Genomic DNA, 72,089 nt, shown 5'->3' on the forward strand with positions numbered 1-72,089 from the left:
TGTGAGAAGTGCCATTCAAAGGTTACACATTGTTACCTTGTGATCAGTTTGGATCAGTCGGGCAGGAAATAAGATGAGGCTGGGGGTGGGAAGATTTTGAAGCAGGTACTTCAGGGAAAGTAGCCTCTCCCTCCAGTCAAACCCTCCAACCCTGGCAATGTTCTTGTAAATCTTTTCTGAACCCTTTCAAGTTTCATGACAACTTTCCTATAGCAAGGAAGCCTGAATCGAATGCAGTATTCCAAAAATGGCCTAACCAATGTCCTTTGTAGCTGCAACGTGACTTCCTAACTTCTATATTGAGTGCTGTGACCAACAAAAGCAAGCATATTAAACACCTACTTCACTACCTGCAACTCCACTTTGAAGGAACTCTGAAACTGCACCCCAAGTTTGTTTGGCGACACTGCTGAGGACCTTACCTTTAAGTGTATAAGTTCTGCCCTGATTTGCCCACCAAAACCTAAAACCCTTTTCACATTAAACCTAATTGTCTGCTATTTGCTTGGTGGTTTGTATAAAAAGGGAAGAGTTTATGCTTGTTCAGGCAACCCACACCCGACATTCAGAGGTTGTTTTCCTAATGGCTTGAATTGGAACTGCTTAACAGAATGAGTTTTGGGATGCCTCAGGATGTCTTTATATATGCTGTGCATCAGGCAGGTGTCAAATTGTAATTTCACATACAGTTCTGCATACAGATAGCATAACGTAAGAAAGAAGAACAGGACTAAGTAGAATTATCCTTCAAAGCCTTGTTGAGTTGATTTGTCCTGTTTTGTTACTTCTACATTTATTAAATCCACTTTTTTTAAAGCATTCTTTCACAGGATGAGGGCACTGCTGGCAAGGCTAACATTTGTTTCCCGTCCAGGAATGGCTTGGTGGGCCATTTTGGAAGTCAGTAGAGAGTCAGCCATATTCCTGTGAATTTGAAGTCATATACCAGAATTGCGAAGGAAAGCAGATTCTCTTCCCTAAAGAATACATTAGTGAATTCAGTTTTCTGTTACAAGAATCTATGATAGTTTCATCGTCACTGTTACTTTTAACTCGAGATCTTTATTAATTAAATGTCATTTCCAGCAGATGCTTTTGTATTTTATATTTAATATTAGGATTTTAGTTTTAACTTAATTTCTTATTAACATTTCATCATTAATTTCAGGATGTTTCTCAGATTTTGTATACTTCCTCTCCATGAGGCTTTTAAAGAAGAAATTGCCCCAGTCAAACAAGAAGTCAAAATATTAAATGATCTGGCCAGTCAGTTATCTCCACTTATGTCTCTTTATCTCCAAAGATTTCTCACCAACTTGATGACCTAAATATGAGGTGGAAATTCATACAGGTAACAATGAAAACATTTTCAAAGCCAGCCAATCTGTTGTAGAATGTACAAATGAAAGCGTGTACAAATAATTTGGCTTCAAACATATGAGCAAGATAAAGAACCCTTTCAATTGAAGCAAGCAATTAATATTTTATTATCATGGTTTATGAAGTTATTCAATTTTATAATATTTCTTTTTCAAAAATACAATGTTCTGGTCTGTAGTCTGCACTTTAGAATGGAGTCGCAAAACAAAATCCAAATAGTGAGAGATGTGAGCATCCAAACCACAGTCTGAAATGGTTCAGGACTGGAACAATTTGAATATATTCATGATGAAGCTGCAGGTAGCAGATATTTTTCCCAATCCATCTAAAAGAATTTGGAATTGGACCATTGTGATAACTGCGGTACACTTCAGTATTATGTATTGTTTCATATATTTTAAGTCCCTGAGGAAGACAAACTTGAATGAATTACAACAAAGATATACTTGATGCATTGAAGGGAAGAATGACACAAAATTGTATGAACTGCATGTATTTCTTCCAATTGAGCAGATTTTCATTGATGTCAGCAAAGTAGTACATGAAAATTTCCTTTATCCCAAAAGTCTCATGAAATGTTTTACTGAGCAAATTATTTCAGTCTCGTTCTGTGGCAGTAACTCGCTTGGCCATGTAGCACAGTAAAACTCCTTATCGGTTCTAGAAAGCAGACAAAAACATAAGAAATAGCACCAGGATCTGGATGTTCTTCCTCTCGACCCTGCCTCACCGTCCGATAAGAACATGGCTGACCTGCCCAGGACTCAACTCCTCTTCCATCCCAACTTCTCAGAGCGCTCAACTTCTCTATTTCAAAAATCTTATCGACCACCTTGTTTAAATACTTTCAGTGATCTACCTTTCACAATTCTCTTGTATTCTAAACAATCGCTACCTGCTGAGAGAAGAAATTCCTTTGCATCTCCGGTTTCAATAAATGTTCCCTTCTTCTGTAACTATGTTGCTGAGTTTGAGATTTCCACACTAATGGAAACATTGTCTTCACATCTAGCCTGTCAAGCCCCCTCAAAATTTTGTGTTTCAGTAAGATCACCCCTCATTCTTCTAAACTTGAATGAATAAAGACCTTCTGTGCAACCATTCTTGATAAATCATGATCCGATGAATCAGCCCAGTGAGTCTCTTTGGAACTGCTTCCCATGGCTGTGTATCCTTTCTTGTATTTCTCCAAGTGTGACCTCCTCAATAGCCTGATCAGTTGCAAAAAAGCTTCCCCATTTTTGAACTAAAACCTCCTTCCAATAAAGGCCAAAATTCCATTTGCCTTCTTAATTACTTGAATTACCATCTTCATGGCTCACCTCAAATCCAACCTACAAAAGTGCTTTGATCCTTTGCAATTCACCTCCCACTGCAACAGGTCTCCAGTTGGTACCGTCTCCCTGGCCTGACAGTCATCCCTGGAATGTCTGGATAACAAGGATACCTACATCAGGCTTATTGATCGGAGCTCCACCCTCCACACTAATTCCAAACAATCTCCTCTGAATCGGAGACCTAGGCCTCAGCATCCCTCTCTGTAACAGGATTCTTGACTTCCTCACCCAGAGACCGCAAACAGTAAGGATAGGTGACAACACTTCCTCCACCGTAAGCCTCAACACCGGTGCCCAGCAAAGCTGCGTACTCAGGCCCCTACTCTAGACTCTTTATGCAGTCATGACTTGTTGCCCCCAACTCCATTCACAATTGTGCTGATGACGCTTCCATTGTAGGTCGGACCTCAAACAACAATAAGTCAGATTACAGGAAAAGAAATTGAGTGCTTGCTGGCATGATGGAAAAATAACAATCTGTCCATCAACATAAGCAAAATGAAGGAGCTGGTCATTGATTTCAGGAAGCTTCTGTCTGCAGCAATGGATATCAGTTTGAATAAGCGTACAAATAGATTTAAGAACAGCCTCTTACCTGTTGTGACTTTTGAACGGACCTCTCAAATGTTAATTCTGATCTTTCTCTCTCTCTCTCAGCATCTTCTCTGTGGCTGTAACACTATTCTGCATGTTGTACGGTGTGATTTGCCTATACAGCATGCAAATCAACACTTTTCACAGTATTTCAGTACATGTGACAGCAAAAAAGCAATCAGTCACCTGCATGCTAGTATGTGTTTCATGGACTAGAGCATCCAAGTCCCCTACCGTGCATTTTTTTAAGAGTCCTCCTCTATTTAAGGAAGAGTCTATCTTTTGATTCTTCCTACCAAAGTGTACTTTCCTACATTAAACTCGATCTGCCAACTTTTTTCTGACTTGCTCGACCTGTCTATCCCCTTGCAGATTCTTTATGTCCTCATGACAACATTCCCTTACTCTATTTTTGTAGCATCAGCAAATTTGGATGGATTTATGCCTTGTCCCTTCCTCTAAGTTATGAATGTAGATAGTAAATAATTGTAGTTCTAGGACTGATCCCTGTGGCACTCCACCAGTTATGGCTTTCTGGCCTGATAAAGATGGTGGTTAGAAAATAATTGGCTGAACCACTGAAATGAAAAATGTGTAAAAATATGCACTTTCATTGTTTGTGAAATACTTAAATCAGATTGTAGATAATAAAATATAAATATTACAGTCGTTCTTGATGAATACAGTTTATCATTGAGCTTTATGAAAATTCTGAATATAGTTCATGATTTATGATAGCATCAGTTTTCATGCATCTTTATCTGAGAATTCAGATTTGTTTTGTCAAAAATTGTGCTGTACCACACATGATATTTGCTAAATCTGTCCTGTCCCAGCAGTTCAACTTGTTCAGTTTTGAGATAACTTTTGTAAGGACCCCACAGTTGAGCTACCTTGCGTTGATAGCTCACGACACACTTGTTGCATTGAAACAAATGCACCTCAGATCACCTGTCCGTCTGCATTCATCATCTGCTCTGTGTCTATTCTTCCTCTTAGTCACACTGACTTCATTATCTAGTTCCTTACAGGCTGTAGTTATTATCTTGTTACTGCCCACTAACCTGTGCATTTGGCTCCCATCCCCCTGACACACTAGTTTAAATCCTCCCCAACAGCATTAGCAAAAGCAGCCCCGAGGACATTGGCTCCAGGTGTAGACGGTCCAATTTGTAATAGTCCCACCTCCCCCAGAACCGGTCCCAATGTCCCAAAAATCTGAACCCCTCCCTCCTGCACCATCTCTCAAGCCACTCATTTATCCTGCCTATTTCTTCATTTCTACTCTGACAAGCATGTGGCACTGGTAGCAATCCTGAGATTACTACCTCTGAGGTCCTACTTTTTAACTTGGCTCCGAACTCCCTAAATTCTGCATGTAGCACCTCATTGTGTGTTTTTTTAACCCATATCATTGATGCCTATATGCACCATGACAGCTGGTTGTTCACCCTCCCCCTTCGGAATGTCCTACAGTCAATCTGACACATCTCTGACCGGTGGACCTGGGAGGCAACATAGCATGTTTTTGACCATAGAACCGCCTATCTCCTCCCCTTACAATAGAATCCCTGTGGCTATAGCCCTTCCACTCTTTTTCTTGCCCTTCCTGTTTTGGAGGGATATGACCACAGGGGACACCACTGCCTTCCTGCTTCTTTTTCTGCCTTTTGGTCACCCATTCCCTTTCTCCCTCAGCTATCCTCATTAGCGATATGACCAATTTGCTGAATGTACTATTGCGGATGCTCCAAAGTGAGTCCATCCACAGCTCCAGAGCCATCATGCGGTCTAACGAGAGCTGCAGCTGGACACGCTTCCTGCCCGTGAAGGAGTCACGGACATCAGACACGTCCCTGAGCTCCCACATTGAGCAAGAGCAGCATAACACGGGTCTGGGATCTCCTACCATTTTTAGTCTTAAGATCTACTTGGTGCTGCTATAACATCAAATATTAGATGAATGAAATGTAATAAAATTGTACCATGTACACAGATCCTTGCAAGTTACCAACCAGGTTGAGAGGGCTGTTAAGAAGGCATACAGTGTTTTAGCTTTTATTAATAGAGGGATCGAATTCTGGAACCAAGAGGTTATGGTGTAGCTGTAAAAGCTCTGCTGCAGCCGCATTTGGAGTATTGCGTCCAGTTCTGGTCACCGCATTATAAGAAGGATGTGGAAGCTTTGGAAAGTGTGCAGAGGAGATTTACTAGGATGTTGCCTGGTATGGAGCGAAGGTCTTACGAGGAAAGGCTGAGGGACTTGAGGCTGTTTTCATTAGAGAGAAGAAGGTTGAGAGGTGACTTAATTGAAACATCTAAAATAATCAGAGGAGTAGATAGGGTGGATCGGGAAAGCCTTTTCCTGGGATAGTGACGGTGAGCACGAGGGGGCATAGCTTTAAATTGAGGGGTGAAAAATACAGGACAGATGTCAGAGGTAGTTTCTTTACTCAGAGAGCAGGAAGGGAATGGAACGCTTTGCCTGCAACGGTAGTAGATTCGACAGCTTTAGGTACATTGAAGTTGTCATTGGATAAGCATTTGGACGTACATGGAATAGTGTTGGTTAGATGGGCTTGAGATCGGTATGGCAGGTCGGCACAACATCGAGGGCCGAAGGGCCTGTACTGTGCTGTTATGTTCTGTGTTCTATTTATTGTTGAACAGCAGCAGGAGGTGAGGAGGCAGAGACTGCGACCTTGAGGTCACGGAGGGAAGGAAAAAGAGGCTCTTACTTGGAGATTGAGAATCAGGAGAGGGCACAACCCAGAGGTTTGGGAGTGTAGTGAGGCTGCGAGTTTGAGGTCAAGGTGAGGAGAGGCACCAGTTGATGTAGTAGATTAAATGTAATACAGAAAATTGTGAAGTGGTTCAGTTTGGTTGGAAAAACAGTACATCAAATGGAAGGAACCATTCTGAATGGGTGCAGAAGCAGACAGGTTTTGCTGTTATGTGCATAAACCATTCAGTTAAACCACGGCTAGTCTCAACTTCAACTCTATTTGCCTGCTGAAAAGTCATGTCGACTCAAAACATTAGTTTGCTTTCTCTCCATGGCTGATGCCTGACCTACTGTGGTCTCCGGCATTTTTTGTCGTCAGTCTGTTTACCTCCCTTTCTTCTATATCCTTTCGTACCCTTAGCTATCAAAAATAATTTCAGTCACACACATTCTTATTGATCCAGCACCCACATTCTTTTACGAGAGAGTATTTGAGATCTTGACTGTTGTTTGTATTAAGATAAAAGTGCTTCCTGATTTCAGTTCTGAATGGCTTGCCATTGAATCTCATATATTAATAGATAATCTCTGGATGCAAAATGTGTTGGGCAGAAAGGCTTATTTCCGTGCAGTGTGCCACCAAGATTCTAACTCCAGACAAACATATCCATCTTCTTTGCGCTCATTCTGACTCCTACGAGCAGGGAGCTTTCCCCCCATTCCCGTTAAAACCAGTTTTGCTCGGTTCCCTGGATGCCACATTTGGTCAAATGTGGCCTTGATGTCAAGAACAATCACTGTCGCCCTCACTCCCTCACCTCTTTTGTCCATGTTTGAACCAGGGCATCAATGAGGCCAGGAGCTGGGTGGCCCTGGTCGAAACCCAACTGAGTGTTAGTGAGTAGGTGATGCCTTTATTTTCACCTACTGTAGTCCCAATCATGCAACTATGTCAATTGCTGCCCCTGCCAAGCGCTGGAAGCCTCCCCAGCGTTATCCAGACAGCAGAAAATTTGTTTCAGGAAGACGAGGACCTGCCCTGTCAAATTTCATGTGGATGTGCTGTTGCACACGCACAGAGCGTGATTAAAGGGAGTCAGCATGGCTTTCTGAGGGACGAGTCATACCCTACAAATCTGACTGAGTTCTTTGAGGAGGTCATGAGACAGGTTGATGAGGGACGAGCAGTGGATGTGGTGTACATGGACATCAGCAAAGCATTTGATAAGGTTCCCCACGGCAGGCACTTTGATGAAGTCAGGAGGTATGGAAATCAGGGTGACTTGGCTGCCTGGATTCAGAATTGGTTGGCTGACAGGATGGAGAGAGTGGTTGTAGATGGTAAATATTCTGCTTGGAGGTCAGTGCTGAGTGGTGACCCGCAGGGTTCTGTTCTTGGGCCTCTGCTGTTTGTAGTTTTTAGAAATGACTTGGATGTGGAGGTTGAGGGGTGGGTTAGTATGTTTGCTGCTGACACAAAGGTTGGAGGTGCCATTGATAGTATCGGGTTATTTCAGGCTTCAGCGAGACATTGACAGTATGCAGAGGTGGGCTGAGAAATGGCAGATGGAGTTCAACCTGGATAAATGCGAGGTGATGCATTTTGGAAGGTCGAACTTAAATGCTGAATATAGGATGAAAGGCAGATTCTTTGCAGTGTTTAGGAATAGCGGGATCTTGGTGTTCAAGTGCAGAGCTCCCTCAAAGTTGCCACACAAGTGGATAAGGGTGTTAAGAAATCAGATGGTGTTTTGGCTTTCATTAACAGGGGGATCGAGTTTAAGAGCCGCGAGGTTATGCTGCAGCTGTACAAAACCCTGGTGAGACCACACTGGAATATTGTCTCCAGTTCCGGTTGCCCTATTATAGGAAAGATGTGGAGGCTTTGGAGAGGGTGCAAAGGAGGTTTACCAGGTTGAGGAGGTTGACTGAGCTCGGACTTTTCTCTCTGGAGAGAAGGAGGAAGAGAGGTGACCTGATCGAGGTGTACAAGGTAATGAGAGGCATGGATATAGTTGATAGGCAGAGACCTTTCCCCAGGGCAGGATTGACTGCCACGAGGCATAGTTTTAAGGTGTTAGGAGGAAGGTATAGAGGAGATGTCAGAGGGAGGTTCTTCACCCAGAGAGTTGTGAGTGCATGGAATACTTTGCCAGTGGTAGTGGTGGAAGCAGAGCCATTAGTGACATTTAAGCAACTGCTGGACATGCACATGGACGCAGTGAATTGAGGGGAATGTAAGTTAGGTTCGGTTATTTTTGGATTGGGATTATTCCACGGCACAACATCGTAGGCCGAAGGGCCTGCACTGTGCTATACTTTTCTATGTTCTATGTTGTGTGTAAGAGTCAGAAGCCCAGTTGTTAGTTGCTTGGCTCTTTAGCTCAGTAGCTACCCCTTAATTTTTTGATGGCCAAAAGTGGCTGGCAAAGCAGACTTGCAACTTGAAAGCATGATGACATTTGCCAGGATATGAAGCATTGACCTACATGGTTTTTTGCAGATGTCTATTGCTGCATCCATGTCTGTGAATGATTTGTGCAGCAGCCTTGAAGTTTTCACAGAGTCCTTCAGAACTTAGATGTGGACCTTGGCAACTTTAAAGAAGTCTAAAAAATATCAACACACATACATTTTGGCAATGACTGGTATGAATATCGATAGAGAGTGGATAGCCAGAGACTTTTTCCGAGGGTGAAGGTAGTTCTTATGAGGAGGCATAGTTTAAAAGTAAGTGGAGGTAGATATAGGGAAGATGTGAGAAGTAGGTTCTTTACTCAGAGAGTGGCAGGAGCGTGGAATGCATTGCCAGAGAGGGGAGTGGAGTCAGCTTCATTAGGAGCATTTAAGCAGCTATTAGACAGGCATATGGATGATAGTATAAGGTAAGGGTGGAGGTTAACTCGACGTTAGGTTGAGGGTAAAAGCTCAGCACAACACTGTGTGCTGAAGGGCCTGTCCTGTGCTGTACTGTTCTATGTTTGTATGCTCTATGAATCCGTAAGTAATTAATCTGCAAGTAGCTGACAGTGTCTTTAAATAACTCTGGCAGAGGGGTTATTCATGTTCCTGGTGATCATACTTTCAGCAATGTGTCATTGAAGGACTTTAAGCGTTGAGCTCTGATATCCCAGTATTGGCAATATCTTGCCTCCTCTACATCATTTCATCAGGTATTTGCTGCATGCAACGTAGAATTGTCAGAATAGCATCCATGGCAACTTGCGTTTGATGTGTGCTCATGAGTCAAATATACAATTTCAGATCTCAAAACCCTTTGTGGCCCTGAAAAACCAGGCGGCAAGAATGCAGGCTTTACACCAAGCGTGATTATCTGAATCGTTTCCCTCCTACTATAAAGCTGACAGTGAGACTTCCGTGAGTTCCACCAGATGCTGTTTGCCAGTTATGACAAGAATTTCATGTCGCTTTTGACCACCTACATGAGGAATGGGTAACAAATGCTGGTCCTGTCAGTGATGTTCCCATCCCTGAAAATATGTGGAAATAAATTGAACCTAGTAGTTATCATTTCCTTTTACTGCGCCTTGTATTCTTCGGCAGATATTTATCCCCCTGTATTCATTGCAGAGTAGTTGAGCATGTGTTCCAATTGAAATCGTTTGTACTAACAGTTGGGAAAAATGTATCTAAAGATTTTTTTGAATGCAGGTGATTTAAACACCGTGCGTTTTTCTGCATATCGGCCAGCAATGAAGATCCGCCGACTCCAGAAAGCGCTCTGTTGTAAGTACATCCACACATTCCAGAATTTGTAATCTCGTGCTGTGTTTTGTTGTGAGCTTCCTTGCTTGCCTGTTGTCAGAAGTCATTGATTACAATTAGCTTGGTTTTGCAGTTGTTGAGACATCAGTTCGGCATGACCTTACAACCTTCCACTCAAAGGACGTTTGTCTATAAAGTTGCTGAAAATGCAATCTGATAAGGGCAGACAGGCATCTTAGACTAGAGTGAGTGAGGAAAGCAACAGGATGTCTTCTTAATGATTGGGAAATAACTACATGAAGGACTGAGGAGGACAGTGAATTAAAAGAGGAATGGTTTGTTTCAAATCAGGTACAGCAAAAGAAATTAAGAGAACGTAAGGAAGGTTGAAATTGAAAAGGCAAGTAATGGTTTATGTTCATTGGAAACCATCAACAACAAAAGTACAATGAAGAAAGTATTTGAGAAAATACAGAAGATTTCTTCAAATGAAAGGGAGACACTGTCTTCATGATATAGCACGGAGTGCAACTTTGGCGTTTAACCACATCATCCCTTGGCCTGAAGTCACTGTACTATTTACCCATTTTATAACAGAAAAATACTTTAATGATGAGTGTCATGGAGAATTTCAGCCCAGAATATAACCATATTCTGAGCAATTGCCACAACAGCTTAGAACATAGAACATAGAACATAGAACAGTACAGCACAGAACAGGCCCTTCAGCCCACAATGTTGTGCCGACCATTGATCCTCATGGATGCACCCTCAAATTTCTGTGACCATATGCATGTCCAGCAGTCTCTTAAATGACCCCAATGACCTTGCTTCCACAACTGCTGCTGGCAACGCATTCCATGCTCTCACAACTCTCTGCGTAAAGAACCTGCCTCTGACATCCCCTCTATACTTTCCACCAACCAGCTTAAAACTATGACCCCTCGTGCTAGCCATTTCTGCCCTGGGAAATAGTCTCTGGCTATCGACTCTATCTATGCCTCTCATTATCTTGTATACCTCAATTAGGTCCCCTCTCCTCCTCCTTTTCTCCAATGAAAAGAGACCGAGCTCAGTCAACCTCTCTTCATAAGATAAGCCCTCCAGTCCAGGCAGCATCCTGGTAAACCTCCTCTGAACCCTCTCCAAAGCATCCACATCTTTCCTATAGTAGGGCGCCCAGAACTGGATGCAGTATTCCAAGTGCGGTCTAACCAAAGTTTTATAGAGCTGCAACAAGATCTCACGACTCTTAAACTCAATCCCCCTGTTAATGAAAGCCAAAACACCATATGCTTTCTTAACAACCCTGTCCACTTGGGTGGCCATTTTAAGGGATCTATGTATCTGCACACCAAGATCCCTCTGTTCCTCCACGCTGCCAAGAATCCTATCCTTAATCCTGTACTCAGCTTTCAAATTCGACCTTCCAAAATGCATCACCTCGCATTTATCCAGGTTGAACTCCATCTGCCACCTCTCAGCCCATCTCTGCATCCTGTCAATGTCCCGCTGCAGCCTACAACAGCCCTCTACACTGTCAACGACACCTCCGACCTTTGTGTCGTCTGCAAACTTGCTGACCCATCCTTCAATTACCTCGTCCAAGTCATTAATAAAAATTACAAACAGTAGAGGCCCAAGGACAGAGCCCTGTGGAACCCCACTCACCACTGACTTCCAGGCAGAATATTTTCCTTCTACTACCACTCGCTGTCTTCTGTTGGCCAGCCAATTCTGTATCCAAGCAGCTAAGTTCCCATGTATCCCATTCCTCCTGACCTTCTGAATGAGCCTTCCATGGGGAACCTTCTGTGACATGACTTTATAAAACATCCCAAGGCATGTCATAGGAGCTTTATAGAGTAAAAATTGATACTGAGTACTGAAAGAGATCCGAAGGTAGATGATTGAAACCTCACCAAAGAGGTAGATTTTAAGGACTGTTTTGAAGGAGGAAACAATGATGCAGAAGTTCAGCAAGGTAATTCTAAAGTTTAGGCCCGAGGAAGTTGAATGTCAGGCTGTCGATGATGGAACAGCACAAATTGTGTTGAAAGGCTGGAATTAAAGGAGCTCATGTTCCTAGAGGGGCTACGAGTAGGACATTATCAGGGGATGTGCATGGGTGTTGCCAGGTCAGGGAGGGATTTGAAAGCCAGGACAGCAATGTGAAAACCAAGGCACTGCTTAACTGTGAGCCATTGTAGATCAGAGTGCGCAGAGAAAGATGGGTGAATGGAACTTGGTGCGTGTTAAGACAGAGTCAACGGACTTTTAAATGATGCCATGTTAAAGAAAAGGAGAACTTGGGAGGCCAACTTGATATTCATAAGAATGGTCATGTTCAGAGTTAATCAATGCGGTCGGGTTTCAAAACTAACGGACTTACCTGGGGCCAAATGTTGTGGATGTGAAAATAAGTAGACTTTGTGACATCAGGCCTATGTGGCCAGAATTTAAACTCTGGGTCAAAATAACAACTGGTACAATGAAAACTGGTAGCTAGCAAGCAGACCTCCTTTCAAGGACCAAAGATAATGGCTTCGTTCTGCACGAGATTTAATAGATGGAAACTGTCCGGTTATGTAGAGACAGTGGAAGAAATGAATGAGGGGGTGGTGAGATAGACCTAGGCATTGCCACCATGTATGTGGAAAGTGCAGTGCTTTCACATGATATTGCTCTGGGGCAGTGTTCAGATGAGAAAAGGAGTGGGATTTTACTGATTTGGCCAGACCTAGGTGATTCACACCCACAGCCATGCTGTCAAAGATTTGTGGATGCCAGAAAAACTGAACTTGACTGTTTGCAGTAAATGTACAGCATTTCAGATGTCACTTGATCCTGCAGATTGACTCCCTAGAATCTGCTTGTCAAATGATTTATATGGCTAAAAGGTTCAAGTATGAGTTTGCGCTGTGGAACTCATCTCGCACCGAAACTGGCCAGTTGTTATATCAAGATTTGGAGAAAGTATTAGTTTTTTGAAGAATGTTCTGATACAGAGAGAGCGACTAATAGTTTCCTGAAAAATCGTGGGGCATTGGCCAGGAAGTTTAACAAACAGTGGGGAAAAAAACAAACTTGACCTGAATCCTATGTTAAGTATATAATGGATTTGTTCGACAGTGAGGATATCAGAAGATATTCTCATTTTTAAGATTAGACACGCGGGATAATTTGGGTCGGATGCACTTCTTGAAGCGACCAGAAAGGTACAGAATTATCCATTGGATGTGAAAAATTTGAAATGAAGACAAAACTTTTTGAGGCTGGGGTGGGGAAGAAATGAAGGTCCGATTTTGCTCATTCAACCTCTCCCATGACAAAATGCACTTGTCGTGTCTATAAGATTGGTGACGGCACTTAAATGAAGAAAAATCAACATGGACATTTCTTCTGCTGTACATAAACCATGAACATTGAATCTCTTGGCAAGGATAATGTGACAGGGCATTTGAAAAGCCAAGTTATTGTAATTTGAATTAAGAGATCAGGCTGTAGAACCTGAGATCAATCTCAGAATAAAATGTAACAACAGCGATAGATGAGGAACCTCTTCACTCACAGAGAGGTGAACTTTGTAATTCTGTACTCCAGAAAATGTGGCGCCTCAGCCAAGAAGTATGCTCAGAACGGGGATTGACATGCTGGGGTAGTCAGTGAAGCACTATTAATGTCACAGGATTAGTAATCTGGAGGCCTGGGACAATGCTGTAGAGTATAGGCGTAAATTCCACTGTAACAGCTGATGGAATTTGAATTCAGTTCAATATAATTTTGGGGGTAGGTAGGAATGTGGAGCCGACATTGCAGTCAAGTCAGCCACGACCTTATTGAATGGTGAAGCAGGCTTGAGGGGGCCAGTTATCCAACACATGCTCAAATTGATATAATCATAAACAAAGCTGGTCTCAGTGATGGTTACACCGTCACTGTTACACTATTCACCGTTATAAAAACTTGACTCATTCACTTATGTTCTTTAAGAAAGGAGCTCTGCCATTCTTATTTGATCTCACCTCCATATGACTCCAGGTCCACAATAACGTGGTTGACACTTAACTGCACTCTGAAATAGTCAAACAATTTGGAGGAACTATGGATGGGCAGCAAATCCTGTCCTTGCTATTCCTGCTCCTTGTTGCTATGATTGTACATGCTTTAACATATTAACCAATTTCCTCTTTGAATCCATTTGAGGAGCAGTGTATATTTTGTATCGCTTGGTGATTCTCCAAGTATCTGATGGATTTTGCATAGTTCCTTCTACCTTCTAAATGTGAGCTCCTTCCAGTGTTTAACCTTTAAGGTAGGCAATCGTTCTCGAACCTTTTTGATTGAATGCCTACATATTAATAGCAATCACTAACCTATCTATTATTAATTGCACATTCATAATACAAAGGGCTACATGTAAAGAAGTGTTCTGATCATCTTTTTAAAAAGCTACTTCCTGACGGTTATCATGGAGATGAGATTAGATTCCCTGCAGTGTGGAAACAGGCACTTCAGCCCATCCCCCTATAACCCACACACACCCCTGAACACTATGGGCAATTTAGCATGGCCAATCCACTGAGTCAGCACATCTTTGGACTGTGGGAGGAAACCGGAGCACCCGGAGGAAACCCACGCAGACACGGGGAGAATGTGCAAACTCCACACAGTTACCTGAGGCTGGAATCGAACCCGGGTACTTGGTGCTGTGAGGCTGCAGTGCTAACCCGCTGAGCCACTGTGCTGCCCCGATGTGTGTATTTGCTTCTAACTGTGATATCTGTCAGTCCCTGGACTGGTGTTTGATACGGGCACTCACAATGTATATCCACTTGATCCAAATGCTCTTCTATTGTTAGCCTGATAAATCAAGAAAAGGTCTGGATCCTTTTGTATATTTTTCACATCACTATATAGTTGCGAGTTTCAAATTGCAATAAGTAAAAATTCATGACAAATAAAAGCATTCCAGAATTGTTTCGACTTGATGATAAATAGTGAATATCTTTTCTTGACTGCAGCTTTCCCGCCTATCAGTGCAGGGAGGCATTGCTTAGCAAGGTTGGAAGAGGAATATTACTGTTCCAATTAGTTACATTTAATTTATCACCATTGAAGCTCGCGTTAGTTAGTCTGCTTTTTTCCAATATATTTAATCTGAAGTTATGACAGATGATTTGGTTTGTAGATCTCCAATTACCTCTCTACTGTAGAACCCAGTTTTGAAACAATTGATATAAGGCACTTATTGTACTGTCACTGATGCTGTCATTATACTACCAGAGTATGGCTGTAATGCTGAATTACTTTAGCCTGCCTTCATGAAGCAGTGCAATCTTTCCTAGATAAGGATGAGGGGAAGGTGCACATAAAAGACTGATTTATAAAATTGAGATTCATGGAATATATAGGTCACTATCAAATTTGGTTAAAAAAGATGGCTGAAGGACAGAAGCAGCAAGTTATGATAAATAGATGAGAAGATCGCTATTAGCAGTTTCCCAAGTATTAGGACACTGATTTTTGGAGATAGATACATGATTTGAATTTGGGAATATGGCATACAGAAGGCCCTTCAGCCAATCAAGTCTATGCAAACCTAACTGCACTAATCCCACTTTGCAGCACTTGGAGAATAACCTTTAATTTCATGTGCTCATCCCAGCACTTTGTTAAAAGTTGTGAGCTCTCTTGTCTCAATGACCCTTCTGGGTAGTGCATTCCAGATTACCACCACCCTCTGGGTAAAAATATTTTTCCTCAAATCCCCTCTACATCTCCTGCCCTTCACCTCATAATTGTGTCTCCTTGTTATTGACCCTTCAACTAAGGATACAGCTGCTTGCTAACCTTGCCCCTCCTAATCTTCTGCACCTCAGTCACGTCCCTCCTCAGCCTTCTCTGCTCTAAAGACGACAACCTGAGCTTATCCAGCCAGTCTTCATAGCTGAAGTGCTCTGCCCCAGGCAATATCCTAGTGAATAATCTCTGCACCCCCTCCAATTCAATCACATCCTTCCAACAGCATGGTGATGAGAACTGCATACAGTTTTCCAACTTTGGCGAAACCACAGTTCTATACAATTCCAACGTAACCTTCCAGCTGAAACCATCTGTGCCATGACTGATAAAGGCAAGTTCTCAGCACGCATTCTTAATAATCCTGTTAACCTGTCCTGCCACCTTCAAGGTTCTGTGGACAAGCACCCCATGATCCGTCTGTGTCCCCTAAGCATCCTAGTGTCTTGCCATTCATTGAGTACCTCCTTGTCTTGTGACTTCTTCCGATGTGCATCACCTGATATGTTTCAGGATTAAATTCTGTCTGCCACTGATCTGCTCATCTGACCAACCCATCTATATCTCATTATGCTATATATATCACGAACAGTGAGGGACCCAATATGGAACATTGCAGTACGCCATTTGACACAAGCTTTCAGTCGCACAAACAGCCTTCTACCTCTGTGCTCTGTCTCGTACCACTATGCCATTTTAGAACTACCTTATCGCAACAGCCAGTGGTGCCAGATGTGTTTACCTTTATTATCAGTCTCACATGTGGGACCTTGTCAAAGGCGTTTTTGAAATCCATACAAACTACATCAGCTGCAATGTAAGCATAGAGCACAGAAGCAGAAATAGGCCATTCAGCCCTTTGAATCTGCCCTGCAATTCAAAGAGACCATGGCAGAACAGTTAATTGTATCAGAGATAATGGGAACTGCAGATGCTGGAGATTCCAAGATAATAAAATGTGAGGCTGGACGAACACAGCAGGCCAAGCAGCATCTCAGGAGCACAAAAGCTGACGTTTCGGGCCTAGACCCTTCATCAGAGAGGGGGATGGGGACAGGGAACTGGAATAAATAGGGAGGAGGACCGAAGATGGAGAGTAAAGAAGATAGGTGGAGAGAGTGTAGGTGGGGAGGTAGGGAGGGGATAGGTCAGTCCAGGGAAGACGGACAGGTCAAGGAGGTGGGATGAGGTTAGTAGGTAGCGGGGGGTGCGGCTTGGGGTGGGAGGAAGGGATGGGTGAGAGGAAGAACCGGTTAGGGAGGCAGAGACAGGTTGGACTGGTTTTGGGATGCAGTGGGTGGGGGGGAAGAGCTGGGCTGCTTGTGTGGTGCAGTGGGGGGAGGGGACGAACTGGGCTGGTTGAGGGATGCAGTAGGGGAAGGGGAGATTTTGAAACTGGTGAAGTCCACATTGATACCATATGGCTGCAGGGTTCCCAGGCGGAATATGAGTTGCTGTTCCTGCAACCTTCGGGTGGCATCATTGTGGCAGTGCAGGAGGCCCATGATGGACATGTCATCAAGAGAATGGGAGGGGGAGTGGAAATGGTTTGCGACTGGGAGGTGCAGTTGTTTTTTGCGAACTGAGCGGAGGTGTTCTGCAAAGCGGTCCCCAAGCCTCCGCTTGGTTTCCCCAATGTAGAGGAAGCCGCACCGGGTACAGTGGATGCAGTATACCACATTGGCAGATGTGCAGGTGAACCTCTGCTTGATGTGGAATGTCATCTTGGGGCCTGGGATGGGGGTGAGGGAGGAGGTGTGGGGACAAGTGTAGCATTTCCTGCGGTTCTCACACACCACCCTACCAACCTCCGGATGCAACGCATTATCCTCCGACACTTTCGCCATTTACAATCCGACCCCACCACCCAAGACATTTTTCCATCCCCTCCCCTGTCTGCTTTCCGGAGAGACCACTCTCTCCGTGACTCCCTTGTTCGCTCCACACTGCCCTCCAACCCCCCACCACACCCGGCACCTTCCCCTGCAACCGCAGGAAATGCTACACTTGTCCCCACACCTCCTCCCTCACCCCCATCCCAGGCCCCAAGATGACATTCCACCTATCAATTACAGACCAATGAATCTCACGTCAGTGGGAGGGAAACAACTGGGGAAATTCTGGAGGAGAGAATTCATCTCCACTTGGAAATGCAAGGTTTGATCAGCATGGCTTCATCAAAGTGAGGTCACACTTCACAATTCTGATACAATTTTGCAAGGTATGTAGGTGCCCAGATTTTCACAAGGGTTTTGATAAGCTATAACACATTAGGCTACTTAATAAGATAATAGTCCATGATGTTGCTGTCGTATATTATCATGAACAGAGGACTGGCTCACTCATAGAAGACAGAATTGGGACAAGGGAGGCATTTTGCAGACGACACAAAGGTCGGAGGTGTCGTTGACAGTGTAGAGGGCTGTTGTAGGCTGCAGCGGGACATTGACAGGATGCAGAGATGGGCTGAGAGGTGGCAGATGGAGTTCAACCTGGATAAATGCGAGGTGATGCATTTTGGAAGGTCGAATTTGAAAGCTGAGTACAGGATTAAGGATAGGATTCTTGGCAGCGTGGAGGAACAGAGGGATCTTGGTGTGCAGATACATAGATCCCTTAAAACGGCCACCCAAGTGGACAGGGTTGTTAAGAAAGCATATGGTGTTTTGGCTTTCATTAACAGGGGGATTGAGTTTAAGAGTCGTGAGATCTTGTTGCAGCTCTATAAAACTTTGGTTAGACCGCACTTGGAATACTGCGTCCAGTTCTGGGCGCCCTATTATAGGAAAGATGTGGATGCTTTGGAGAGGGTTCAGAGGAGGTTTACCAGGATGCTGCCTGGACTGGAGGGCTTATCTTATGAAGAGAGGTTGACTGAGCTCGGTCTCTTTTCATTGGAGAAAAGGAGGAGGAGAGGGGACCTAATTGAGGTATACAAGATAATGAGAGGCATAGATAGAGTCGATAGCCAGAGACTATTTCCCAGGGCAGAAATGGCTAGCACGAGGGGTCATAGTTTTAAGCTGGTTGGTGGAAAGTATAGAGGGGATGTCAGAGGCAGGTTCTTTACGCAGAGAGTTGTGAGAGCATGGAATGCGTTGCCAGCAGCAGTTGTGGAAGCAAGGTCATTGGGGTCATTTAAGAGACTGCTGGACATGCATATGGTCACAGAAATTTGAGGGTGCATCCATGAGGATCAATGGTCGGCACAACATTGTGGGCTGAAGGGCCTGTTCTGTGCTGTACTGTTCTATGTTCTATGTTCTATGTTCTATGTAATTCCTGATATATCTCTCTCTCGCTCCTTGAAAAATGGTACCACATTAGTTGTCCTCTACCAATTCCCCTGTAGCCAGAGAAGAATTGAAAGTTTGGGTCAGAGCCCCTGTAATTTCCTCTCATCTCTCATTGCAGCATACGATACAACCCCTTCAGACCGAGAGAATTATTTACTTTTAGGCCTGGCAAAGCCTCACTCCCTCCGTCAGTCTGCTCAAGTACCTCAGTCCCTGTCCCCAAGTTCTCTACCTCCATCTTCCTCCTCTTGAATGTAGACTAAAGTGAAACATTCTACCAGTGTCCTTCTGTACGGTATAAAGTTTGCCCCCGGACCCTAATGGGCCCCATTCTTTCTCTGGTTATCTTCTTCCCCTAAATGTACTTGTGAAATATCTTGGGATCTGTCAAATTTTATCTTCATGTTTTTTCATGCGCCTGTTTCCTCCGAACTGCTTTAAGTTCCCTCTGAGCTTTCTATACTCCACTGGGGCCTCCATCATTTGCTCCCTTTGCACCTACTGAAAGCCTTTTTTTTGTTCTTAACCAATTCTGAATATTCCTACACATCCAGGGTTCTTTGTCTTGTTATTTCCAAATTTCATCCCAAAGGAAACATGTTGGGCCTGTGCTTTCCCCATTTTCTTCTCAATCACACCTTCACTTTCTACTGTAGAATTTGCCAGACGTAGCTGAACCTGGTCTACTTTGGTCAGATCCTGCTTTATTTTAATAGCATCTGCCTTCCTCCAATCCAAAATTATTTTTTTTGCAAACTACCATTTTCTTTTTCATAACAGTGGTTGTTATCACTAAATTCTGCCCACTACCACCTTAAACAACTTGGCAACTTTGTTCCCAAGAATTAGATCTGGGACTGGACTGTCCCTTGATGGACCTTCTATATGTTGACACAATAAACTCTGCTGAACGCGTATTTAGAAATCCAACTCCTCTTTACACTCGATAACAAGGTGGACATTATTTTAAAATGAAAGGCAGTAGGTTTAAAGGGGATGAGGGGAAAACCTTTTTCACCCAGAGGGGTCTAAAATGCACTCTCTGGGATTATAGTTGAGACGGGAAATCTCAGAATCTTTAAAAAGCACTTGACGTGTCATTACGTTCAAGGCTATGACCTAGTGTGTTGACAGTGGGTCTAGTGTATTTCGTAGTATGTCCTTGATAGTGCAGACTCAGTGGGTTGAAGGGCCTCATATATTGTATGATTCACTGATTATGACTATCTCAAACAATGTTGAGGAAGTTGAAATCCCCTGGTATAGTTACCATCTTATTATTGCACACCTCAACATGAGTAATAGAGCGTGAAGTTCCAAAATTTACCACGATTGCCAAGCTTGCAGGAGCCCAAACAATGAGGATGATTCTGATCAGCTGCAATAGGCCACCAGAATGGGAAATGACACGGCAGATAGAGTTCAATACAGCAAAACGTGAGGGGATCTGGGATACAGTGTGGTTTAGTCAGCAGTGGCCCTCCTCCTGAGTCAGAAATGTTGGTGTGATTCTCACTCCGAGACAGAAGGACCCAGTATTCAGTGCAGGAAAGCAAACTTGTGTGGTAATGAATCCTCAGCCTGGATCGACGGGTTAGGTTAGTGGCAGATATATCTACGAAATCAAAAGATGATAATTGCAAAGAGTGGTGATCTTTGCTCACTGTTCTGAGTTCGGTCACTAGACCCGAAACGTTAACTCTATTTTTCCCTTCACGGATGCTGCCAGACCTACTGGGATTTTTCCAGCAACTTTGCTCTTGTTCTTTTTGTTGTTGATCAACTTGCATTGTGTTACCCCATATAAAATGTGAAATGTCAAAAGCAAAACAAAACGATGCATGAGGTGAAGCAGTTTAACTAAAGGGATAGTGGCAAACAATAAATACTCGAAAGACATTGTTCCAAAGAGTGTGTGAGGACTGAAAAACCCAGGAATGTAGGGGTCATAAAGCCATAAAATGAAGGAATGGAAGTAGGCTTTTTAGCCCATTGAATTTGCTTCACCATTCGATCAGATCATGGCTATCTCTGTTTTGAATATTCTTAGTAACCCAGCTTCAACAGGCCTCTGGAGTAAACAATGCCACAAAATCAAGCCATCAGAGGAAATAAATTCATTTTCATCCCTGTCTTAAATATGTCACACCTTATTCTGAGATGATGCCCTTTTGGTCGTAGATTCTCCTCCAAGAGGAACCAAACTTTCTGCATCGACACTAACAAGCCCCCTAAGAATCCTGTACGTTTTAATAAGGTAACCTTTTACTCTTCTAAATTCGAAAGAGTACAAGTCCAACCTATTTGACCTCCTTAGAAAGAAGATCCTTCTGTACCTAGAATCAACTTAGTTAACCTTCTCTGGACTGCCTCCAATGTTGAGATTTCTTTCCTTTGATGAAGGGCCAAAACTATTTGCTGTGTTTGATATGTGGTCTGTCTCGTACTTTGTATTGTTTCAGCAATACTTCCCTCTTCTTTTATTCCATTCCTTTTAAAGGCCAACAGGACACCTCCTTCTTAGTTGCTGAGCATGGTTGCTAACTTCTTATGATTCATGCACAAGGAGCTTCAAATTCCTCCTGCACTGCAGCTTTCTGCAATCTTTTTTCCATTTTAATAACATATAGCTCTTTTATTCTTCTTGCCAAAGTGCACAACCTGACATTTTCCACATTATATTCTATCCGCCAAGTTTGTGGCCATTCACTTTCCACGGAAACATAAGAAGTAGAATGAGAAATGGGCCATTTGGCCCTTCAGGCTTGCTTTATCATTCATTATGAATATATCCAATCATCCAACACAGTAGCCTGTTCCTCCTTTAACCTTATATCCTGTGATCCACTTAGTTCCAAGTGCTAAACCCAAACTCCTTTTTGAAACTGTGCAATGTTTTAGCATTGATTGATTTCTGTGGTAGTGAATTCTGTAGGCTCATCAGTCTCTGGGTGAAGAAATATCTCCTCATCTTAGTTTAAGGGTATGAAGAATGACTGTGACTCCTTTGTTCTGTACATCCCTGCCATCAAGAACATCTGCCCTCCATTTGACTTGTTTAGTCCTGTAAGAATTTTAAGCTTCGATGAGAAGCCCCTTCATTCTTCTGAATGCCAGTGGTATAATCTTATCTGACGCAACCTCTCCTAATATGCCAGTCTGCCTTCCAGGAATCAGTCTGCTAAACCTTTGCTGCACTGTCCCTAGAACAAGAGTGTGCTTCCTCAGATAAAGAGGCCGAAACTGCACGTAATATTCTTGGTATGTAATTGCAGCAAGACATCCCCACTCCTGAATGCAAATTCTCTCACTATGAAGGCCCTTCTGCTATTTGCCATCTTTACTGCTTGCTGCACCTGCATGCTTACCTTCAATGACTTAAGTACAGGTTTGCCCAGATCTTATTCTACATACCCATGTCTTAATTTATATCCATTCAGGTAATGATCTACCTTTCCGTTTTTGCTCCCAAAGTGAATAATCTCACATATATCCGTGTAATACTGTATCTGTCTCACATTTGCCCAGTCATTCAGCTTGTCCCAATGACACTGAAGCATCTCTGCATCCTCCTTACAGCTCACCCTCTCATCCAGCTTTGTGTCATCTGCAGATGTGGAGATAGTGCATTTGATTCCTTCGTTTGAATAGGTGGGTAGCCGGAGTCTGAGCACAGATCCTTGCGACACACCACCTGTCTCTGCCTTTGGAAAAAGACCATTTATTCCTATCCTTTGATACTTGCTGACCAGTTTTATTTCCATCTCAGTATATTGCGACAATCCCATGGGCTTTAATTTAAAGCACTAATCTCTTGTGTGGGATTTTGTTAAAAGCCTTCTGAAAGCCCAAAGAAGCCACATCTAGTGGTTCCCCCCTCATCAACTGAATGAGTTACATCCACAAAGAATCCCAAAAGATTGTCAAGTATGATTTCCCTCTATCCCTTTCATAAATCCATGCTGTCCCTGTTTGATCTTGCCACAGTTCAGCTGTTAAATATTTTATAGTAAAGAGACCTGAAATTCCTCCACCCAGAGAATCCATTGTTCCTGGTATTATGGCAGGGTGTGGGAATGTCCTTCGTTGCCTGAGGAGCCTGGTACCGCTAGAGAAACCGGGTTTCAAAACTTATGAAGAAATGGTAGGAATAGTGGCAGCTGAGAGATGAGCACCAACACAGACTCACAACTGCCATTGGTGCGAAAGAGCACTTCAATCAACAGCAAATTGCTGGTATAAATTAGTCGTATGCAGAAACTGCGGCAATAAAGGGCCCATTGAATGGGTGTGTTTGAGAAAGAAATATGAACAGTGTACAGCAAAAGTACTGAAAGTGAAGAGTTGGAAAAAAATCTACATGTAACAATGACAGCATGGATAATCTGCTAGTTTCACTGGGAGGACCATGGCTGGAAAAAAAATCAAACTCAGTTGGGTTGAACTAAGTTGCTTGTCAGATTCTGAAACTGATTCATTGCAAAATTCTAAAGAAGCGTGCAATTATTTTCATCGGGATCTGGGAGACATGGAGAAGACATCTGTCGAATTGAAAATCAAGTGTGAGAGTCCAGCAAAATGTTGCAAGGCAAGATCAGTGCCTCGTGCAATCAGACTAAAGCTTGAGGCAGAATTAAACCTACTTGACAGGGCTCAGAAAGGATTTCCAATGATGTTGCCAGGGTGGAGGATTTGAGCTATGGGGAGGCTGAATAGACTACTTTCCCTGCAGTTTTGGAGGCTGAGGGGTGAACTTGGAGGTTTATGAAATCATGAGGGGCATGGAGAGGATGAATAGCCAAGGTCTTTTCCTTCGAGTAGGGGAGTCAAAAACTAGAGGGCATAGCTTTAAGGTGAGGGGGAAAGATTTAAAATGAACGTAAGGGGCAACGTTTTCCAAGCCGAGGATGGTGTGTGTAAGGAATGAGCTGCTGGAGGAACTGGCGGAAGCAGGTACAATTAGAATATTTAAAAAGCACTTGGATGGGTACATGAATAGGAAGGGTTTAGAGGATATGGGCCAAATACTGGTAAATGGGATTAGAAAAATAAGGATATTCTGTTCACGTAGATGAGTTGGACCAAAGTGTTCTGTTTCCATGCTGTACGTCTCTATGACACTATGACCATAATTGAGTGACACTGGTCAAGATGGGAATCCTTGAATCCAAAAATGATTGGCCCACACCTATCATTCCACTGATAGATGGAGTATACATCTGCGCTGCTTACAAGTTCGCTACTAATCCAGCACTATGTGCTGAGCAGTATGCTTTGCTTGTAATCGATGACCTACTTGTTGGACCAGCTAGAGGTCTGCTTTTCAGTAAGATTGAACTTAGTCAAATCTATCTCCAGATTAATAGAGTTCCTGAGTCACGGAAATACTTGATTATTGTAACACGTAAAGTAGTATTCAATAACAAGAGATTTCCATTTGAAATCCATCCTTGCTTGGATTATTCTAACATGCCATGGATCAGATTTGAAGTGGATTGAAAGGAGTCTAGTGTTGCCAAGACAATATTTTACTCACAGGGAGAACCTAAAAAAGAGCACCCTCACAAGTTAGATTTGAAGAAGTGAGGAAAAATGACTATGATTTTAAAAAATAATTTCCATACAATACTAAGGCCATATCATTGATGCCGTGGGATTATACAAGCCCCCTTCAAAAGTAAAAACTGAAGTTCACTGTGGGATGCTGTAAATCAGAAACTGAGAGATTGCTGAAGGATTTTAGATTACCTTTGCCAAATGAGTTGACAACGAACAGTCCCTATGTAGACATTTTCTACTTCGAGCAAGTAGGGAACACTCTTTGGCAACGGTAGGACAAATTAAGAGAGACAGTCAAAATGACCCACGACTACGTGAGTGGTGGGTGTGGTACTGCAAAGGGAGCAACCGGAACTGAAACCATTTGTCACGTGGAAGCTAGAACTATCTATACAAGGAGGAGGTCTCCTGTGGGGAATGAGGGTCATCACTCCATCACAGCTAAGGAAACGCATGTTTAAAGGTCAGGATCGGGATTCCCGGAAGGTATGTTGCCTCCCTGGTGCCAGGGTCCGGGACGTCTCCGATCAGGTGTATAAGGTTCTAAAAGGGGAGGGCGAACAGCCAGAAATCGTGTTACGTATTGGCACTAATGATAAAGCCAGAAAAAGGATTGAGGATATAAAAAGTGATTTCAGGGAGTTAAGATGGAAGCTGCAAAGCAGGACGAACAGAGTAGTGTTCTCTCGTTTACTACCGGTGCCACGAGATAGCGAGGCGAGGAACAGGGAGCGGGCGCAGCTTAACACGTGGCAGCGCAGCTGGTGTAGGAGGGAGGGCTTCAGTTATGTAGACAATTGGGATGCCTTCTGGGGAAGGTGGGACGTGTACAAGACGGACGGGTTGCATCTGAACTGGAAGGGGACCAATGTCCTGGGTGGAAGGTTTGCTCGAGTAGTTCGAGACGGTTTAAACTAGTATGGCAGGGGGTTGGGAACCTGAGCTGTATACCAGAGGGGAGAGTTGATGCAGGTGAGGCAGTAGCAAGAGGTAGACCAGCTAGTGGGAAGGATTTTCCTGGGAAGGAACCAAGGGATCAGTTCAAGTGTGTTTGCTTTAATGCAAGGAGTATCAGGAATAAAAGTGATGAACTTAGAGCATGAATCAGTACCTGGTGCTATGTTGTTGTGGCCATAACAGAGACATGGGTTTCTCAGGGGCAGGAATGGTTGCTGGATGTTCCAGGGTTTAGAACATTTAAAAAGAATAGGGAGGGGGGAGAAAGAGGAGGGAGTGTAGCACTACTAATCAGAGATGGTATCACAGCTACAGAAGCTTCCATTGTCGAAGAAGATCTGCCTACTGAGTCAGTATGGGTGGAAATTGGGAACAGCAAGGGAGTAGTCACCTCGTTAGGGGTTTACTACAGGCCCCCCAATAGCAGCAGGGAGATTGAAGAAAGCAGAGGTCGGCAGATTTTGGACAAGTGCGGACGTAGTCATGTTGTTGTCATGGGTGACTTTAACTTTCCCAATATTGATTGGAACTTCCTTCGAGCAGAAGATTTGAATGGAGCTGTTTTTGTAAGGTGTGTTCAGGAGGGTTTCCTAACTCAGTACGTTGACAGGCCGATGAGGGGAGAGGCCATTCTAGACTTGGTGCTCGGAAACGAGCCGGGGCAGGTATCAGATCTTGTGGTGGAGAGCATTTTGGTGATAGTGACCATAACTGCCTCACATTCTACAGAGCTATGGAGACGGAGAGGATTAGGCAAAATGGGAGGATATTTAATTGGGGAAGAGGAAACTATGATGCGATTGGACATGAGTTAGGAAGCATGGACTGGGAGCAGTTGTTGCATGGTAAAGGCCCTATAGACATGTGGAGATGGTTTAAGGAACAGTTGTTGCGAGTGAAGAATAAATATTTCCCTCTGAGACAGGCAAGAAGGGGTAAGATAAAGGAACCTTGGATGACGAGAGCGGTGGAGCTTCTAGTGAAAAGGAAGGAGGTAGCTTACATTAGGTGGAGGAAGCTAGGGGCAAGCTCAGCTCTAGAGGATTACAGGCAGGCGAGGAAAGAGCTCAAAAATGGTCTGAGGAGAGCCAGGAGGGGGCACGAGAAAGGCTTGGCAGAACGGATTAGGGAGAACACAAAGGCATTTTACACTTAGGTGAGGAATAAGAGAATGGTCAAAGAAAGAGTCGGGCCGATCAGGGATAGCATAGGGAACTTGTGTGTGTGGAGTCTGAGGAGGTAGGGGAAGCCCTAAATGAGTTTTTTGCTTCTGTCTTTACGAAAGAAACGAACTTTGTAGTGAATGAAACCTTTGAAGAGCAGGTGTGCTTGCTGGAATGGAGAGAGATAGAGGAAGCTGATGTGCTGAAAATTTTGTCAAACATTAAGATTGACAAGCCGCCAGGCCTGGACCAGATTTGTCCCCGGCTGCTTTGGGAAACGAGAAATGCAATTGCTTCGCCACTTGCGAAGATCTTTGCATCCTCGCTCTCCACTGGAGTCGTACCTGAGGACTAGAGAGAGGCAAATGTAATTCCTCTCTTCAAGAAAGGAAATAGGGAAATCCCCGGCAATTACAGACCAGTAAGTCTCATGTCTGTCATCTGCAAGGTGTTAGAAAGGATTCTGAGGGATAGGATTTAAGACCATCTGGAAGAGCATGTCTTGATTAAATGCAGTCAACACAGCTTTGTGAGGGGCAGGTCATGCCTCACAAACCTTATCGAGTTCTTTGAGGATGTGACTAGAAAAGTTGATGAGGGTCGAGCTGTGGATGTGGTGTATATGGACTTCAGCAAGGCATTTGATAAGGTTCCCCATGGTAGGCTCATTCAGAAGGTCAGGAGGAATGGGATACAGGGGAACGTACCTGTCTGGATACAGGACTTGGATGAGGGGATTGAAGGATGGGTCAGCAAGTTTGCAGACGACACGAAGGTCGGAGGTGTTGTTGACAGTATAGAGGGCTGTTGTAGGCTGCAGCGGGACATTGACAGGATGCAGAGATGGGCTGAGAGGTGGCAGATGGAGTTCAACCTGGATAAATGCGAGGTGATGCATTTTGGAAGGTCAAATTTGAAAGCTGAGTACAGGATTAAGGATAGGATTCTTGGCAGTGTGGAGGAACAGAGGGATCTTGGTGTGCAGATACATAGATCCCTGAAAATGGCCACCCAAGTGGACAGGGTTGTTAAGAAAGCATATGGTGTTTTGGCTTTGATTAGCAGGGGGATTGAGTTTAACAGTTGTGAGATCTTGTTGCAGCTCTATAAAACTTTGGTTGGACCGCACTTGGAATACTGCATCCAGTTCTGGTCACCCTATTGTAGGAAAGATATGGATGCTTTGGAGTGGGTTCAGGGGAGGTTTACCAGGATGCTGCTTGGACTGGAGGGCTTATCTGACGAAGAGAGTTTGACTGAGTTCGGACTTTGTTCATTGGAGAAAAGGAGGAGGAGGAAAGGGGACCTAATTGAGGTATACAAGATAATGAGAGGCATAGATAGAGTTGATAGCCAGAGACTATTTCCCAGGGCAGAAATGGCTAACACGAGGGGTCATAGTTTTAAGTTGGTTGGAGGAAAGTAAAGAGGGGATGTCAGAGGAGGGTTCTTTACACAGAGAGTTGTGAGAGCATGGAATGCGTTGCCAGCAGCAGTTGTGGAAGCAAGGTCATTGGGGACATGTAAGAGACTGCTGGACATGCATATGGTCACAGAAATTTGAGGGTGCATACATGAGGATCAATGGCCGGCACAACATCGTGGGCTGAAGGGCCTGTTCTGTGCTGTACTGTTGTCTGTTCTATGTTCTAACTTTGGATTGTTGGACTCAAAGCATTGGCTTTGTTTTCTCTTCACTGATGCTGCCAGGCCTGTTGAGTTTTTTTGTTTCATAATCAAGCTTCTGCTTTTGAACATTTCAGCCTCCTGGTCGTTCTTGGAACTGAATAGCCTTCCCACTTATTTTTATGTCATCTGCAAACCTGGCAATAGTATGTTTGCTTCAAGTATATAAGTCAGTAATATTTTGACAATAAGTATGGATCCAGCACTGATCCCTGTGGTACTCCATTAGTTACACCTCCCTTCAGCCCAACTAACACTTCCGCCATCTACGATCCGACCCCAGCACCCAAGACATTTTTCCATCCCCACCCTTGTCTGCCTTCCCGAGTGACTCCCTTGTCCACTGCACACTCCCCTCCAATCCCACCACACCCAGCACGTTCCCGTGCAAACGCAGGAAGTGCTACACTTGCTCCCACACCTCCTCCCTCACCCCCATCCAAGGCCCCAAGATGACTTTCCATATTAAGCAGATGCTCACCTGCACATCTGCCAATGTAGTATACTGTATCCACTGTACCCGGTGTAGCTTCCTCTACATTGGGGAAACCAAGCGGAGGCTTGGGAAGCGCTTTGCAGAACACCTCCACTCGGTTCGCAATTTCGTGAGAGAGAAAAAGTTTGAGAGGTGACTTCATTGAAACATATAAAATAATCAGAGAGTTGGAGCCTTTATCCTTTATCCGGCAAGCACGAGGGGGCATAGCTTTAAATTGAGGGGTGAAAGATACCGGACAGATGTCAGTGGTGGTTTCTTTACTCAGAGAGTAGTAAGGGAATGGTACGCTTTGCCTGCAACAGTAGTAGATTCACCAACTTTAGGTACATTTAAGTCGTCATTGGATAAGCATATGGACATACATGGAATAGTGTAGGTTAGATGGGCTTCAGATCAGTATGACAGGTCGGCACAACATCAAGGGCCGAACGGCCTGTACTGTGCTGTAATGTTCTCTGTTCTATAAACACGTACACCCCCCAGTTGCGAACCATTTTAACTCCCCCTCCCATTCCTTAGACGACATGTCCATCATGGGCGTCCTGCAGTGCCATAATGATGCCACCCGAAGGTTGCAGGAACAGCCACTCATATTCCGCTTGGGAACCCTACAGCCCAATGGTATGAATGTGGGCTGCATAAGTTTTAAAATCTCCCCCTCCCCCACTGCACCCCAAAACCAGCCCAGCTCATCCCCTCCCCCCACTGCATCCCAAAACCAGCCCAGCTCATCCCCGCCTACCTAACCTGTTCTTCCTCTCACCTAACCCCTCCTCCCACCTCAAGCCACACCTCCATTTACCACTTACTAACCTCATCCCGCCTCCTTGATCTGTCTGTCCTCCCTGGACTGACCTATCCCCTCTCCACCTCCCCACCTACACTCTCCTCTCCACCTATCTTCTCCTCTATCCATCTTCGGTCCGCCTCCCCCTCTCTCCCTATTTATTTCAGAACCCTCTCCCCATCCCCATCTCTGATGAACAGTGTCGGCCCAAAACTTCAGCTTTTGTGCTCCTAAGATGCTACTTGGCCTAGACAATAAAATATGAGGCTGGATGAACACAGCAGGCCCAGCAGCGTCTCAGGAGCACAAAAGCTGACGTTTCGGGCCTAGACCCTTCATCAGAGTTTATTATCTTGGATTCTCCAGCATCTGCAGTTCCCATTGTCACTGCTACTTGGCCTGTTGTGTTCATCCAGCTTCACACTTTGTTATCTTGGATTCTCCAGCATCTGCAGTTCCCATTATCTCTCCCTTCAGCCCAACTGCCTATTTTCTATTCTTTGACCAATTCTGAAAACATGCTAATATACTATCCCAAAATTATGTGTTTTTTTTCTCATATTAGGTAAACTTAGGGCGATATTTTTTCAAGTGCCATTTTAAAATCCAAACACAATACTTCTACTGGTTCTGTTTTATCCATCCTGTCTGTTACTTACTCAAAGAATTTTTAAAAAATTGTCAGGCACAATTTCCCCACCATGAAGCCATGCTGACTTTGCTTGATTATATTATCTACTTCCACAGTTATGGACTAGACCAAGTCCCCAACACATATGTATCAAGGAGATAACCTAGACTCCAACTTTTATTTAAAGACAAGTCTCGGGTGCTGTGTTCTAGATGTAAATCGATTAGGCACACCACTCAGATTTAAGCAAAACCACTTTCCCCCTAGTTAAAATGCAAACAAAAGAAAGAAGAATTGAGATTAGTTTAACTCTACTGGAAAACTTAATTGAATAATATATTACTTAACTACCAAACAACAACTGTTCCAATATAATAATATCCCATAAACACACCTTGGCAAAGACAAAGTCAGTAAAACAGATTGTCTCACATGATTCTGGTCACAGAAAGAGAACCCCTGCTTTTAGCTGTAACGCAGAGAGAGATGGGGAGATACGGAGAGAGATAACAGCTTCCACGGCCAACTTCAAACCTCAACAACTGTCGAAATCTAAACTAAAACCTTGGTTCTGTGGGAGCCTGACATGACCCATTCATACTGAGATAGTAAGAACTGCCGATGCTGGAGAATCTTGGATAACAAGGTGTAGAGCTGCATGAACACAACAGGCCAAGCAGCATCAGAGGAGCAGGAAAGCTGATGTTTTGGGTCGAGACCCTCCTTCGGAAGTTACCCATCCCCAAGGCCTCTCGAGCTGTTTATTGGTTTAGAGAAGAACACAAGCCAGGACAAAATACACCTCTTAAAGCCATAGTATTGCCAGACCACATGACCTGCTGTTGCATCTTTTATAACAGACTGCAATATTTTCCTAATGAGAGGTTGCCTATTTTTTGTCATCCTTCCTTTTCATATGAAGTTGTTACATTGGCAGTATTCCAATCTACTGCTTGAAATGTTCCAGATTCCCGGGATATTTGGAAGATTACTGCTAGTGCATCCAGTATCTCTGGAGCTACATCTTTTAATATCCTAGTGCAGGGTACATCAGGTCCAGGATACCTATTGACCTTTAGCCCCATTAGTTTCCCGAGCACCTTTTCTCTGGTGATATTTCCTGTCTGCTTTTTGTACCTTGTTAAGTAAGTAATTTTGAGATTGTATTTGTTTCTTTTGCTATGGAGACTCATATGAAGTAATTATTTGTCTCATTTGCCATTTCCTGATTCCCCATTATTATTTTTGCAGCCTCCATTCTTTAAGGGATCTGCGTTCTCTTTGACCTCTTCCTTCCTTTTCATTTGTTTAAATAAGCTCTTATTGTCGGTTTCTTTTCTATTTCTCGGCTTTGAAATCTTTCCTTATTTCTGGTTTCCCACTAACCTTGGGCACTGACTGTTGAATTGGCAGAACATTGGAGAGAATGCTGAGGATATGGAAGTTTTGGTCTGGTGAATAGTACTCGACATGGTGCTGTTGCCCCCACTCCTGCTCAGGTGTCTCCCAGTTGAAATGCCAAATGGGACCCTGCCCATGCTCTTCACAGCTGCCCTGCAGCATTAAATGGCTGGAGGCAGGACATGGGGCGCCCTCTTGGATGGAAGTTCTACCTTGTAGAACTCCTGGCCACTTAGAGCCCAGAAGAGTCTGAAGTTGCTGATGGCTGGATGGCAGGTCCCGGACTAGAGGTGCGGAGTGGTCGAGGGTTGTTCGGGGTTGTTGAAACGTTGGATGAGAGTTTAAGGGCGTGAAGTGCCTTGGATCAGGCCAAGGGGCCTGTGGATGAGGATCCCCTACCAACTCAGTTTTTCGAGGCTGGATTGTGCATGTAAAGCTGACTGCCTTCCTGATTGACATCTATCTCCTTACGCAATAGAGGGGATCCCTTAAATTGCCATCAATTAGTCTCAGGAGGTCAAAGGATAGGCAGGCTGCTTGACAGTTCCCCAGAACTTCCACACATGTACACACAGTGCCCTCCAGATTTTATGTGTTTCTTCCCACTTTCGTATCTGTGGGATGGGGCTTTATAATGTAGCTCATGCAGTGCTAAAACAAAGAAGTTATCCTGAACCTTGAAATAGGACTGGAATGATACACCCAAATCTGGTGACTAAACTTAAAGAGTAATAATTTTGGTAATATTGAGTAATAATGATGAAATTTACCCAACTTGTTTTAAGAATGTGACATTTTATCAACAAATTTAACTAATGCTATTTTCATTGGAGTACAGGGGATTAATAAGTAGTGAATGGAGACATAAAGGATTATGATTGGTTGGGATAAGATAAACGTGGAAAGTCTGTGTTCCCATGGCTGATGGATGATGTTACAAGGAGAATGGAATACATTGATGTTTTGGGGAAAAGATGTAGGGGGATGTTAGGAGGAATTTTTTTCAAGCAGTGAAGGTTCATGGGCCAGGATCTTGCTGCCTGTGGAAGGGTTAGAAGCCGAGAAAATAAATGATTTCAGTCACATGAATGCATATCTCTGGGAGCTTCGTTCCTCATATTGCCATTAGATTTTATTTATGGAGGTTCTGTTATATTTAGAGTGGTTTGACTGGCATTCGATGTTTTGACAAAGTTTGCCAGATTTTGTTGGCATCATGTGAACTAACATTGAATTGATACTTGCTTAACTACTAATTATTTTTGGTAGACGCTGTAGAACATACCATATGTATGACAAAATAGCAAAATTACAAGAGAAATCTAGTTCAAAACCGAGGTAACAGAGCACCTTTTTAAAATTAACAAGAACATATAATTAACACACTTAATAGCTGTGGCATAGTGTGATTTAAAAGAATGCTGATGACCAGAAGTGAAATAAGGGTTGTAAGATCCACTATTTGAAACGGAGAAAGAGCCAATTAGATTGTACTTTGGATTTGGATGTAGTGAGAATGAACATCGCTTGAAAAAGATGGATGTTTCAGGTTAAATTGTTCTGAGTCCTGCTTCATAAATACAAAGGAGGGCTTCATGACATACAAAGCTACTGTTCCTCCACCATTGTTCTGCAGGAATTACTGAACCAAACAACAGTATATGACCAGCATCACTGACGGTTCCCTCGTTGGATTTGACATGTTGCATTTGAGAAGGAAATGGCCTGTTTCCATCATTCCAGAGTACTTTTGTGAATCCTTGTATTTATTTCTGGGCCAAATACAGGAATTAATTTTATTTAATAGCTCCAATAAGTTAAAACTGTAATCGAAGTTAGTTTTCTTCCTCCTTTGTCGTGTATCTGTTGGAGTTGCACACAGCACAACGCGTCTTGGCTCAACACAAATTGACACAAAATGAGCAACTTCTAAATGTGACTGAAGTAATCAACCGTTTAATGACCATTTATGATGGTTTGGAACAAAATCACAAGGACTTGGTCAACGTGCCACTCTGTGTCGAAATGTGTCTGAACTAGCTGCTGAACGTCTTTGATACCTATGTATGATTTACACTTTAATGTAGTAAGTTTAGATTGTCCTAAGGTGCACTAAACTGCATGCGACATATTGGATTTTGATATGTACAGGATCAGTTAAGTAAATGTGAAGATTGTCGACTGATTAAAATCAATCCGAGTATTGTTGACATAAGGTTTCAGTATGTTCTAGTTTCATTTCAGTTCAACAGATAAAGTAGTTGACAGTTTTAGCGACTTTTGTTTTAAATCAATAAAATTGAAACTGATATACTTTTGATTCCATTTGGTCAGATCTGCCCAGGATCATGTAGACATCTTGACATTCTGATTGTAATGCTCTTCACGGTGACAAATGTTAGTGCTAGAGAATGACGTGTATAAAATACACAATATGAACATCATCCAGTTAATGTCAAGGAATAAACGGCCAGATGTAGAATAAATTTTCATATGACCCTCAATCTCATAGAGTCATACAGCATAGAAACACCATATCTATGCCTACCAACAAACACCAAGCTGCACTAATCTCATTTGTCAACACTTGGTCCAGAGCCTACTTTGACCTAGCATTTTAAATGCTCATCCCAGATGCTTTTTAAATGTTGAGAATACCTGCATCAAAAACCCTCTCAGGCAGTGTGCTCCATATGTCTGCCACTTTTTAGATGAAAAAGCTTTTCCTCAGACTTCCTCCAAAGCATTTAATCCTCACCTTAAACTTGTGCCATCTGGTCTTAGACACATGTGCCATGGGGAATGGATTCTCACCATGTATTCTGCCCGTGCCTGTCATAATTTTCTATGCGTCAATCAGATCCCCACCCACACCTCCGCCTCCTCTGCTCCAAGGAAAACAAACCCAGCATACCAGTCTATCTCATAACTGAGACTTTTTAACCTAGCCAGTATCTTGAAGAGCATTAACTGTGCCATTGTGGTATTTTCCAGGCTAATTGTCCTTCAGCTTATCTCAGTCAGATTGTTTAGTAAACTCCATTCCGGAATAATGTTATGCACTTCACTTGGAAATGTATTAAGACTGTGACAGTATATTGGGGAATCCTTGCAAGCGGAGAGAATTTTATTTTCCTTCAGTCCAAGCTGGATATAATTCTAGGACTTGGAGATGAAAGTCCGGGGTTAATCTTTCGGTGTCCTTCTCTGCACCCGACATGACCTCCAATTTTTCATTTGTATAAAGTTGAGCTTTGTCTGCATGAGATGTGTTCCAATATTAAATCATTTTTGCGACTGTCAATTTTGACATTCTTCATTTGGTGAGTACCCGTCATATTGATTGCAGCTCAAGTTCCTTCTGGATGTCAAAACCAAAATGTTTCATTTTGCAGTAAAATTGCAGACATTGAGCAGAAATTCGCGCTAGGGAGCACAAAAAGGCATAGATTATTTCTCAGTACCACCCTCATTAATAATTATTCCCTTTTTCTACCTGCCAGACAGGAACTAGATGCTGAGAATTACCGAAATGAAATTCAGAGTGGGTGTGTGGTGCTTCCACATTGCTCAATGCTCCTCTGGATCCCCAACTTGGACACTAGTCACCAGCATCTCCAGCCACACCCATCAGTAGCACCCCATGTCCACAGTTTTGACATGTGGCATGTTCCAGCCTCAGCACATCATGGCACATCTCAGATCTGCTTTCAGTACTCTTCTGTACTTCATTGCTGAATTTTGGATTGCAGCAGCCCCCCTCATTGCAGTGCTGCTGCCAGGGCACTTTTATATGCAGGAACAGGCACCCATTCGTGTATTGGGCCACGTTACACATCAGGACACCTTGCTTGAGCTCTCCACTCTCATTTTGTCCCCGCATGAATGCTAACAGCTCCTCTGCCTTGTCTTCATTTGCCTTGTCTTTTTATGGGTTGCCCCCTCTGCCACATCTCACAGACTCATAATGCTAGTATATTGATTAACTTTTTGGCATCGAGACCAAGCCAGACAGCTTGTCATGTTTGTCAGCAGTCATCAATCAAAGGAGTGGATGTGTTGCCGTTCAGCACCGTGATATGTTGATCTCACACCTGCAGCATGTGCCAGCTGCAGAAGCACAGAATGCGTTGCATTGTCTCCAACCTCATGGTCATGCTTCATGTTCTGAGGGGAATGGTCTCCAGTCAAGGGAGGCAGTTTCAGGCAGCAGATCTAGCTAACTCCAGGGCATTGTCTGATATCACTCGAGGGGCTTGGATGCAATCAGTTGGCTGCTCAGAATGATCATGGTCAGGACACTATCCTCATAGGTTGTGAGAAGTCAAACGTTAGACACCTCACTACCTGTGTTGGCTCTTTCTGCCCTACTGTGGGCTGTTTTTCCTGGAATGAAACAAAGGGAGGGATTGAGTGAGATGAAATGAGCTGGTGCATTTGTTAGTGCTCATGTATGTTTGGGAAGGGAGGTGAGGTCTCCTGGGTGAGAGCAAGAGGCACAGAGAACATACAGGAATAATAGCCTTGGGGCCTCAAGTAGACGAGAGCAAGCGAAGACAGACATTGAATGCTTTGGTGAGAATGGTATTACATGAGCTGTGCTGAAGGGTGGTGCAGAATTAGAGAGAGTGTGAATGTGAGGTAGCACAGAACAATGAGGCTCTTCTTCTGTTGGAGCAGGGGTCACTGATCTTGCAGCAATGTTGGATGGTTCTTTTGGTGGTTGAGACTGCATTGACACTGGACAGCCTCAGATGAGTCTGGCCGAGTCTTGTGTCATGGCCTCCTGTGCTTGTCCTTGGGAAAGAGGACAGTTCTGCACTGCACCAATCCATCCACCAGGACTTCCAGGTCCCTAACTGTAAAATAAGGTGCTAATTTCCCCTTTCCTACCCTGTCTGGGACAAATGCTATGAACTGTACAAGGCAGTTCTGGATTCTGAGCATTTTACTGGTTCACAATAGCCTTTAAACATGGCACTAGTGCCAGTAATACCAGGATGGTCCAGTTACGATGAGTAGGAGAACTAACTAGCATCGGCTGAGAGAGGCACAATAGGAGCATTGTTGCCAGTTATTGAATAGGTTTGCCACAACAGCGTGAGAAAATCTGTTCGGTCTTTTGGAGAGCTACTGTCCTTGCAGTGCAATAAAAATGACACTGAACTGATTCATTCCAGTGTTTTAGACCTGAAGATTTAAGAACAGAATTAGACCATTCAGCCCATTGAGTGGGATCAATCATTCTCAATCCCATTCTCCTGTGTCCATACTAAGCAAGAACATATCTATCTACGCCTGAAATCAACTCTGACTTGGCCTTCACAGGTTTCTGCATCAACGAGTTCCACAGATTCACAACTTTCTGACTGAAGAAATTCCTCCTCATCTCCATCCTGAAGGGTAGTCCCTTTGACTCTGAGGCTGTGCCCCCAGGTCCTGGTCTCTCCTACTCGTGGAAACATCATCTCCATGACCACTCTATCCAGGCCTGAATTACCTTCAGTGTGACCCCCTTCATCCTTCTAAACTCCATCGAGTACAGACCCAGAGTTCTCAGCCATTCCTCACATGACAGTCCCTTCATCGCCAGGATTATGTTTGAGAACCTCCTCTAGACCCTGACAAAGGCCCGCACATCCTTCCTTAGACAGATGGCCAAAAACTGCTCTTAATATTCCAAATGCAATATGACCAGAGCCTTACACAGCCTCAGCAATACATCTCTGCTCTTGTATTTTTGCCGTATGGAAATGAATGCTGACATTGCATTTGCCTTCCCAACTGCCAACTGAACCTGCATGTTAAAAGAATCCTGAACTGGGGCATCTTTGTGCTTCAGATTTCTGAAGCCTTTCCCCATTTCGAAAATAGCCTATGCCTGTACTGCCACTTCTCTACAGACTCTCTGTGACCTCCCCACTTCCTCAACACTACTTGCCTCAAGTTGATGAGGGTCGAGCTGTGGATGTGGTGTATATGGACTTCAGTAAGGCATTTGATAAGGTTCCCCATGGTAGGCTCATTCAGAAGGTCAGGAGGAATGGGATACAGGGGAACTTAGCTGCTTGGATACAGAATTGGCTGGCCAACAGAAGACAGCGAGTGGTAGTAGAAGGAAAATATTCTGCCTGGAAGTCAGTGGTGAGTGGAGTTCCACAGGGCTCTGTCCTTGGGCCTCTACTGTTTGTAATTTTTATTAATGACTTGGACGAGGGGATTGAAGGATGGGTCAGCAAGTTTGCAGACGACACAAAGGTCGGCGGTGTCGTTGACAGTGTAGAGGGCTGTTGTAGGCTGCAGCGGGACATTGACAGGATGCAGAGATGGGCTGAGAGGTGGCAGATGGAGTTCAACCTGGATAAATGCGAGGTGATGCATTTTGGAAGGTCGAATTTGAAAGCTGAGTACAGGATTAAGGATAGGATTCTTGGCAGCGTGGAGGAACAGAGGGATCTTGGTGTGCAGATACATAGATCCCTTAAAATGGCCACCCAAGTGGACAGGGTTGTTAAGAAAGCATATGGTGTTTTGGCTTTCATTAACAGGGGGATTGAGTTTAAGAGTCGTGAGATCTTGTTGCAGCTCTATAAAACTTTGGTTAGACCGCACTTGGAATACTGCATCCAGTTCTGGGCGCCCTATTATAGGAAAGATGTGGATGCTTTGGAGAGGGTTCAGAGGAGGTTTACCAGGATGCTGCCTGGACTGGAGGGCTTATCTTATGAAGAGAGGTTGACTGAGCTCGGTCTCTTTTCATTGGAGAAAAGGAGGAGGAGAGGGGACCTAATTGAGGTATACAAGATAATGAGAGGCATAGATAGAGTTGATAGCCAGAGACTATTTCCCAGGGCAGAAATGGCTAGCACGAGGGGTCATAGTTTTAAGCTGTTTGGAGGAAAGTATAGAGGGGATGTCAGAGGCAGGTTCTTTACGCAGAGAGTTGTGGGAGCATGGAATGCGTTGCCAGCAGCAGTTGTGGAAGCAAGGTCATTGGGGTCATTTGAGAGACTGCTGGACATGTATATGGTCACAGAAATTTGAGGGTGCATACATGAGGATCAATGGTCGGCACAACATTGTGGGCTGAAGGGCCTGTTCTGTGCTGTACTGTTCTATGTTCTATGTTCTATGTTCTATGTTCTACTTGCCTCTCCACCTATCGAAATGTCATCTGCAAACTTAGCAACAACCCCCTGTGGACAACAATACCATTAGTTCCTTTGTCCAGATTGCTAATGTATAACGTGAATGGCTGTAGTCTGAACTCTGATGACTGTGGAACTCCTGTAGTTGCTGGCTGCCATCCTGCAAAAGACCCTTTTATTGCCACTCTCTGCATTCTGCCAGTTAGCCGATCCTCTATCCATGCCAGTACCTACTCCCTAACACCATAAGCTCATTTTTTTTATTTTGAAGCGTCCTGTGTGGCACCTTGTCAAAGGCTTTCTGAAAATCCAAACAGATAAAGTTCAATGGCTCTCTTTTGTTTTTACTCACTGGTTACATTCTCAAAGAATCTAACAGAGACCTTCCCTTGACAAAGTTGTGTTTTCTCAGCCCAATTTAACATGTAGTTCCAAGTATTACCATGTCCTTCCAAGTACTCTCCGATCTCATCCTTAATAATGGATTCTAAAATCTGACCTAATGACAGGCTAACAGGTTTTTCTCGTCTTTTAATTTCTTGTCTTTTGCCTCCCTCCATTTTAAACAGGGGTGTTATATTTGCCATTTTGTACTCCTTTGGGACCCACCCTGACTCCAGTAATTCCTGAAAGATCATCAATACCTGCATGGTCTTCTTACTTATCTCCTTCAGAACTCTGGGGGGCAGTCCATCTGGTCCATGTAATTTACCATCTTCTCGGAATTATAGAATTCCTACAGAGCGGAAAGAGGCCATTGGGTCTGCACCATCTCCGTCAAGAACATCCCACCAAGACCCAGCCCTGTACTGTGTCCCGGCAAGCTCACATTTGCCATGGCTGATCCACCTTGCCTGCACATCTTTGGACTGTGGATGGAAATCAGAGCACCTGGCGGAGACCCGTGCGGACATGGGGAGAATGTACAAATTCCACACAGACCCTTCAGCTTCCCCTGTACCTTCTCCTTAGTGATGGCCACCGCACTCACTTCTGCTTCAGACTCCCTTAAAGTTCTACTACTGGTGCCTTCCAACCTCAAGACTGATGCAAAATACTTGTTCAGTTCCTCTGCCATTTCTTTGTTCCCCAACACTACTTATTTGGCCCCTCTTGAAATTTTCTTTGGATTTACAGGGGTGTTTTACGATAACAATATCTACTTTATTGTGTTGACAAATGGATTGTTGAGATGATCACAGAAACAATAAGCAAAATTCATCAGTACTCTCAATTAACAATCATATATATATTAATATCACAATCAATGCATTTCCATCAGGTAAGCACGTAACTGGATCTTTCTAACCCGGCAGTTTTCACTTTTCATTTCTCAGATTTCACTCTCAGACAGAACAGTTGATGTAGTCACACTGTTCGTTAAAAATAGCATCCACTGTATTTTTCCCCATGTTGTAGCTCGTGGATTTGTGTAACCTTCATGTATAGAATCTGTGTTCGTTTTCAAGGAATTTATTACTTTCGTGATTTCAGGTGTTACATTCAGAAGGGTACCATGCTGCAATTCGAGCCTGCTGTTTCCAGAGTAATCCCAATGTGGAAGATTTTAAAAAGTATGTAAATTTCCCTAATTTACCTGTCTTTTAGATCCAAACTGATGAAGACCACGGTCCAGGTTTCTGTTCTTAACAAGAATGCCTATTTATTGCAAATGCATGGATTCTCACTACAGACAGATATTTACAAAGATTGGACACATATATGTACAAATTAAAACTGTAAGGCCCCTGTAAACTCATCTTCCTGCAGACAAACTTCGAGGGGAGAAGGATAAAACATGGATATTATAGGTGGAAAAAAATTCTAAGTCAGCTGTTCAGTGGTCCCTGTTCACAGGATTTGCGAAGATGATCTTGAGGATATAAAACAAATGAATAAATATCCCAGATTGACTTATTATCTATTAAAACCTGTGTTGATGATATGGCATTGCTATGATCATAAAGTAGAACATTGTCCAAGTTCCTGTGAGCATTACCGTAGTTTTCATTTGTATTCTCCATGTCGGGAACATAGTTAATTTGTACTTTACTGACTAAGTGACCTTTGCTCATCTACAGTTCAGTTGCAAACAGGCAATATTTTATTATTCTAATTTCATAACTTTGGTTTGGAATTTTGTCATGGGAAATGTATTTCACTTATGCTCCTCTGCGTAATTGTAGCCAATCCTCCATTGGCAAAGAAGCACACAACTACAGCAGTTAATAAAAGAAAGAACTGCATTTATGTAGCATATTTTATGGTCTCCGGTATAAAAAGTACTTTATAGGCAGCTAAACTACTTTTGAAATGTCGTCACTGATGTAGCATAAGAAAACATGTCGTATTTAAAATAGTCAGAAGTAAAGAAAATGAAATAATAAAGAAATAGTAAATAGTAAAATGAATATGAAATTATGAATGTAAAGAAATATAAAATCTTCAGCCCCTTGCGAGTGGAGACATAGAATCAGGAGATGCAGAGTCAGTATGGAGCCTACCAGGGAGGAGGCAATTCTGGATCTGGTGTTGGGCAACGAACTGGATTTGATCAGGGACCTCGAAGTAAGGAAGCCATTAGAGGTAGTGATGATAATATGATAAGTTTTAATCAGCAATTTGAGACGGAGAAGGGAGAATCGGAAGTGTCAGTATTGTAGTTGAACAAAGGGAACTATGGAGCGATGAGGGAGGAGCTGTCTAAAGTTCAATGGTTCAATACCGTAGCAGGGATGGCAGTGGAACAACAATGGCAGGTATTTCTGGATATAATGCACAAGGTGTAGGATCAGTTCATTCCAAAGAGCAAGAAAGATCCTAAGGGGAGGCAGGGACGGCCATGGCTGACGAGGGAAGTTAAGGACTCTATAAAGATAAAAGAGAAGTATAACATAGCAAAGATGAGTGGGAAGCCGGAGGACTGGGAAGGTTTTCAAGAGCAAAAGAAGTTGACTAAAAAGGCAATACGCAGAGAAAAAAATGAGGTACAAAGGAAAACTGACCAAAAATATTAAGGAGGATAGTAAGGATAACAAAGTGTGGAGCTGGATGAACACAGCAGGCCAAGCAGCATCTCAGGAGCACAAAAGCTGATGTTTCGGGCCTCGATGAAGGGTCTAGGCCCGAAACATCAGCTTTTGTGCTCCTGAGATGCTGCTTGGCCTGCTGTGTTCATCCAGCTCCACACTTTGTTATCTTGGATTCTTCAGCATCTGCAGTTCCCATTATCAAGGAGGATAGAAAAAGGTATGTGAAAAAAAAATGGTTAAGACTAGAATTGGGCCCTTGAAGACAGAAAAGAGTGAATTTATTATGGGGATCAAGGAAATAGCAGAAGAGTTGAATAGGTACTTTGGATCTGTCTTCACTAGGGAAGACACAAGCAATCTCCCAGATGTAATGGTGGCTGAAGGACGTAGGGTAATGGATGAACTGAAGGGTATTTATATTCATCAGGAAATGGTGTTGGGTCTGAAGGCTGCTAAGTCCCCGGTACCTGATGGTCTGCATCCCAGGGGACTTAAGGAGGTGGCTCTAGAAATCGTGAACGGATTGGTAATCATTTTCCCATGTTCTACAGATTCAGGATCAGTTCCTGCAGGTTGGAGGGTGGCTAATGTTGTCCCACTTTTCAAGAAAGGAGGGAGAGACAAAACAGGAAATTATAGACCGGTTAGCCTGACGTCAGTGGTGGGAACGATGCTGGAGTGAATTATAAAAGATGAAATTACAACTCATTTGGATAGCCGTAACAGGATAGGTCAGAGCCAGCATGGATTTACGAAGGGGAAATTGCGCTTGACTAATCTTCTGGAATTTTTTGAGGATGTAACTGTGAAGATGGACAAGCGAGAACCAGTGGATGGAGTGGACCAGGACTTTCAGAAAGCCTTTGATAAATTTCCACAGAGGAGATTAGTGAGCAAAATTAGGGCACATGTTATTGGGGGCAAAATACTGAGTTGGATTGAAAATTGGCTGTCTGACAGGAAGCAGAGAGTAGTGATAAACGGGTCCCTTTGGGAATGGCAGGCGGTGACCAGTGGGGTACCACAAGGTTCGGTGCTGGGACTGCAGCTGTTTACAATATACATTAATGATATAGATGAAGGCACTAAAAGTAATATTAGCAGATTTGTCAATGACACAAAGCTGGGCGGCAGTGTGAAATGTGAGGAGGATGTTATGAGAATACAGGGTGACTTGGACAGGCGAGGTGAGTGGACGGATGCATGGCAGATGCAGTTTAATGTGGACAAATGTGTGGTTATCCACCTTGGTGGAAAGAACAGGAAGGCAGATAACTATCAAAATGGAGTCAAGTTAGGTAAAGGGGAAGTACAACGAGATCTAGGTGTTCTTGTACAGAAGTCAATGAAAACAAGCACGCAGGTACAGCAGGCAGTGAAGAAAGCTCATGGCATGCTGGCATTCATAACAAGAGGAATTGAGTATCGGAGCAAAGAGGTCCTTCTGCAGCTGTACAGGGCCCTGGCTTACAAGGATGAGAGGGGGTCTGATTGAGATGTATAAGATTATTAAAGGATTGGACACTCTGGAGGCAGGAACCATGTTTCCGCTGACGGGTGAGTCCAGAACCAGAGGACACAGTTTAAAAATAAGGAGTAGGGCATTTAGAACAGAGTTGAGAAAAAAACTTCTTCACCCAGAGAGCGGTGGATGTATGGAATGCTCAGCCCCAGAAGGCAATAGAGGCACAAGTCTCTGGATCGTTTCAAGAAAGAGATGGATAGAGCTCTTAAAGATAATGGAATCAAGGGTTATGGGGATAAGGCAAGAACAGGATACTGATTGTGGATGATCAGCCATGATTATAATGAATGGTGGTGCTGGCTCGAAGGGCTGAATGGCCTACTTCTGCACCTGTTGTCTACTGTAAAAGTTAATTGTATAAGATTGATTCAGACGGTCCCATATTTCTGGTGTTGGCAGCTTGTTCAGATAGGGAAAAGAACATGGTTGATCTTGATGAAGGGCCTAGGCCCGAAACGTCAGCTTTTGTGCTCCTGAGATGCTGCTTGGCCTGCTGTGTTCATCCAGCCTCACATTTTATTATCTTGGAATCTCCAGCATCTGCAGTTCCCATTATCTCTGGTTGATCTTGATTCTGCTCCTGTTTGTGACACAGTAGCCTCTTCGAGCAACAATTCTTGAATGTTGATGGGACATTGAAACGCAGGTAGATTATCGTGATCACTTGTTGAAAATGGATAGCAGCTAGTAGTTCTCTTTGCTCTCAACCAGTGACCAGTAGGCAATGGTCAAACAGTACGTAACCCAGAGGCCACAAGCCCCCCTGAGACATGATGTCAGTTGAGTCTCGTGAATAACTACCCGCTCATGGACTGTCTGCCGATAAAGCATGGTATTAAATCTCACATACTCTGCTCTCAACCATTTTAATCGAAGTATTTATCACTCGTTGTATAGAAACAGATCACACAAACTGAAATGGCATATGCGCAAATACCAACATAGAAGTTCTATATAGTAGCATTTTGTTTAAAGTTGTATTTATAAAATGAAAGGGTGAAATATTAATTTTCACAAATCATATTAAGGTGCTATAGAAATCTATGGAAGTGAGAAATTTGTTTTTTGATTCAATACATGTCTGACAAATGACAATTCAAAGAGATCTTTGTTTCAGCTGGAGTGGGTTGCGGAGTCGGTCTCATTCGGGGCATTTAAGTGACTATTAGACAGGCATATGGATGGTAATATAAGATAGGGGTGGAGGTTTGATAGACCTGAGGTTTCGGGTAAAAGTTCGGCACAACATCGTGGGCTGAAGGGCCTGTACTGTTCGATGTTCTATGTATCTTATGCTGTATTCAAATCAGTAAAGTGAGTCAGTGACATTCTGCAATTTCCTTTTCCAGGGGTTGGAGTCGAAGAATCAGAGTGCTTTCTTTGAAAATTGTCTTGATCTGTCCATCCAAGCGTCAACTGGAGGAAAAATACAAGTGTCAGTACTAAATCTATCATTGCTGATACACTTGTAAACTGTAGGTTTAACTGGAGGTAAACTTTGTTTAATAAACTAGCACACTCAATAAACTGACAAAAATTACATACCAGATGTTTACTGTCTTCTCATAATCTCTGTGATGTCTGGTGAGGGTGCAAGTGAGAAGGCTCTCTGCCAGTAAGTTTTAGTTCACGCAAAGTTGCATCATTACTGAAGTTATTTATGCTGTAAATGAAGGAGAACAGTGATGTGTATATCCTGTGCATTATGTTCCTATTATCGAGTGTGTGTTTTTTGTGTGTGTGGACCTATTGATCAACTGGAATTTTTGATTATTCAGCACATTCCTGGGACCACAGGTGCTGTTTAACAAAAGGTTTGCTGTATTAGTATATTTCTGTATTTAGTCACTGCCACGATGAGTGTTAAATCATAACTTGGTCTGTGCAGAATGTGCACAGTGCATTCCTGCAAGATAAATGATGCGCTACATATGTATGATGCTATTGTTTCTCAAAGACACTAGCCTCAGCAGCTGTTTTTGTTCCCAATCATGTTTTCATCATTAGAATACTGGGAAAAATATTCAGAAGTGTGGTATGACTCTACTGCTCACTTGCAGCAGTGATAACACTTAATGTGAGGTCATGTTTTTGCCCATTTGTTGTTCTGTTGGTCAGCAATGTAACTCACAAACTAATGGGCATATTTCATTGAAAACTGATACATATGAGTATGGTCCAAGGAAGAACTGATTAGTTCTTGACAGATCTAGATTTATTTCTCTATTTTCTAAAGCATCTGTTAAAATTGGTAGGAACGGCAAATGATCATCTTTCTGGAATATTGTTGATTGATTTAGAATGTTGTGGATTGTGTCAGCCCTGATAGTAGAATTTGTCATAACTATCAAAATATGAGCAGATTTTTGAGAGCAGATTATCAAATTGGCCTGAAGCTTTCTCAGTGAGATGGAAGCTTTTAATAAAAGGATTTATTTTGTCGGCCTTGCATTTACAAAGAATCAGTCAAGTGGAGAAATGCCTCAAAGAAAAGCTGTGTAATTATAGACTCATGGATGTTTGGTGCACAGGAGGAGGCCGTGCGGTCCGTAGTTCCTGCACTGCTCAACAAAGCTCTGTCTACATTGAACTCACATGGCATTGATTTCCGTTTTGATTGTTTGGCCCATAGCCCTGGAGCCTACGGCAACACAAGTGAACATCTAAATACTGCTTAAATATTCAGACACTTTCTGAATCAGTCACACTTTCAGTCAGTGAGCTCAGGACTCCCACCACACTGGGAAAATAGGTTCTCCTCAGCTCCCCTCTTAGCTTTCTACCTGTGAACTTCAATCTGTGCCCCCTGTTTATTGACATGTCTACGAATGGAAAAAGCAACTTCCAGTTAACCTTTCCATGTCCTTCAAAATCTTAAACACCTTCACCATGTCCCCTAGTCTGCTCCAATCTTGGCATCGGTCAGATGGGCAGGTCAGTGGCGGATTGATGTAGCCTGAAGAAGGAATAAGATGAGAGTACTTAACGTGGCAAAGCCTGTCGTGCCCGATGGAGGTCAGCAATGGCAGTCAGCAGAGAAGTCCACCGGCAAGGATGGGCGGGCCCTAGCCCAACGCAGGGGAATACAAACCGTCACGGGGGAAGCCTCGTTCAGAGTGTCTGCAAATTCGTGGCTTAAGAAAGGACTGTAATGTTTGACTTTTTAAACTTTTGTTTTTATTTTTCTACTGTTATACTAAGAAGACTGTCGTGCTGAACTTTTTAACTTATTCATTTATTTTTCTAACATAGAACGTGGAACGGTACAGCGCAGTACAGGCCCTTCGGCCCACGATGTTGTATCAAACTTTTACCCTCATCCTAAGGTCTATCTAATCGCCACCCCTACCTTATATTGTCATCCATTTGCTTGTCTAATAGCCAATTAAATGCCCCTAATGAGGCTGACTTCACTACCCTCTCCGGCATTGCATTCCACTCCCCTACGACTCTGAGTAAAGAAGGATGGATACCTTTTCTACTTCTGCAACTAAAATTTCATACCAAGGTACTTTGTCCCTGAGATGACACCGTCTGAGGTGACATTGTACTCTTGTACCGTGTATTGAATACATGTGATAATAAAACCTAAATCTAAATCTAATGCATAGCAGGACACTGGGAAGCTTAGAGGAGAAAAGGGATGCTGGGGTGCTTGTTCATAAATTCCTGAAGGGGTCAGGACAGGCTAGTAAGGGTTGTTACAAAGACATATGGGACATCTCCCTTTATCAGTCGTGGCGTAGATTCTAAGAATGGGGAGGTCACTTTGGAGCTGTTTAAAAGTTTGTTTCGGCCACAGCTGGAGTCGTGTGTGGCGTTTTGGTCACCACCCATTAGGCCTTGTTAGCCCTCCAGAGTTCGTTAGCCCACATTTTTCCTGGTTGAGTTCCAATTGCTGTGCCCAGCTGACCAGTCAGTTGATCTCCTCCTGAAGTTTATTCATCCTGCCTGTCAACCAATTTTAGATCCAGTGTGCCACTTTGCCTTTGATCCCATGGCTGTTATTTACATGACCATTCCACCGATATCCTCCTCACTGAATTAGTGATTTGCTAGCGACACGGTCATACACTCTGTGTTTAAGCTGAAATGATGAATCTCATTGACAAATTTCAAGGGCCCTTGTGGCAAGCCCTGCACAACCCCACTCAAAGCAAACATCCTGTCAGATAGATATCTCTCTACCGTCAATCACCCTGTGCTCTCTGCCTCAGCCAGTTTTGGCTCCAGTGTGCCTCTTTGCCTTTGATCCCGTTGACTGCTGTTTTCTTGATCACTCTGCCAAGGGGGGCTTTACTAAGTCCACATCAAATGCATAAGCTCATCAACACTCCAACATCTCCTCAAAAAAGGATCAAATTTCTGAAATGTGACCTCATCTTAACAAATCCATACTGACTATCCCTGATTAATTCATGCAAGTACATTCTACCCCTAAGAATGCCTCTTTATAGCTTCTCCAGTGCTGAGATTATTCTGACTGGCCATAAATTTCTTGGTCTGTTCCTCTCTCCGTTTGTTCATAGTAGGACAACGTTAATAGTCCCTAGAGTCAGTAATTAAGAAAGCGCATGTAATGTCGTTTATCTCAAGAGGGTTGGAATATAAAAGCAGCAATGTGCCTCTGAGGCTTTATAAGGCTCTCGTTAGGCCCCATTTAGAATACTGTGTCCAATTTTGGGCCCCATGCTTCAGGAAGGACATTCTAGCCCTGGAGCGTGTCCAGCGTAGATTCACATGGATGATCCCTGGAATGGTAGGTTTAGCGTATGATGAACGGCTGAGGATCCTGGGATTGTACTCATTAAAGTTTAGAAGGTCGAGGGGAGATCTAATAGAAACTTACAAGATAATGAATGGTTTAGAAGGGGTGGACGCTCGGAAGTTGTTTCCGTTAGGAGGGGAGACGAGGACCCGTGGGCACAGACTTAAAATTAGAGGGGGTAAATTTAAAACTGAAATGAGACAACATTTCTTCAGCCAGAGAGTGGTGGGCTTGTGGAATTCATTGCCGCAGAGTGCATGGAGGCCGGGTTGTTGGATGCCTTCAAGGCAGAGATCGACAAATTCTTGATCTCAAAAGGAATCAAGGGCTGCGGGGAGAGTGCAGGGAAGTGGTGTTGAAATGCCCATCATCCATGATTTAAATGGTGGAGTGGACCGGATGGGCCGAATGGCCTTACTTCCACTCCTCTGTCTTAAGGTCTTATGGACAGGTACATGGATGGGCAGGGAGCAAATGGACACAGACCCTACTCACGCCTTTTCCCACCCCCCGACTCTGCCTCGGCGATGAGTCCGCTGTCTGGATCCCTTTACCCAGGAGTGGGCTGAGGACCCAGCGGTTCGGCAGCGGGGATCATCGCACCACGCTCCTGGACCCCTACAACCTCCTGTTCTCCAGCGGCCTCCAGCATGACCACCGGGCTAGGAGCAGGCATCCGGGCTGCCGGAGCGCTCGCTGCTCAGTGGCTCAGCCCTGCGCCGCCTTTGCCGGGAGCGGGGATCCGAGGTGGGAGAAGGCCTCTTCGCCCGGCTCCTGGGCACAGCTACCTGCCTGAACAGCTGCCTGGCACCGAGCCTGCGCTCCCCGAGCACCCGGCCGCGGGTCCGCGACGCCTTCCGGGGCTGAGTAGCCGAAAACTATCTCCTACTGCAAGGTGAGAGCGGGGTTTGGGGTGAAGGGAGGACTGGGGACATGAGCACGGTCCCTGTTTCACATCCTGCGCCGCTCCTATCACAAGGCGAGGGGTTGGGAATGTATGTTTTGGGGGTGAGAATAGCCCTCCTCGGGTGAGGGAAGGCTGGGGACATTGGGAGGGTGTCTATTATACAGCCCTGCGCGGGTTTCCGTAGCCGAACAGCCTACTGCTCTCGTACTACAAGGTAAAGGGAAGGAGGGGGTTGGAATGGGGTGGGGTTTCGAGGATAGCCGTCCTGGAAGTGAGAGGACATGGTGAGAGTCACTATTGTACAGCCCAGTGACTGAATGGCTTACAGCTACTGCAAAAGGGTCGGTTTAGGAGAGGGGTGTTGTAGGGAGGTTTGGGGTCACGGGCAGAGCTGCTTTCTGCAGCTGAACAGCTACTGCCACAAGATGAGATGGGAGAAGGTGTTTTCGGAGTGAGGGGATGCTCCCTCACCCCGCCGCTGTGGGAAGTAGGATCTTTATCGCACAGCACTCCGACGACAAGGTGGGAAGGCAGGAGGGGCTCCTGGGGATGAGGGAAGGACAGAACCAGGGTCAGTATAAGGTTAGGGGCTGAACAGACCCCTTCCAGGGGCTATGGGGAGCTCTTGATGCCCTGCACCAAGCGACCAGCCGAGATCGACCCGCAGCTCTCCGACTACAAGGGGACCCTGTCTCAGAGGCTGGAGCATTTCTAGCCGGAGCTCTGAGGGAAAGGGTCATCGCATCCAAAACGTTATCTCGGTACTTTTTCTTCACAGATGCTGAGCATTTTCAGCAACTTGTGTTTGCATTTCTACCCGGAGGTGGGTTTGTGGAGAGACACCATGGGAAGGGAATGGGTGTGGGGTTTGATGGGGCAGTCACAGAGACTGTCGAGAGAGAGAGAGAGGCAACCCCTGTGTCAGGGTTTGGAAAATCTCCGGCAGTGCTTCATTTCTCTCTCAGCCGAAGGCGCTGCGTGCTTTGGTTTCCTTTGCTCTTGTACTCTCTCCCCCTGTGAATAAAGCCAGAGTGAGAGAGAGAGAGTTTGTGGTGGGAGAGAGAAAAGGGACAGAAAGATGGAAATAAAGGAGCATGACAAGGGAGTGAAATTAGGGCCAGCAGAGGTGAGAGAGGGGGAGAGAATCAGAGTGAGGGAGGAAGAGTGATAAAACACAAACAAAGAGAATGGGAGGTAACGAGGTGTTCATGAGCATGAAACAGCAGGACATGCAGCATCAGAGGCCAGGGAAGCTGATGGACCTGAACACCCAGATCTCTCTGTTCATCAATTTTCCCCAAGACTTTTCCATTTACTGTATAGTTCGTCCTTGAATTTGATCTTCCAAAATGCATCACCCTGCATTTGCCCGGATTGAACTCCATCTGCCATTTATCTGCCCAACTCTCCAGTCTACCTATGTTCTGCTGTAACCTCTGATAGTCCCCTTCACTATCGGCTTCTCCATTCCTCCCTTGTAGTGCGATTAGGCAAGACTAAGGAGGCATAGAATGGGTTAGCAAAATGCAGGGCAATGGGGACAATTGAATTGTGGAGCTGGTTTAAGGAGCAGATATTGCGTGTCCTTGATAGGTACGTCCCTGTCAGGCAGGGAGGAAGCGATCAGCTAAGGGAACCGTGGTTTACTAAAAAAATTGTATCTCTTGTTAAGCAGAAGAGGGAGGCTGATGTGACGATGAGACCAGATGGTTCACATGAGGTGATGGAGAGCTACAGATTAGTTAGGAAGGATTTAAAGAGAGAGTTAAGAAGAGCAAGGAGGGTACACGAGCAGACACTGGCAGGTAAATAAAGGAGACCCCGAAAGCTTTCGATAGGTATGTGAGGAATAAGAGGATGACTTGGGTAGGCATAGGGCCAGTCAAAGACAGAAGTGGGAAGTTGTGTGTGGACGCTGTGGAGATTGGAGAGGTGCTAAATTAATGTTTCTCATCTGTTTTCACTGAGGGACAGGAGAATATTGTAGAGGAGGTGACTGAGTTAGAGGCTACTAGAATTGAAAGGGTTAAGGTTAGTAAGGAGGAAGTGTCATCAATTCCACAACGTGTGACGGTAGGTAAAGCCCCTGGGCCTGATAGGATTTTTCCGAGGATTGTCTGGGATGCTAGGGAGGAGGTGGTGGAGCCTTTGGCCTTGATCTTGGAGTCCTCATTATCTACAGGTTTCGTACCAGAGGAGTGGAGGATTGCAAATGTTGTGCCCTTGTTCAAGAGGGGCAGTAGGAATGACCCAGGCAATTATAGACCTGTGAGCCTTAGGTGTGTTGCAGGAAAAATTTTGGAAAGGATTATAAGAGACAGGATTTATAATCATCCAACAAGCAACAACTTGATTGGAGATAGTCAGCATGGATTCGTCAAGGGCAGGTCGTGTCTCACAAACCTCACTGAGTTTTTTGAGAAGGTGACCAAACATGTGGATGAGGGTCGGGCAGTTGGCGTGGTGTACATGGACTTCAGTAAAGTCTTTGATAAGTTTCCCCATGGTAGGCTCTCGGAGAAAATACAGAGGCTCGGGATTGAGGGAGATTTAGCCATTTGGATTAGAAACTGGCTTTCGGTAAGAAGGCAACAAGTGGTGGTTGATGGAAAATATTCAGCCTGGAGTCCGGTTACGCGTGGTGTGCCTCAAGGATCTGTTTTGTGACCACTGCTGTTTGTCATTTGTATAAATGACTTGGACGCAGGAATTGGTGGATGGGTTTGTGAGTTTGCAGATGACACTAAAGTCGGTGGAGTGGTGGACAGTGTGGAAGAATGTTGCAGGTTGCAGGGAGACTTGGATAAACTGCAGAATTGTCCCGAAATTTGGCAAATGGAGATTAATATGGATAAATGTGAGGTGATTCACTTTGGGAGGAATAATAGGAAGGCAGAACACCGGGTCAACGGAAAGATTATTGGCAGTGTAGATGAGCAGAGGGATCTTGGTGTCCATCTACATAGATTCCTGAAAATTGCCACCCAGGTTGATAGTGCTGTTCAGAAGTCTGATGGTGTTTTAGGTTTCATTGGTAGAGGGATTGAGTTGCGGAGACGTGATGTCATGCTGCAACTCTACAAAACGCTAGTGCGGCCTCGGTTCGAATATTGCGTGGTCGCTCCATTACAGGAAGGATGTGGAATCGTTGGAACAGGTGCAGAGGAGATTTACCAGAATGTTGCCTGGTCTGGAGCGAAGGTCTCATGAAGAAAGGCTGAGGAACTTGGGTCCCTTCTCATTGGAGAGAAGGAGGCTCAGGGGGATTTAATAGAGATATACAAGATGGTCAGTGGATTAGATAGGGTGCACAGTGAGAGTCTTTTTCCGAGGATGATGACTTCAGCTTGTACAAGGGGGTGCAGCTACACATTGAGGGGTGATGGATTTAAGACAGATGTCAGAGGCAGGTTCTTTACTCAGAGAGTGGTAAGGGCGTGGAATGCCCTGCCTGCCAATGAAGTTAACTCGGCCACATGAGGGGCATTTAAACAGCCCTTGGATCAGCATATGTTTGACAATAGGATAGTGCAGGGGAATGGGCTTCGATTAGTTCACAGGTCGGCGTAACATGGAGAGCCGAAGGGCCTGTTCTGCGTTGTGTTCTTCTATGTTCAGTTACAGTTCACAGATTACTCTACCACTCATTTTAGTGTTGTGTGAAAAGGATAATGAACATCTGCAGAAGGACGCAGAAAGTGTCAGTGAATGGACAATGGCAGATGGAGTGCAACGATGGTAAATGTGAGACTCCATTTTGGTAGCAATTAGGGCAAAATGGAGTATTAGTTAAATGGTGAAAAATTGTAGCATGCTGCTATTCCCCGGTTGAATGTTTTAAAGGCCAAGACAGACAGATCTTTGAACAGCAAAGGAATTGAGTTTAAAAATCGGGAGGGGATGCTTAAGTTGTATAGGGTGCTGGTGAGGCTTGATGTCGAATAGTTTGTACAGTTTTAGTCTCCTCACTTGAGAAAGGATGTGCTGGCAGTGGAGGGGGTGCAAAGGAGCTTCACAAGATTGATTCCACAATTGAAAATGTTGCTGTATGGGGAGAGATTGAGGAGACTTGGATTGCACTCTCTGAGACTTCGAAGAATGAGGGGTGTTCTAATAGCACCTTTTAAAATGATGAAAGAAATAGATAGGAAAGAAACACGGAAGTTGTTTCCGCTGATGGGTGAAATTACAACCAGGCAGCACAGCCTCAAAATAAGGGTGAACAGTTTGAAGACTGAGTTGAGGATGAGCTTCTTCATCCAAAGGGTTGTGAATCTGTGGAATTCTCTGCTCAGTGAAACAGTCAAGGTTCCCTGGTTGAATGTTTTAAAGGCCAAGACAGATAGATCTTTGAACAGGAAAGGAATTGAGTGTTATGGTGAATGGGAGGGTAAGTGGAACTGAGTCCGCAAAAAGATCAGCGATGACCTTATTGAATGGCGGAGCGAGCTGGAAGAGACAGATGACCTACTCCTTTATTTCTTCTGTCCATATGTCCTTAGATTGCCATCCTTGTCATTCCTCCTTCCCTGGAATAGGCCAGTTCTGAACGCTGATCAGTAGGTCTTTAAATATCTCCCGCGTATCAAATGCCGACTTGTTCAATCAAAGCTCCTCCCAATTAATACTGCTCAGCTCCTACCTAATACTGATGTAATTTTCCTTCCCACAATTTCGTAGCTTCCCCCAAGGTCCTGATTATTCATAGCTATCTTAAAATGTAAGGAGAGGCGATCACCCCGTTTAAGAAGCTCCTGGTTCAGTGTTTTTCCCCATGTGGGAGTCAACTACAGGTTTTCTTGTTCCAAGGTTGGGGAGGAAATAGCCGATTGGTATTATTGCTGGACTGTTAATTCAGAGACTTAGATAACATTCTGGGGACCTGTGTTCAAATCCCAGCACAGCAGGTGGTGGAATTTGAATTGAATACAAAAGAAAATCATGAATGAAGAATCTAATGATGACCATGAATCCATTGTCAAATGTCAGAAAAACCCACCTGCTTCACTGATGTCCTTTCGGAAAGGAAACTGCCATCCTTACATGGTCTGGCCTACATGTGACTGCAGACCCACAGCCAGATGATTGACTCTGAACTGTCCCCTGGGCAATTCGGGATGGACAATAAACACTGCCGAGCTAGTGATGTCGTCCTCCCATTAGCAAATAAATAAAATTGGATTCTATGTCTTCCGATTGAAGATCGTTTCTTGTTCTCACAGTAATTTCATCGCTTAGTCAGTTTCCCTCTTGCCTGTCTTTTTGGAATGTCACGTAGCCCTGCACATTTACCTCCAGTGTTGATCGCCTTATAACCATGTCTTTGTAATAGCTCTCAAATCATGCCCGTCAACCTGTATGTGTGCTACGAATTTGTTGATTTTGTTCTGAATACAATGAGCACGCAAGCAAAGAGTCATTAATTTTGATTTATAACTTTATTTCACCTCTTGACACTATTTACAGCTGTTTTCTGTTTCTACATGCAGTCTTTTCCAGTCCCATGCTGAGTATTGTTATCCCAATAGTTCTTTAATGTCAGTGTGTGTGTATTCCTGGGCGACTATGCTCGTGTGGTCTACGGAGTTGTGGAGGTCACAGTTCTAGGACAGCCATTTCATAGGCCTCTGCTGCAGGTAAGAAGAAAAGAAAATCTCTTGCTCTGAGCTCTGCAAACCAGGGCAATGTCAAAAAGGAACCAAGGTCAAAAGTTTCAACAAGAATCTCAAAATTAACTGCTGAATTCACATAAGCATTCCGGGGATCGCCCAATGTAGTGGCCACAACATCCCACTTTCTATTCCTCACAAACAATCCAAAGGCTGAACTATCCGTATCCCTCTTAACGGTTATGTTTTTTGAGCTAATTTCTTGTTTCTAACTTGTGTGTATTTGTGGTGCCTTATGACTTCTTGCGTTTAGCAATTGATAAACTCACTTTCTCACTAATTCAGTAAAACCTAGTTTTATAGAATCCCCAGTGTGGAAACAGGCCATTCAGTTCAAGAAGTCCACAGCAACCCTACAAAGAGCATCCCACCCAGACCCATCCCCATTCCCTACTCTATCCCTGTCAGCCTGCATTTCCCATGGCTAATATACCTAACCTACACGTATGTGGGCAATGTGGGTAATTCAGCATTCCCAATCCACCTAACCTGCACATCTCTGGACTGGTCAAAACAATGATTCGATTTGAATTAGTTAGAATGCAGCTGTTAACAGTAATCCTCCGTCCCTGTGTTGGAGCGAGATTTAACATTCAAGATCAAAAATGAAACACTTGAACAAGGTAGCTCAAATTGAGGTTGTTGACTTTGCTCGCCGAGCTGGCTTGTTTTCATTGAGACGTTTCGTCACCATGATTGGTGACATCACCAGTAGAGCCTCCAACGAAACAATGTTACTTTACTCTGTCTGGAATTTATACTGTCCGGTCTGTTACCATGAGTACTGTCATTTCGGGTTTTGATCTGTATGGGTTTGTATGTGCAGTCCAATTGTATCTGTTTGTTGGTTGCATTATGGGTGGAGAATCACGCCACTCATATGAAACTGGGACAAGGTAACCATAGTAGCCCAAGCCAAGTGTAGACACGCAGAGGAATTCCTAGAGGCATGGTTCTCCACCCATTCTGCAGGCTCACATTCTTGGTCTCTTCAGTTTGAATATGATCACTTAACCATATCCTTTATGACAAACAACAGAGTCTTACTTCCTAAAATCTTCAAACAGGACTGTCCAGACAGATCCACTTGTTCTCATGATATCGTCTTCTGTTGGAGGGCTTCCGAAATGTCTGCATTCTTCCTCAACTGAGCATTCCTTGCGTTCGTGGTTGACAGAGCTCTCGGCCATGTCCAACCCATGTCCTACACTTTGGCCTCACCCCTGATGAGGTACCCTGGTCCTCAATGACCAACCCATCAATATCCACATCGAGAAGAACATCAGCCACGATTTCTAACAAGATCCCACCACCAGGCATATATTCCCCTCCCCTCCCTTGTCAGCCTTCCGCAGGGACCATTCCATCAGGACACCTCGGTCCACTCCTGATCCGTTCACAACACCTCCCCATAACCCGACAGCACTTTGCATGCCACCACAGAAGGCATAACATCTGCCCATTTACTTCCTCCCGCTTCACTATCCAAGGCTTCCAGGGGAAGCAGCGATTTACCCACACTTCACTCAATCTAGTCTACTGTATTCACTGCTCTCAATATTGTCTCGCTCTGCATCGGGGAGACGAAACACAGACTGACCAACCACTTGGCTGAACACCTATATTCTGTCCATAAAAATGGCCCCAGGTTTCCAATTGCCTGTCACTTGAGCACCCCATCATGATCCCTGGCCAAAATCTCTGTCTCAGGCTTGCTGCAGTGCTCCAGTGAGTGCAAGGTTGAAGACAAAAATCTCATGTTTGCTTTGCAGAACACCTCCGCTCGGTTCGCAATCAACAACAGCACCTTCCAGTCGCCAACCATTTTAACTCCTTTAACTCCCCCTCCCATTCCTTAGACGGCATGTCCATCATGGGCCTCCTGCAGTGCCACAATGATGCCACCTGAAGGGGGCAGGAGCAGCAACTCATATTCCGCTTGGGAACCCTGCAGCCCAATGGTATCAATGTGAACTTCACAAGCTTCAAAGTCTCCCCTTCCCCCACTGCATCCCAAAACGAGCCCAACTGCATCCCAAAACCAGCCCAGCTTGTCCCACCTCCCTAACCTGTTCTTCCTCTCACCTATCCCCTCCTCCCACCTCAAGCCGCACCTCCATTTCGTACCGACTAACCTCGTCCCGTCTCCTTGACTTGTTCGTCCTCCCCGGACTGACCTATCCGCTCTCTACCTCCTCACCTACACTCATCTCTACTGGCTCCATCCACACCTCTTTAACTTGTCTGTCTCCTTTCCACCTATCTTCTCCTCTATCCATCTTCAATCCGCCTCCCCCTCTCTCCCTATTTATTTCAGAACCCTCTCCCCCTTCCCCTTTTCTGATGAAAGGTCTCAGCCCAACATCTAAGCTTTTGTGCTCCTGAGATGCTGCTTGGCCTGCTGTGTTCGTCCAGCTGCACACTTTGTGATCTCGATGTGTCTTAACAACCTCATTAAGTGAGTTCTGGAGAGAACTATGCAGGGGAGACTTAGGGTTTGTCATTCTAACTTGCCTGTCCTGAAAGATGAAAGTTGGTTTATTTTGGATGTTTGTTTCATAGCTATGAAAGATATCCTGAAAGGATTTTTCATATCTTTTGTTGAGAATTTTACCCGTTTAGTCACTCTAATCCTTTTCCTTTTTTAAAGTTTGCTTGGTAGTCATAAATTTCAAATATCGGCCGAATTTTATTCGGCTTTGTATTGGTTCTCCGTGATTCCCCGTTAATGGCTCCGTGACCTGCTAGCTAATTACAGAATTTATCATTGATGTGCCTGTCATAAAATCTTTAGTCTTATACTATGTATTCCCAATTTCAGGAGAAAGTCCAGAGACCTTTTAAAGGAAAGGGGTTTAGAAAGAACACTTAAGTTCTATAGATCCAAGTCATGAATAGTTGATAAATTATTTGCACTTCATATTTCCAGAATCTACCCCGGAAGAGAGAGCCCAGAGAATTGCCAAAGCTGTCTGCAAGCAGTCAATTGACGTGAAGGAAAATTGGGAGCAATTGAAAACCCATGCGAGCAACTGGCAGAACAAGGTGGAAAAGGCGTTAGAGAAACTTCAAGAACTGCAGAAAGCTCTGGATGATCTTGAGTCTCATGTGATAACAGCTGAGGGGGTCCACATTGATTGGCAACCTGTGAATGACCTGTTTATTGACGCATTGCAGGATCACATGGATAAAACCACAGTAAGTGCAATTACTTTACACTTCACTTATGAACAGATGTAACCGCAATGTTGTATCGAGACGATCAGTAATATGAGTAGTGAAGTAATATTGATTGAATGGTTGTTAACTTAATTTGTAAATTAAAACTTAGTTGAGCATGCCTTCTGATGATATCACATTGGTAATATGAGTATAATTGAGGATTTTATTGGTCAGTGACATCAAGTGAGTTATCTGCTTGTTGCCATGTTATCAGGACTAAAGGTGAAGTCTGACCACGCCATTTGGCCACTCCTTAGAGAGACACAACTGGTTATGATTTAACCTGAAGATCACCATGCCTCGGGCAAGTAAAGGGGTTGAGGCGAAGATCCTTTGTGGTAAGGTCACTGGTGTGGCAATTGAGCCCTCTCTGCAGGGCATCACTCTGCATCACAAACCAACTGTTCAGCCCACGGAATTTGAATAGAATTCTCATGAAGTTAGCGAGAGGGATACTACACGAGAGGGATACTACTGAATAGATCGATGTTTTGAAAAGCGGATGAGATATGAGCAAAAGTTTAATTGATGTGGAAGACCAGCCACAATCATCATCAATGGTGGAGCAAGCTTGAGCGGCCATGCAACATTGTGCTGCCGCTATTTGACTTGTTCAGTGGAAAGGAAGGAAGATGGTCCAAGTGTCAAAAATGCTGAAGAACACATCCTTGTACAACCTCAAAATTTGATTGTGTTCAGCATATTATCACTCCTGGTACCCCTAAATCCTGGTCTATCATCTCAGCAGCTTGACTCTGCCCAAAAGCTGGTTACTTGTGACATTTTTGAAGGATCTTCCCAAGTCTGAAAATCATTTTTGTTTTTGTGCAATCAGAGTTGGCCAGTGTGGAAGGAGGTCATTTGGCATATCATAGCTCTTTGAAATAACTCCCCAATTCGTCCCCCTCTGCTTGGCAATGACTTCAACCACTTATAAAATCTCTTTAATGGAGGGATACTTTGAAGACATCTGAAAGGAGTATTAACGATCCCAGAATACAACTGAGCCTTATTAAGTTGTTAGTTCAGATGATCAAGAGCTTGATCAAAGAGGATTGTTTGAAAAAGTGCCTTAAAAGAGGAAATGTACAGAGGCTAAGAGGTGTAGGAAGTTAGTGAGTTTTGAAAGATTTGTGCTCAGGTTGAGGTTCTGGATGCGAGTTTGCTCGCTGAAGGTGGAGGAAGTCTCTTCTTGGGTTTGAAGCCTACACAATTAAATGTTTGGCAACCAGTAGTGGGCCGTTTGAAATCAAGAGTGGGCAAGAGGACGTAATTAGACGAGTGCCGATATCCTCAAGTATGGTTGGATTGGTGGGGATTACCAAAGTAGCGATAGGCATAGCCAAGGAACGATTTGTAAACAAAAATGAGAATTCAATAAAATTACTGTTAATAGTATCAGTTAGGTGGAAAGTACAGAGAATAGGACTTGGTTCAAGATGAGACTCATGCACTGGAGTTTTAGATGACCTCAAGTGTTCAATGGGCAAAAGTGGGACTCCAGCAGGGAATGCATTGGTATTGTCAGGCCCAGAGTGAAGTAGTTCCAGATGAAGGTTTCACTGCTAATGAGCCAAGACAAGAGACAGGTAGGCAGGATTGAAAAGATGGAAAGAGACAGCTTCAGGGATTGCATGAATGTGTGGTCGGACGTTCATCGTGGGATAAACAAGATGCCAAGGTTGTGCTGAGACAAGCGTAACATTACATTGTTGCCAAGGCGGAGTAATGCAGTCAGTAGGCAGTGAATAGAGGTTGGTGTGGGGACCACAAACAGTGGTCTTCCCAGTTTTAAATTGTTATCTCTACATAGTTCCGCAACTTTATGTTCTGTTCAAAAGGCATTACTGACAAGAAAACAGAAGTTAGCCATTTGTTTACTTGTTAATATATCTTGATTTTTCCACCATCTTCTCCAATTATGAACACCACATGTGAAGTGTACTAAGTGAACCATTCAAACCTTCAAAGGAAATGTTAAAATTGTGGAATATAAAGTTAAATTTATTTTCTTGAAAATTTAAATAAATTACATGAAGGTTTGACCAAGACTGAAAGGAATTATATGGAACACCAGATGAATAAAACAAGCAGTAGTAAGGTGGTATTAGCTGAATGTTCCTGAAGAAAGAGAACACAGCCAACCTTTCTTCCATCAGGGGGATTAATTGTGTGGTGTCAGACACAGTTGATTAAATCATTCCTTCTGTCTTTACTGTCTGACTGTACTATGGTTGTAATATTTCCTTTTTTAAAGGCTCAAGGCTCGACATACTTCTCATTTTCTAAATTTTAAGAAGTTGGCTTCTTGTCAAGTCACGGTAGGACTGAAAACACAGTCTATGACTGTTTGAAGTCACATGACACCAGCTTATCGTCCAACAGGCTCATTTCAAGTCACACAAGCTTTTGGAGTGCAGCCCCTTCATCAGGTGCAGTTGGTGAGGTGACCACACAGACAAACAATTTATAAGCAGAGAGATCAAAAGATCATAGAATTGGCCTGAGTGGAGTGTCAGATAATAACTCTCTAACACTCTTGGTAGCCTGTATAAGCAAGTAAAGTGTTTATAAAGTCAATGTCAGTGCTGTGCTGTCATGATAATCAGGCAGCGCAACTGGAATGTACAAGGTGACATCTCGGGTCAGACTCTGACTTGTAGTTTAGAGGCTTGTGTTCAGAATCTGTCTTAGAGTTTTAACCTTTATTTCAAAACCAGGAATTTATAACACACCACACTGACTGTGACTACAAGCTGTGTGTTTCTTCAACAAAATATCTGCAACTAAACAAACATCCTGGATGAAGACTTATTATCTGACACTCCACTCACACCAGTTGTATGATCTTTTGATCTGTCTGCTTATAAATTGTGTGCCTGTGTGTTTTCCTCTCTGACCGCACGTGATGAAGGGACTGCACTTCAAAAGCTTGTGTGATTTCAAATAAACCTGTCAGATTATAACCTGATGCCATGTGGCTTCTGACTTTGTCCATCCTAGTCCAACACCAGCACCTCCACATTATAAGTGTTTGGAACCAAGTCAGTGCAACAGGCATAGGTCGAACATTTGACTTCGGAAGGATGCCTCGTGCTGAAAAGTTTATTAATAACAAAGGATTTCTCCATTATGCCATCTATCATAACATGCTGCGCCTCACAGTCATAATGAAAGGATGCCCACTTTAATTTAGCAGCGCCAAGAACAGTTATGGACATTTTTAGCATGGGAGAAGGCCATTCAACCTATTTTATCTGTACCAGCTCTCTCCCAGAGCAAAAAAATTAATCCTTTTCTCGAATTCATTCCACATATTTCACAGGATTGAAATATATAGGTACATAGTTAAGTGATTTTAACATCGAGTGAGCAGTTCTCGCACTTCACCTTGTCACTAACAATTGAAAACGTGACTTAGAAAGAGTGGGTCTTTATTTTGTTCTGTTGTGATGATGAAGAAGATGCAAGTCAAAGTGCTGGAACTGGCCTCTTGAACTTAGAAACATTTAAATGTGTATAAAATGAATTCTGTGCGCATCTATTACAAGCAGTTTTATGGAAGGAAAAGGTACCAAAGAAGATTTGGTGTATTGTACTTGATGCTATTATACTCCAACCTGTGAAAACAGAACTCTATGACTGTGAGTGTTGAGATCTGAGAGGGTGCTATCTTGTTTGAATTTACATTGCTAAGTCTAGGCCTATTTTCTCAACAGCAAAATTGGTAATCCAGAAAGAAATGGATGTTTCTCGCATTTGTTGGCTGTAAGTGTCTGTTTAAAGTTTGAGTACAGTGTCCTCATATACAGGTGCTTAACCTGCTTTTACAGTTTGAACATTTGTTGTGCCAATGAAAATTGTTTGAATGGTTTCACCTCCAGTTTTCTTCTTTGTACATATTTGGTATTTTTTCAGGTTAAGGACTGCCTGCAAAATCTGAGATTGGGTTTTGAAACACATCAACCTTTGCTTGCGAGAGATAATGGTAACTGCAGATGCTAGAGAATGCGAGATAACAATGTGTGGAGCTGGATGAACACAGCAGGCCAAGCAGCATCTCAGGAGCACAAAAGTTGACATTTCGGGCCTCGACCCTTCATGCGAGAGAACGTAACGTAAGAAAGAAGAACAGGACTAAGTAGTATTATCCTTCAAAGCCTTGTTGAGTTGATTTGTCCTGTTTTGTTCCTTACTTTTACATTTATTAAATCCACATTTTTTAAAGCATTCTTTCACAGGATGAGGGCACTGATAGCAAGGCTAACATTCATTTCCCATCCAGGAATGGCTTGGTAGGCCATTTTGGAAGTCAGTAGAGAGTCAACCATATTCCTGTGAATTTGAAGTCAGATACCAGAATTGTGAAGGGATGCAGATTCCCTTCCCGAAAGAATAGATTAGTGAATTCAGTTTTCTGTTAAAATAATTTATGATAGTTTCATCGTCACTGTTACTTTTAACTCGAGATCTTTATTAATTAAATGTCATTTCCAGCAGATGCTTTTGTATATTATATTTAATATTAGGATTTTAGTTTTAACTTAATTTCTTATTAACATTTAATCATTAATTTCAGGATGTTTCTCAGATTTTATACGCTTCCTCTCCATTAGGTTTTTAAAGAAGAAATTGCCCCAGTCAAACAAGAAGTCAAAATATTAAATGATCTGGGATGTCAGTTATCTCCGCTTGATGTCTCTTTCTCTCCAAAGATTTCTCACCAGCTTGATGACCTAAATATGAGGTTGAAATTTATACAGGTAACAGTGAAAACATTTTCTAAACTAGCCAATCTGTTGAAGAAAGTATGTCCAAATAATTTGGCTTCAAATATATGAGCAAGATAAAGAACCCTTTCAACTGAAGCAAGCAATTAATATTTTATTATCATGGTTTATGAAGTTATCCAATTTTATCATATTACTTTTTCAAAAATACAATGTTCTTGTCTGTAGTTTGCACTTTAGAATGTAATCGCAAAACAAAATCCAAATAGTGAGAGATGTGAGCATCCGAACTACAGTCTGAAATGGTTCAGGACTGGAACAATTTGAATATATTCAGGATGAAGCTGCAGGTAGCAGGTATTTTTCCCGATCCATCTAAAAGAATTTGGAATTGGAACATTGTGCTCACTGCTGTACACTTCAGTATTATGTATTGTTTCATATTTTAAGTCCCTGAGAAAGACATACTTTAATGAATTACAACAAAGATATACTTGATGCATTGAAGGGAAGAATGACATAAAGTTGTCTGAACTGCATGTATTTCTTTCAATTGAGCAGATTTTGATTGATGTCAGCAAAGTAGTAGATGAAAGTTTTATTTATCCCATAAAGCCGCATGAAATGTTTTATTGAGCAAATTATTTCAGTCTTGTTCTGTGTCAGCAGCTCGCTTGGCCATGTAGCACAATAAAACTCCTTATCGGTTCTAGCAAGCAGACAAAAACATAAATAGCACCAGGATCTGGATGTTCTACCTCTTGACCCTACCTCACCATCCGATAAGAGATGGCTGACCTGCCCAGGACTCAACTCCTCTTCTATACCAGCTTCTCAGACCGCTCAAGTTCTCTATTTCAAAAATCTTATCTACCACCTTCTTTAAATACTTCCAGTGATCTACCTTTCACAATTCTCTTGTATTCTAAACAATCGCTACCTGCTGAAAGAAGAAATTCCTTTGCATCTCAGGTTTCAATAAATGTTCCCTTCTTCTGTAACTATGTTGCTGAGTTTGAGATTTCCACAATAATGGAAACATTGTCTTCACATCTAGCCTGTCAAGCCCTCTCAAAATTTTGTGTTTCAGTAAGATCACCCCTCATTCTTCTAAACTTGAATGAATAAAGACCTTCTGTGCAACCATTCTTGATAAATCATGATCCGATGAATCAGCCCAGTGAGTCTCTTTTGAACTGCTTCCTATGGCTGTGTATCCTTTCTTGTATTTCTCCAAGTGTGACCTCCTCAATAGCCTGATCAGTTGCAAAAACACTTGCCCATTTTTAAACTGAAACCTCCTTACAATAAAGGCCAAAATTCCATTTGCCTTCTTAATTACTTGCATCACCATCGTCATGGCTCACATCAACTCCAACCTACCAAAGTGCTTTGATCCTTTGCAATTCACCTACCACTGCAACAGGTCTCCAGCTGATACCGTCTCCCTGGCCTGACAGTCATCCCTGGAATGTCTGGATAACAAGGATACCTACATCAGTCTGTTACTTATTGATCAGAGCACCACCTTCCACACTGTAATTCCAAACAAACTCCTCTCTAAACTCTGAGACCTGCGCCTCAGCATCCCTCTGTGTAACAGGATTCTCGACTTCCTGACCCAGAGACCACAATCAGTAAGGATAGATGACAACACTTGCTCCACCGTAAGCCTCAACACCGGTGCCCAGCAAAGCTGCCCCTACTCTATACTCCTTATGCAATCATGACTGCGTGGCCCCAACTCCATTTACAAGTTTGCTGATGACGCTTCCATTGTAGGTCGGACCTCAAACAACAATAAGTGAGATTACAGGAAAAGCAATTGAGTGCTTGCTGGCATGATGGAAAGATAACAATCTGTCCATCAGCATAAGCAAAATGGAGGAGCTGGTCATTTTTTTCAGGAAGCTTCTGTCTGCAGCAATGGTGCTGAGGTGGAGATGGTTGATAGTGTGAAGTTCCTGGGAATGTTGCTCACCAACAATCTGTCCTGGCCAATCCATGTCGACATGATGGTCAAGGAGGCTAAGGAAATTCAGCATGTCCATGAGGACCCTACCTGTTTTTGTAGATGCATCCTATCTGGATGCATCACTGTGTGGTATGGCAGTTGCTGTTCCCAAGACTGCAAGAAGCGAAAGAGAATCATGAGCACAGCCCAATCCGTCACGCAAACTAGCCTTCCATCCATTGACTCCATCTACACTTCCCACTACCTTGAGAAAGCAACCAACATAATCAAAATACCCCCTCACTCTGATTATACTCTCTTCCGTCCTCTTCTGTCGGGCAGAGGATATCAGTTTGAATAAGCGTACAAATAGATTTAAGAACAGCCACTTTCCTGTTGTGACTTTTGAATGGACCTCTCAAATGTTAATTCTGATCTCTCTCTCTCAGCCTCTTCTCTCTGGCTGTAACACTATTCTGCACTTTGTACGGTGTGATTTGCCTACACAGCATGCAAATCAACACTTTTCACAGTATCTCAGTACATGTGTCAGCAACAAAGCAATCATTCACCTGCATGCTAGTATGTGTTTCATGGACGAGAGCATCCAAGTCCCCTACCATGCATTTTCTTTAGAGTCTATCTTTTGATCCTTCCTACCAAAGTGTACTTTCCGACATTAAACTCTCTCTGCCAACTTTTTTCCGACTTGCTTGACCTGTCTATCCCCTTGCAGATTCTTTCTGTCCTCATGACAACATTCCCTTACTCTATTTTTGTAGCATCAGCAAATTTGAATGAATTTATGCCTTGTCCCCTCCTCTAAGTTAGGAATATAGAGAGTAAATAATTCTCGTCCTTGGACTGATCCCTGTGGCACTCCACTAGTTATGGCTTTTCGGCCTGATAAAGATGGTGGTTAGAAAATAACTGGCTGAACCACTGAAATGAAAAATGTGAAAAAATATGCGTTTTCATTGTTTGTGAAATACTTAAATCAGATTGTAGATAATAAAATATAAATATTGCAGTAGTTCTTCATAGTTTCTCATTGAGCTTTCTGAGAATTCTGAATATAGTTCCTGATTTATGATAGCATCAGTTTTCATGCATCTTTGTCTGAGAATTCAGATTTGTTTTGTCAAAAATTGTGCTGTGCCACACATGATATTTGCTAAATCTGTCCTGTCCCAGCAGTTCAACTCGTTCAGTTTTGAGAACTTTTGTCAGGACCCCACAGTTGAGCTACCTTGCGTTGATAGCTCACTACACACTTCTTGCATTGAAACAAATGTACCTCAGACTACCTGTCCATCAGCGTTCATCATCTGCTCTGTGTCTACTCTTCCTCTTAGTCACACTGACTTCATTATCTAGTTCCTTACAGGCTGTAGTTATTATCTTGTTACTGCCCACTAACCTGTGCATTTGGCTCCCATCCCCCTGCCACATTACGAGGTCTTACGAGGAAAGGCTGAGGGACTTGAGGCTGTTTTCATTAGAGAGAAGAAGGCTGAGAGGTGACTTAATTGAAACATATAAAATAATCAGAGGGTTAGATGAGGTGGATAGGGAGAGCCTTTTTTCTGGATGGTGACGGCGAGCACGACGGGGCATAGCTTTAAATTGAGGGGTGAAAGATACAGGACAGATGTCAGAGGTAGTTTCTCGACTCGGAGAGTAGTAAGGGAATGGACCGCTTGGCCTGCAATGGTAGTAGATTTGCCAACTTCAGGTACATTCAAGTCGTCGTTGGATAAGCATATGGACGTACATGGAATAGTGTTGGTTAGATGGGCTTGAGATCGGTCTGACAGGTCGACACAACATCAAGGGCCGAAGGGCCTGTACTGTGCTGTAATGTTCTGTGTTCTGTGTTTTATTTATTGTTGAATAGCAGCAGGAGGTGAGGAGGCAGAGACTGCAACCCTGAGGTCACGGAGGGAAGGAAAAGAGGCTCTTACTTGGAGATTGAGAAGCAGGAGAGGGCACAACCCAGAGGTTTGGGAGTGGAGAGAGGCTGCAAGTTGGAGGTCAAGGTGAGGAGAGGCACCAGTTGATGTTGTAGATTAAATGTAATACAGAAAATTGTGAAGTGGTTAAGTTTGGTTCGAAAAACAGTACATAAAACAGAAGGAACCATTCTAAATGGGTGCAGAAGCAGACCGGTTTTGCTGTTCTGTGCATAAACCATTCAGTTAAACCACAGCTAGTCTGAGCTTCAACTCTGTTTACCTGCTGAAAAGTCATGTCGACTGAAAACATTAGCTTGCTTTCTCTCCATGGCTGCTTGCCTGACCTACTGTGGTCTCCGGCATTTTTTGTCGTCAGTCTGTTTACCTCCCTTTCTTCTATGTCCTTTCATAGCCTTAGCTATCAAAAATAATTTCAGTTACACTCATTGTTATTGATCCAGCACCCACATTCTTTTATGAGAGAGTATTTGAGATCTTGACTGTTGTTTGTATTAAGATACAAGTGCTTCCTGATTTCAGTTCTGAATGGCTTGCCATTGAATCTCATATATTAATAGATAATACTTCTGATAAGAAATGTTTTCAGAGTGTTATAGTGGAAGCTTCTATGTTTTGTGCATCCTCTATCTAGCCACCAGACTCAGAGTACCTGTTGGGACCATCCAAAAATGACTGAATATTTTCACTCATTCGGTCAGTAGATTGATAATAGGACTCTGGTTCTGTGCCACTGTCAGATCATTGTGACTCCAAAAGGTACCAAAGTAAATTCTGGATTCTAGGCAAATATACCTATGTGTTTAGATCTATTTAGATGCATTCATGTCGGCTAAAAATACTTGAAATAATGTATAATTAGGAGTGACAGACAACATCTGTGACATTAAATGAAAAACAAGAACAAAGAACTTTGGTTCATATTTCAGCTTCGACAGGCACTAAACAACTAAAAGCACTGTATAACCAATGAAGTAATTTTTTGAAGTATGTTTGTAATGTCGGAAACACAGCAACAAATATATGCGCAGAAGGCTTTCACAAACAGAACTGTAAAAATGACCACTTACTTTGTGATATTGATTGAATGCTAAGTGTTGGCCAGAATGTAGATCCACTGAACTGAATACAGGTGGTTTGTGGGTAAGAAAGTCTTAACCCTTTGGACAAACCTAATTTTATTTGTAATTTATTAGCAATAACTGAATTGTGCAATTTAAGTTCAGAAGTTCCCAATTTTAAGTGGAGTTTTAACAAATTCACCTTTGAAGAGCGTTTGGGCTTGATGAACCCAAGTCTCAACTGAGTTAACTCAGCCTTTTGTGTTAGGGATGTATAAATTGTCCATCTTAGGGGAGGCGATGGCCTCACGGTATTGTCACTGGACTGTTCATCCAGAGAGACAAATCATGTTCTGGGGACCTGGATTCAAATCCCGCTGTGGCAGATGGTGGAATTTGAATTCAATAAATATCCAGAATTCACAATCTGATGATGACCATGAATCCGTTGTTGCTTGTTGGAAAAGCTCAACAGGTTCACTAATGCCTTTTAGGGAAGGAAACTGCCATCCTTACCTGGCCTGGTCTGCATGTGACTCCAGACCCACAGCAATGTGGTTGACTTTTAACTGCCCTTTGGGTAATCAGGGCTGGGCAATAAATGCTGGCTCGCCAGTGACGCCCTCATCCCGAGGTTGAATCAAGAAAAAAAATTACGATTGCCTTTTCTAACTTCTCAGCCTTCAGTAATTGATTCTTCCAGTGCTAGAGAAGAAGTGGTGATTGTGGCTTATTCTCTTCCCATGGTTTAACATGATGCAACTGATGGTAAAGTTAATAAGCTTTATGAAAACATAAGTAAATATATATAATTAAATAAAAATAGCAAAGTCATTAATTAGAACTCGGCTACAACATGTAAGAGCTCCTGTGTTCCAGTATGGTCTGGTGCAAGCATGTTTGCTGTAAGCACTTAATGTTTGAGTAGCTTGTGTTTATGAGCTGGAGGCTGATCTAGGGATGCTGGGACACATCAGAAGGATTCTTTGCACCAAGAGGCAGTCACAGCCCTTAAGTTTGTGTTTGTCTGATTTGGTCAGTCTTCAGGCGCAGGAGAGGTCGATGGTGGAGGTTCATTACGCTAATACTGGGGAAAGTAGGACTGTCCTGTGGTGAGTTATGGATTCAACTGGGCCTGTGTTCATGAGAGTTTAAAAAGATGAGGGGGGGATCTGATTGAAATATAGAAAGTTGGAACTGAGCCAGATGAACTCAATGCAGGGAAGCTATTTTCCCTGTTTGTGGTGCTAGGACCAGGGGTCACAGTCTCAGAATTTGGGGTAGATCAGTTAGGACTAGGATGAGGACAACATCTCGTCATTCAAGCAGAGTGAATCTGTGAAATTTTCAACCACAGAAGACCATGGGGGCCATCACTGAATGTATTCAAGAACAAGACAAGGTGGCTCGGTGGCTCACCACTGCTGCCTCACAGTGCCACTGACCTGTTTTGATTCCACTCTTGGGTAACTATCCGTGTGGAGTTTGTACATTCTCCCTGTGTCAGTGTGGGTTTCCACCAGGTGCTCCGGTTTCTTCCCACAGTCCAAAAATATGCAGGCCAAGTGGATAAGGCATGGTAAATGCATAGTTACGGGGCAAGGATGGAGGGGCCAGTCTTGGACACGATGCACTTCGAAGGGTCAGTGTCGACTTAATCAGCTGAAAACATTTTGCATTGTAGGGATTCTTTGATTTTGTGATAGATTTTTAGATGTTAAAAGATTCAATAAGTATACAGGAAAGTGGGAATATGATATCGAGATGTAAGATCAGCCATGATCTTATTGAATGGTGGACTTGGCTTGAAGGGCTGATTGGCTTATTCCTGCTTCTAGTTTCCATGTTCTTCTGTGACTGAATGAGGCTGATAGCGGAACTAGAATGCCTGAGCTTTAGGGTGGATGTGCAAATTGACTATCGCACTGTGGTAAAAAACACACTTTCAAAGGGGCTTGATAAACGCAATGTAGTATAATCAGTGGGATTGACACTATTCTGTGTAGCAAAGAGTGAGAGTCTGTAACTGTGGAAGCCATTGCCACAGAAGACTGCGAAGGCTAAGTCATTGAGTGTATTTAAGACAGAGATAAATAGGTTTGTGGACAAGTAAGTGCATCAAGGGTTATGGGGAGAAGGCAGGAGAATGGGGTTCAGAAGTATGTCAGCCGTGCTTGAATGACAGAGCAGACTCAGTGTGCAGAATGGCCTAATTCTGCTCATATATCTTCGGGTCTTATTTGCTCAGACGGGAAAAGACCTTGCGGTGGGAGGTGGAGAATCCAGACATTGTAGGCAGGACAAAAAAAGAGTTTGTGAATAGTTGTAATGAGGAATTTGGCACCATGAAGCAGAGCCTTCAATGTCATAATCTCTGGATGCATAATGTGTTGGGCAGAAAGGCTTATTTCCATGCAGTGTGCCACCAAGATTCTAACTCCAGACAAACATATCCATCTTCTTTGCGCTCAATCTGACTCCTACGAGCAGGGAGCTTTCCCCCCCATTCCCGTTAAAACCAGTTTTGCTCGGTTCCCTGGATGCCACATTTGGTCAAGTGTGGCCTTGATGTCAAGAACAATGACTGTCGCCCTCACTCCCTCACCTCGTTTGTCCATTTTTGAACCAGGGCATCAATGAGGCCAGGAGCTGGGTGGCCCTGGTAGAAACCCAACTGAGTGTTAGTGAGTAGGTGATGCCTTTATTTTCACCTACTGTAGTCCCAATCATGCAACTCTGTCAATTGCTGCCCCTGCCAAGCGCTGGAAGCCTCCCCAGAGTTATCCAGACAGCAGAAAATTTGTTTCAGGAAGACGAGGACCTGCCCTGTCAAATTTCATGTGGATGTGCTGTTGCACATGCACAGAGCGTGATTAAAGGGAGTCAGCATGGCTTTGTGACGGGCGGGTCATGCCTTACAAATCTGATTGGGTTCTTTGAGGAGGTCATGAGACCGGTTGACGAGGGGCGAGCAGTGGATGTGGTGTACATGGACATCAGCAAAGCATTTGATAAGGTTCCCCACGGCAGGCACTTTGATGAAGTCAGGAGGTATGGAAATCAGGGTGACTTGGCTGTCTGGATTCAGAATTGGTTGGCTGACAGGAGGCAGAGAGTGGTTGTAGATGGTAAATATTCTGCCTGGAGGTCAGTGCTGAGTGGTGACCCGCTGGGCTCTGTTCTTGGGCCTCTGCTCTTTGTAGTTTTTAGAAATGACTTGGATGTGGAGGTTGAGGGGTGGGTTAGTATGTTTGCTGCTGACACAAAGGTTGGAGGTGCCGTTGATAGTATTGAGGGCTATTGCAGGCTTCAGCGAGACATTGACAGGATGCAGAGGTGGGCTGAGAAATGGCAGATGGAGTTCAACCTGGATAAATGCGAGGTGATGCATTTTGGAAGGTCGAATTTAGATGCTGAATCTAGGATTAAAGGCAGATGCTCGGCAGTGTATAGGAATCGCGGAATCTTGGTGTTCAAGTGCATAGCTCCCTCAAAGTTGCCACACAAGTGGATAAGGTTGTTAAGAAAGCATATGGTGTTTTGGCTTTCATTGACAGGGGGATCGAGTTTTAGAGCCGCGAGGTTATGCTGCAGCTGTACAAAACCCTGGTGAGACCACACTGGAATATTGTGTCCAGTTCCGGTTGCCCTATTATAGGAAAGATGTGGAGGCTTTGGAGAGAGTGCAAAGGAGGTTTACCAGGTTGAGAAGGTTGACTGAGCTTGGACTTTGCTCTCTGGAGAGAAGGAGGAAGAGAGGTGACCTGCTCAAGGTGTACAAGGTAATGAGAGGAATGGATAGAGTCGATAGCCAGAGACTTTTCCCCAGGGCAGGATTGACTGCCACGAGGCATAGTTTTAAGGTGTTAGGAGGAAGGTATAGAGGAGATGTCAGAGGGAGGTTCTTCACCCAGAGAGTTGTGAGTGCATGGAATACTTTGCCAGTGGTAGTGGTGGAAGCAGAGCCATTAGTGACATTTAAGCAACTGCTGGACATGCACATGGACAGCAGTGAATTGAGGGGAATGTAAATTAGGTTAGGTTATTTTTGGAGTGGGATTATTCCACGGCACAACATGGTGGGCCGAAGGGCCTGTGCTGTGCTATACTTTTCTATGTTCTATGTTGTGTGTAAGAGTCAGAAGCCCAGTTGTTATTGGCTTGGCTCTTTAGCTCAGTAGCTATCCCTTAATTTTTTGATGGCCCAAAGTGGCTGGCAAAGCAGACTTGCAACTTGAAAGCATTATGACATTGGCCAGGATGTGAATCATTGACCTACATGGTTTTTTGCAGATGTCTATTACTGCATCCATGTCTGTGAATGATTTGCGTAGCAGCCATGAAGTTTTCACAGAGTCCTTCAGAACTTAGATGTGGACCTTGGCAACTTTAAAGAAGTCTAAAAAATATCAACACACATCCATTTTGGCAATAACAGGTATGAACATCGATAGAGAGTGGATAGCCAGAGACTTTTTCCGAGGGTGAAGGTAGCTCTTATGAGGAGGCATAGTTTAAAAGTAAGTGGAGATAGATCTCGGGTAGACGTGAGAAGTA

The 72,089-nt window shown here is 43.6% G+C and overlaps 2 long non-coding RNA genes across 10 annotated transcripts in view; both read left to right on the forward strand.

Moving 5' to 3' along the window:
• Positions 1-9,707: 9,707 nt before the first annotated feature.
• LOC132208479 (uncharacterized) lies at positions 9,708-45,044 on the forward strand. Its single transcript, XR_009444593.1, has 3 exons — positions 9,708-9,783; positions 40,186-40,265; positions 44,598-45,044. It is a non-coding gene; the product is annotated as an uncharacterized LOC132208479 (long non-coding RNA).
• Positions 45,045-48,508: 3,464 nt separating this feature from the next.
• LOC132208478 (uncharacterized) overlaps positions 48,509-72,089 on the forward strand; it is a 30,611-nt gene continuing 7,030 nt past the window's right edge. For 2 of the 9 annotated variants that reach the window (XR_009444584.1, XR_009444591.1), the window contains exons 1-6: positions 48,509-48,911; positions 54,413-54,559; positions 57,522-57,790; positions 61,733-61,932; positions 62,431-62,577; positions 66,396-66,537. This is a non-coding gene — a long non-coding RNA (uncharacterized LOC132208478). Of the gene's footprint in view, positions 48,912-50,217; positions 50,729-54,412; positions 54,560-57,521; positions 57,791-61,732; positions 61,933-62,430; positions 62,578-62,772; positions 62,902-66,395; positions 66,538-67,105; positions 67,231-72,089 lie in introns of those variants that run through there. The other 7 variants (XR_009444587.1, XR_009444588.1, XR_009444585.1 and 4 more) reach the window with 7 other exon arrangements.

Source organism: Stegostoma tigrinum, unplaced genomic scaffold (genome assembly GCF_030684315.1).
Source record: "Stegostoma tigrinum isolate sSteTig4 unplaced genomic scaffold, sSteTig4.hap1 scaffold_414, whole genome shotgun sequence".
Taxonomy (NCBI): domain Eukaryota; kingdom Metazoa; phylum Chordata; class Chondrichthyes; order Orectolobiformes; family Stegostomatidae; genus Stegostoma; species Stegostoma tigrinum.